The sequence below is a fragment of the Acinonyx jubatus genome, chromosome C1 (assembly GCF_027475565.1).
Source record: "Acinonyx jubatus isolate Ajub_Pintada_27869175 chromosome C1, VMU_Ajub_asm_v1.0, whole genome shotgun sequence".
Taxonomy (NCBI): domain Eukaryota; kingdom Metazoa; phylum Chordata; class Mammalia; order Carnivora; family Felidae; genus Acinonyx; species Acinonyx jubatus.
The window spans coordinates 143,472,836-143,544,924 of record NC_069381.1 but is presented as its reverse complement, the minus strand read 5'-3'; the positions used below and the strand labels follow the sequence as shown (position 1 = coordinate 143,544,924).

Genomic DNA, 72,089 nt, shown 5'->3' with positions numbered 1-72,089 from the left:
AGTGCATATGAAACAACTGGTATAATGATTGTCATAAGTGGGTTCTCAACACTTATTACTCCACAGTTGCTCCTGTTATTTTGGGGGAGAATAATGACCTTTAAAAGGTAGGGAAACAAATGGAGTAAAATGAACTAGAATGAGTGGTGGTGCAGGTTGCCCTCAGGTTAGCATCAGTGCCCTCAGTACCTCAGAGCTACTGTGACTTGGGCTTTGATATAAGGGGTACAGAACGATTTAGGAAAAGCAGCACTGGATTAGAAGCCAAAAGACATATTATAGCCCCAGTTCTTTTACTTACTAGCAATTTGACCTTGGGTGACTTAATTTATTTAAGCCCCTGTTTCCTCATCTGAAAAATGAAGACTGATGATATCTGCCATAACTCCGTTTTGTGAAGATTCAATGAAATAATGTACTATAGAAATGTGAGGTGTTACTTTTTATTAAAGGGATGCAGTGAATTTACATTTTACAAAGTCAGATGTGCCATATCTATGTCTTAAATCCCTCACAACCCCAAACCATGAAGGTGTCCTATTTTCATGGGGAATCCCATCTGGTGTATATAGCCTATGAAAAAATAGACATGAAATAGTGAGACAGTAAAACAGAGTGGATATCACCAGAGAAAGTTGCTTGGGAGTATTATATTAGAACTCTCACAGCATATGAACTTTATATGGGTGAGAATATTTCAGAAGTTAGATTTCATGTAGAAGACGCTCTCTTCCACTAAATTATAACCCTTTCACCAGGGAAGCCTCTGGGGCTCAGAGCAAGAAGGAAAGATAGCCACTTAGTGTGAATAGAGAGATGCCATTCTTGTGACCATGAATGCAGTGGTAGATATTCTTCAGGATATTCGAAAGTGTTAAGGACTTCAAATATATATTCGTCAGGCTTACTTTTTGGTGGACGGGAAAAACACAGTAAACGGAATAAGTAAATTGTATGGCATGTTAGAAAGCTGTGAGAGGTCTACATAAAAAAATAGCAACAACAGCACAACAGTCAACCCTAGAGCAAGTTAGGGGGGACTGGCAGGACAGCAGTTAAGGGTGCAAAAGAGCAATTTAAAACATGGTCAGAGAAGTTCTTGTTGGCAAGTTGAACACTGAACAAAATTTGAAGAAGGTACAGGATTAAACCGCATCTATACGATGAAAGAACATTCCGGGGACAGAGAACATCCAAATCAAGTGGCTTAAGGCAAGAGCATACCTGATGTTAAGAGACAGTATGGCAGTCAGAGGAGAGGAAACTGGGCAGGGAACACGGATGCTTACTCTTCTGTCTGCACGTTTGTGATTTTTTTTTTTAACTGTCACCATCGTGTTCAAATCTTAGCTTGAATTTGTCTAAGCCATCCCATTACATATCAATGTATATACTTATATTCTACGTATAAAAGTATATTATTTTACAACATAATATTTAGGTATATATTATATATGTGTATATAATTTATAAATACATGTGCAAACACACACACATATTATATATGTGTATATAATTTATAAATACATGTGTATGTATATAATGTTTGACTGTACTATATATATATAGCCCTTTTTCCATACTTTGGAATTAATCTTTTCCAATTAACAATGTTTTTTAAAAATCATAAATATGAAAAAAAAATCATAAATATGTTGTTGAAGACATCCCCTTATATGTATTGTTTCCTGACCTGGATAGTTTCCAGATAATAGTTTGAGTCACACATGCTATCCACATATATCAACAAGACTATTCTCCTTACATATTTTTGTCTTAAGGTTTATATTTGGGGATTATAGCATATAATATAATGAAGCATTTTGAAACAAGTATAAAATATTAACTGATCATTACACTTGTATAAGTAGCATTTGTTTCTTGTTATCCAAGAGGAATATCCTATGTTAACTTCAACTAGAAATTAGACTTTAGCTCCTAGAAAAATGTATACACAGATTTGTGGATATAGTTAGATATTCATAGATGTCTATCAATCTACTTACATATATTTCCAGCTATATAATTTTGTATGAAGACACACACATGGGTTTGTAAATTAAGTAAACAAATGTTAAGTTTCTTTATCCATATCCATATTCTTATTCTATGTTCAGCTTATCCTTTCTGATATATTCCTATAATTATGACCCTAATGCAACTTTATTTCTTTTATTTTTTATTTTTTTGGAGTGGGGAGGGGCAGAGAGAGAGAGAGAGAGAGAGAGAGGGAGAGAGAGAGAATCTTAAGCAGGCTCCATGCTCTGCGAGGAGCCCCAACTGGGGCTCAATCCCACAACCTGAGCAGAAATCAAGAGACAGGAGCTTACTGACTGAGCCACCCAGGCACCCCCAACTCTAATGTAATTTTAATTTCTTGATTTTTATGTACACATGACTTCTGACAGAGTGTCTTTAGGATTTCCAAAATTTGGGACCATTTTTCTATCAAGGCACTGAATGTTAGAATGAGAAAATCCTTTCTGAACAAATTTTCAAAAAACTTATCTACTTTTTTTATTACTGTGAAAATGATGCCCAGCCAACTGCCAGTGTTAAGGGTATTATTCCCTCCCTCTTTATCAAATGGTAAACGTATGGTACATAGATTTCAGCTACAGTCATGTTGTGAGTTCTTAATAGCCCATACTCGACTAGTTCATTCCGCAATGGAAAAGACCGTAAAAATTTCAAGCCTCTCCTAAATTTTATTCCCATGAAAACACCTTCTTCATCTGAATGTAAAGGAAAAAAAAATTCTTAAAGCTAAGGTAGAAAAAGTATCCTGGCCTGATAGCTTAAGAGAACAATATTTTCCTTCACTGATGTTTACATCTAAACTTATATCTATTAGAAAGCTTTAAATGCTTAGTCACTTTTTTATATGTATTTGAAATATCATTGAAAAGGTAAAAAGGAACTCTGAACCTTAAATGTTTATGCCTAATCATGGAATGACATTTCTAAAAAAAAAAAAAAGTTTTATATATTTGTTTCATATTGCCTAAAGCGTTTAGTCAGTGAGTTATGAGTTGGCACAGAGGAAGAAAAATCTGATATCTGAATGCCTACTCGTCCTGCAGAATCAAACTAAAGTTTTCAATTATCCTATTTTATATGGATTAGTTATGTTAATTTTAGGCTTAGATTTTTTGAGTACTGTTTCTAATCTCTAATCTGAGATTGGGAAAGATTTTTCCAATTAATCTCTGTCTAGAAGAAATATGCTCAGTCACATGAGCATAGTCTCTGAATTCCTATGTGTTACAGTGGAAATGTACAGAAGGAATTTTTTATTCCTTCCATCGTATCATCAAAATTCCTAAATCCACCCTGAGAACATGGATGTTAAAGTTGCTTGGTTTTCCTGGAATCCCGACACCCAAAGCAAGTGGTATAGAAGGTCCTCTCAGCTTCCACCCATGTTGATGTGAAAACAAATAATATCAACCTACTATAATACATTCTGTACAGAGAGAAAAATATGCCTCCATGATAGAATCTTCAAAAGGCAAGCTGCTCATTTTCACAATTCTTGCCGTGAATTCAACGGTGCCTTAACGCAGTGGGCAGAGTTAGGACACAGGTGCATTTTTTTGACAAGATGTTCTCTAGGGAATTTAACTTTATTTCTGACACAAGTACTGAATGGTAAAAGGGCCAGTGTCTTCGCCTCTTCCAAATGTGGTGCAATTTTTGTAACTGTACTACCTCATCTTGGGTTGAATGCTAAGATTTTGTACTATGCAATCTGACAGCTGGTTATAGAAAGGAAAATGTTGTTGCTTTAAGTCAAATTTGTTGAGAGCAGTAATGTGAAATTTGCATGATCCATCTTTCAAGTTATAATACAATACCGTATTTGGCAATATATATACACATATATAAATACATATAAATACATATATACACATATACATACATGTATACATATATACACATATATATGTATACATATATATAAATGCATATATACACATATACATACATGCATACATGTATACACATATACATATATATGTATATATATATACATATACATATACATATATATACATATACATATACATACACATATATATATACACATATATAAATACATATAAATACATATATACACATATACATACATGTATACACATATACACATATATATGTATACATATATATAAATACATATATACACATATACATACATACATGTATACATATATATACATATATATGTATATATATATGTATATATATACATATACATGTATATATACATATATATATACATATATATACACATATATAAATACATATAAATACATATATATGTGTATATATATATAAAATGAAAGAAATATATATATGTGTATATATATAAAATTAAAGAAATATATATATATATATATATCTTTTTTCTTTTTCTGTTTTCCTGTTATGCGATGTCACCTGTAGGCATCTGTTTGATAGAATTCTTAAACTATTTATTATTCTGGTTTCCAGCTCTGTACAGATGTTTAGCTACAGGGCAGTGTTACTGCCCAGATTAGTACAGCTGGTTAGAAGACACTGTGCTAAATATGTAGAGCATCTGCGGTTTGTCTTGGGAGGTTGAATTTCAATTAATTAAATGTGCAGCTAACTTACAAAGATCTTGCCTCTCAGTTCAACTGACTGTGGAGCAGAACTAATTTTAAAAGCCCAGAATAAGTAGTATAACAGAAAACTTTGAAAAAGACAAATATCTCAGACTACACAAATAGAATGAAAATAAGTATTTAAATTAAAGAATAAAAACCACTGTCATCCTATCTTGGAAAGCAAGAATCTATTTTCAATATTGCTAGAAGAAAATGGTAAGATTACTTAAAAACTAAATTCTTTGATTTCATTAAGAATGTAGTTTAAGAGAACACCGTTTCTTCATGTGTCCTCTCCACTTCACATTTATATAAGAGAAAAAAACGGACTCAAAGGTAATCATTCCAACATGATACTGAGCTGAAATTAATCAGATAGCAACTACAGCATATACCACTTATGATTACAGTTGTGATGTTTGGATGAATTTCCTGGCTTAATATTCTGGTAGGAGGTCTTTTGTCATTATTTAGACATTTGGAAAATGGATTTCACGAAAAAACATTCTAACAGTGAATGCTTACAAAACCTTCCCCTGAACATCTGCAACAAATTAAATAAGCTTGTAAATATAATAAATAAGCTAACTTGAAAAGTACTAGGGAATAAACAAACTTGATTCCGTTTTCTTTGGCTAGCTACAAATAATTTTATTTGTAATGGTTTTTGCAATCTCTGTGGTATACATGTCAGATACCTGCCTGATACAAGGGACCACCAGACTGATTAGTTAAAAGAAAAAAGAAAGAAGGAAAGGATAAAAGGCAGACTGGAAGTCTAAGCCCAGATTCCACATGTAAGGCAAGTTTCAAATTATGCAATTTTTGACCATCTAAAATGTGTGGAATTTCACTGAATCTTTATTTGAATTTGGGGTTATGCTAGGGGACGAATGTGTGCCCCCGAGTTTATATGTTAAAATCCCAACCCCCCGTGTGTCCATATTGGAGATAGATACTTTAAGGAGGTGATTTAGGCTACCTAAGAACAGAAGGGTGGAGCCTTGATCTGAAAGATCTAGTGTTCTTAAAAAAAAAAAAAAAAAAGGAAGAGATATCAGATCTTTCTCTCTCTGTCTACACACGTGATGGCACAGTAAGACAGACATATGAAAGCCAGTAGGACGGTTTTCACAAGACCATGCTGACACCCTGATCTCAGACTTCCAACCTTCACACTGTGAGAGAATAAATTTCTGTTTAAGCCTCCATTAATTAATATGGCCTTTTGTTACGGCAACCCCAGGTAGACTAGGGTATGCTACTTCATCCAATGATGACACCGTTTTAAAAGAAGTAATTTTTCCTTATTGAACCAGCTTATCAAGTGTCTTCATAGCTCAAATATTGCTAAAGGATTTGCATAGTTGATTTCAGCTTGCTATGAAGTTATCAGCACAGATATCTAGAAATTGTAATTTACAGAGGAGTCAAGTCATTGTCTTAAGCCTTATCGCTCAAGAAAGTGATCGCTACCTTGGTTATTGCAAAGCCACCCTGTGGAATAACATATCCCCTGAAGACAGAAACAACCCCTCAGGGAATTTGAAAGATCCTCACCTGCTTAACAGACCCCATAGGACCTTTGGAGTTTCTCTGAAATTGGTAACAATATCTGGCTTTTAAAAACAGGAGAAATTAAACTTTGCAGCATTTTGCTATTTGAATGACCTAGTCTGTGGAATTACGGCAGCAAACTAATCCTTTAGGAGCGATGCCTCTATCAATCTTTGGATTTTTCTAATGTAGAAGCTACTCAATTGAATCTCAGAAATCAGGGAGGTAATTACTCATGCAGACAGCACAAAATGAAAGAAAAAAATGCAAGTTCTGCTGAGTATCCCTTTTAGAACAAGCCGCGGAACAAGGAAAACAGCCTCTATAATCAGTCAAATTCTTCCACTAATTTTTCAGGTGTTGAAGGCTGTAGTAAGAAGACATGCTATGAAAGTTAACAAAGCAATGTGGCTTTAAGAGTGGGTTTTATGGGAGAGAGAAAAAGAGGGAGAAGCATGGTTCATTTTTAAGCAAGAATTCTGCCCTGAGTGAAGTTCCTATTCTTCCAACTTTAATTGCTTTAAGTGTATGTTCTAGGACACATCTTATGTGTCATTCACCAAAAGTCTCACTACCCTATAAATATTATACAAACATATTAGTCAGTGAGGTAAATTAAAAATTCAAATTTTGGGGGTGCCCGGGTGGCTCAGTTGGCTAAGCATCCGACTCTCAGCTTCCGCACAGGTCATGATCTCGTGGCTTGGGGAAATGAGACCCACGTCAGGCTCTGAGCTGACAACACAGAGCCTGCTTAAAATTCTCTGTGTCCGTCTCTCTCTCTCTGCCCATCCCCCACTGTCTCTCTATCTCTCTCTCTCCCTCAAAAATACATCAACATTGACACAGGCTGGTTGGGATTTTCCAAAATCTGGGGAGATCTTATTAGGAAAATTAATAAACTGTAGGAAAGAATTTGAGAGATTCGGCACTGGTACTGCATTGGAATTCTGGATTGCTTCAGATTTTTCTGTATTCCAAAAACCTAAAGAATTTATACTTCTAGGTGAAATGCCCATTTTGTCATCAAATATTTGCCTCTAAGCATTAAGTAACTAAGGAGCCTTCGGTTTCTTTCCAAAAAGTGAGGGAAGATAGCATTGTTATTATGGGGCTTATAGACTTGGGATTTGGCATTGCTTGATGTTTTGTTTTCGATACGGGGCACACAAAGATTTGGTTATAAGTACTCTCTCCCTTCTATTCAACTTTCCCTATCCCCCCCCCCCCCCAAGACCTACCTATTTCTTACTTAAGGTATTTAATTTGAATATTTAATTGAAATCAGAATGCTTTTTTTTCTTCTGAGGGAAAACAAAGGAGTGGGGGAGAAGGTGAAGCCAGCTGTTCATTATTGTGACCCTGGTCACACGGACTCCAAATGTGCTAACTTCTAGTTGAAGCTCTTTTTATAGACAGCCCATTTTCTAGATTGCCAGCCCTGGGAGAGTAATTTGGTACCATAAAAATGCTAAAAAAGTGGTATAATTTTCTTGGGCTGCTAGCTTTTTGGCGATGCTATATCTATAGGGATGAGAAATAGCTTTAAGGCATATTGATATTTCTAATCTGTATAAATGAGCTAGCTATACCCTTCATTTTAGCAGTACATTTTTTTTCCCCTGGGGGTTGGGCAATTGTGGCTTTGCAACTATTTAAACAGCTACCAGTGAAAGCAGGCCAGGAGATAGAAGGAGTGGAGGTTAGTGTTGTAATTAGAGCTGGGCTTTTGCGTGTCCTCTAGGAATCATGGGCTACGGGGGTTTGATTCTGGACAAGTTCCAGATAATGCGAAAGTGGGCTGCTTTTCTTCAGAAATTCAATTCAAAGTTCACAAAACTGCAATAAGACATACAGACTGAGTTCCGTGTCTTCTCTTACTCTTTCTGCTTACAGAAATCACCGTTTTCTAGAATGCTGAAAACCTTACTAGATGACATAGGTTTTGATTAATTAAGGGAGTTCAGTCTGGATATCTAACATTCAAAAGAGTAAATCAGATTTCAAAGAAGGTTGAAAACAGGCGTCAAATTAATGCTCTTATTGAAAGCTTATGTAAACCAAGAATGCAACTATCACCACATGATTCATTTGTCATATTGGTTTTTAGAAAAGTTTTGAGTTTCTTGTTTTCTACATGCTTTTCCACAAAAAATAGCCGTATGGGTAAGACTACTGACATAAAAAGACATGTATACAAAATGTTATGGGGTATAAAAGGAGGGAGATATGACAAACAGTGTGTATATCAGAAAAAAATGCCATAGAGGAAATATCATTTCAAATGGGACCTTAAAAGAAAGATTAGGATTTCTGCTGGCAGAGAGGATCTCAGTAGTGCTTTGGGTGGACTAGTCTGACCACAGTGTGTAGAATGGATAAGCATGAGTTGGGGAAAGATAAGATGTGAGTGGTGGTTATAGCAGTCAAGGTAGGGAATATAAGAGGTGTGAACCAGCGCAGTGTCTATAAGACTGGGAAGGAGGTAGGGTAGTGTAGAAGTCATTGAGACATGGGAGCTAGGTATAAAATTGAGGGTAGAAAAGGAGAAAAATGTGAATCTAACTTTTTGAGTTAAGAAACTGAGAACATGGTTGAGACATAAAAAATAAATGTAGAAATGTTCAGTTTGTTATTGCAACCACAGAACGAAGATAAGGAACTAAAAGTTATATCTGAGAGTCATTTCCATAAAATGTGATAACTGAGGCATTGGAAATGATTATGTTTCCTGAATAGAACAGAAAAGAGAATTTCAGGAAATGAGTCATTTCCAAGATGGCAGGATGAAAAGAAGTCCTTCCAAGCTAACCTTACTCACATCAGAGAATCTGAAAGAGGAATTTTTATGGAAGCTTAGTTAAAAGTCCAAGATTAAGAGACAACAAAAAGGATGAGAAGTGAGGAAGATAACTAATTAAGGTGAAATTTTCTTTTCTATTCCATTTATTCATATAGAAGTCAAAATTCTTTGTGATAGTCTGTATCTGAATAGAACAAACTCCTTGAATACAAAGCTTATTCACATCTGGGTGCCTGGCTGGCTCAGTTGGTTAAGCATCTGACTCTTGGTTTCTGCTCAGGTCGTGATCTCACAGTTGGTGAGATCGAGCCCCGTGTCCAGCTCTGCACTCACAGTGCAGACCCTTCTCTCTCTCTCCCCTCTCCCTGCCCATCCTCCACTTGTGTGTGTGCTTTCCCTCTCTCAGAAATAAATAAACATTAAAAAAAGGAAAACAGAGCTTATTCACATTTTTTGTAATTTACATATTTCCCTTATGATTCTATGGGGTAGAGAAAAAATGGCTATCAAGAACTAATGACCTAAGACATTTTTCTTGTTATCACTCATTTCCCCTTAGGCAGGTTTTCTGTCTTCTCCCTTAACCAACCTCTCTCTCTCTCTCTCTCTCTCTCTCTCTCTCTCTCTCTTTCTCTCTCTCTCTCTGAAATTTAGTCTATAAGTTGAGTGTTGCCTCAGCACCAAATAAATCCATTTTCACTTAGAAGATAAGCAACCTGGTAAGCAGTAGAATGCTCTGAGGCCATGTCTGCCTCCACTCAGAGAGCATTCACTTCTTGTTTATTCAGAAATAAAATGGCATTCTTGGAAGGAAGAAAAACATGTGTGCCCTCAAGAGTGAACTCTCTGTCTAGCAGAAGAAAACAGCAAAAGCTGGTTCTATCATTTTATATTTTTGCTTTAGAGAACACAAATGCCTTTGATGTCACAATAAAAAGGCTGAAATTTGAATATAATACATTTCTTCAGCCTGGAAATGTTCGGTCATACAAGGACACCCAAATGAAGAAGTCTTATTTTATGTGTTTTTAAACATTGTTTTGCATGTTCTCAACCCTTTTTGTTAAGAAATGAGAAGCGGGGGACAGAAAGAATCTCTTAGGGAAGGAAGTAGATAGAAAAATTGTCTTGGGTGCTCTGTTACAAGCCTCATCTCCTGTTTTCCTTTATTGTTGTCTTAAAATAAACAAGCAGCAATTCTGTAACAATGCACTTCTGGGCTCCCTTGTGAACAAGGGATGGTGACACTGTTATCTATAAGTATTGTCATTTCCTAGTACGAGTCGCAGAAAAACTAGTAACTTCCTAATGATTAGTAAATTGTTCTCAATAGGGAAACAATATTGTTAAGCATTTTTAGAGATACTGGCCTGTTGATTCTTCTGGATGAAATTCAGAATAATTTTCTGAAGTGAAAAAAGAAAAAAAGAAAACTATTGATTTCTTAACAGGACTACGTTAAAAATCTGGATGATTCATCATCCAGTCAATGCTTGTCTTCTTACTGAGAAATATGCCAGGTTACTGAGAACTTCCTTCATTAACACTTCACTCTGTTTGCTGGAATTAACCCTCAATGTTTTTGTTGCTATTGTGAGTGAGGTTATTTCATGCCTTTGTTTGCAACTGGCTTTTGATATTGTAGGAGAAAAAGTAGCAACTTCAAAAGGCACTCAATGTACTTGTCACTCTTCAGCATTATAATTATTATAAAAACAACGTTTCCATTAAGTAAAACGTAAGCTCAAGCAGCAAACTATAAAAATATTAACTTGGGGCTTACTAAGGGCGCTACAGTAAATGTTTTTTTATAATTACCTTTTTTGGTCTGAAGTTAGTCCTTCTATGGCCTTTCTTGTATGAGGAGATTGAAGCTTAAACGGACTGCTTTGCTCCCTGGGGTCGCACTGCTGGTAAGGGGTGGGTGATTCTGGATTCCAGCCAAAGCAGTTTGACATATTTTTAACCTCTGTGCAAAATTGTCTCTCAAGCTGTTAGTGTTGATAATATGCATATGGAATCAGATATTGCAATGAAGTAAACTGACATAGCAAAAGAGCAGAATTCACCTCAGCAAAAGGATTTTGCTTATTTGTTTAGAGAAACAGGGGAGTTAAACTTTTTGGTTGTAGAAAGTTCAAGGAGGAAAGAAAGAGACTATAGGAGAGCTTCTAAATCCTCCAACATCAGAAATGAACAGACACTTGGGGGTGGAGAAAGCCAAGTATGCTTTTGCAAGGTAGTGATAAGAAAGAAGAGAGAACAGGAAACTGAGGCAGAAGGGACCCGGAAAATTACCTGGGCATCTGCAGATGTCTTTGGGAGAGCACTGGACTTCTCCCGGAAGTTAAGGAGTTTGGCCAATTCTGTATCATTTAAGAAGACAGGGTAACATTTGGGTTAGAGTAGTATAATACCTACAGTTCCTGAATAATCGAGTATACATCGGTGTTTGTCACTCTATTAGTAACTTGAGGGACACATTTGCACTAAATGTAAATACTATGCAAGATAAAGTTCTATTTTGATATGAGTATAGTAGATGGGAGTAGACTTCAAACTGATAAAAAGCATGGTGGGAATATTTGACTTGACTTTGTACAAGTAACATGTTTGGCTTGAGCAATGAAACTGAACATTAAATCCACAGCTTGTATAACTAACAACTTTTAAACAGAAACACAGGGAGAGACTGCAATCTTGGTGTAACTGCTACCTCCCTGCATCTGCTATTGAGGCAGATGAAACTTATTATTGTGAAACTTACCTTGCATATGCCTGAAGACAATCATACTATATGCAAATAATGTTATCTCCTCTTTACCAGTAAACTTCTTAAGATATTAAGTGATTTATCATATAGGTGAAGACTATCTTATTTTCATAGGTGAGGAAGATTTTATTTATATTTGTAATCAGGAATCAATATTATATTTTACTGACATTCATTGAAACAATCATGTTTCTTTTTGAAAATGTATATAATTTGTTGATTTATTTCTTAATATTGAATGATAATTGTACATAAGTACTATTTGGCTGTGGTGAATTCTGGCGTCGTATGGATTTAGTTGCTCTTATTCTGTTTAGCACAACTTATCTCTGTTTATAAGTAAAAACAGCTTAGTTTTCCTGTTTTGAGAAAATTTTAATGCTGTGGAGTGGAAGATCTCCTAATGCGATAAAAGTAAGCTCATCTTATACATGGGAGAGCGATGGAAAGATCTATTTCAGAAAAACTTGAATGGCCCACTAGTAAAATAAGGTTATTCTGGTGAAAATGAAAACATAAAGTGAAAAAGTAAAACAAACAAAAAATACCCTCATGATTCTCTATAATCATGTTTTTATATTTTATATTTTAATAAATTTTAAAACTAAAATGGTTTACAATTTTATTTATTTATTTACTTAGTTAGTTAGTTAGAGAGAGAGAGAGAGAGAGAGAGAGATGAGAAAGACCATAAGCAGAGAGCAAGGGATGAGCAGAGCAAGAAGAAGAGAGAATCTCAAGAAGGCTCTCCGTGGTCAGCTTGGAGTCCAACAGGGGCTAGACCAGGACCCTGAGATCATGACCTGAGTCGACATCAAGAGTCAGAAACTTACCTGACTGAGCCACATAGGTACCCAAGTTTTACAATTTTAAATTTGGTATTGGTGAATTTTGAACAGCACAATTAATTTATTTTTTGCTAATTCACTGATTTTATCTTTAATTTGTGTTTTTCTTTACATCCCTTGGGTTAATGTTGCCTTTATATCTACCTTCTACCTTCTATTATATGTGTCTATATAATATATGTATGTAATTTTTTATTTTTTATAAATTTTTTGTTTTTATTTTTGTAAATAAAACCATTATAGAGCTGTATAAATATATACTTGTATATATATCACACACACACATATATATAATTTTTTATTTTTATAAGTAAATACATTATAGCCATGAGTTTACCACTGAGCATCATTTTGACTGAATTCCATGGAACTGGTTGTGTGGGTTTTCATTTTTTTAATTTTCCAGATCAGTGTGTTAACTGCAATTTTAATTTCTTCTTTGACTCTATAATTATATTATTTTGGAGAATTGTAATTTGATAATAACTTTTGGAGACTATGATTGTTATTATTTTAAGTTTTAAGATTCATCTCTAGCTTATGGCACTATGGGTAAGAAAATGCATTCAGGTAGTTCATAATCGGTGGGTCAAAGATTAAGCATGAATATGGTAAGTACTTCTTTAATTTTGTCCCTGGCCATTCCTATTCTTATTTCTATGGTTTCAGTTTTATGTATTTTGATAGTAGTATAACCATATAATTTGATGTTCAATTAGGACATTCTTGAGAGCTAAAGGAGGTACTATTAACTGAGATGAAATAACAGGCTTCTACTGGAACCATCCTATGAAAATTTGTACTTGTGGTTACCCTCACCGGTTTCCATGTTTGCTTTTTGAGAGAGGTTGCCATCCTTGAGAGTTATTATCATCACTAGTTTTCTTGTTGCATTTTTGGAAAGAGAAAAAAATGTATTGCTCTCCTTTAGCCCAGGTGTTCTAATGCTTGCTGTGCTTTCTGATAAAGGCCTAGAATGAATAAAAAGCCTGAGTTATGCACATGGCCATGTCCCTTTCCTTCACTGAGCTGCATCCTCTTGGTTTGCCCCTACAGACCCATTGTACACTCTTTTCACCACCTTCTGTGTCTGAGGAAATTAACCTGGGCTATACAACCTCTTGCTCTTTGGCTTCCAACAGGATTCGACCAATGAAAGTCCCGCGGGAGACTGGAGGCTAGAGTGATGATGGTAGGCTTAAAGTTGACTAGTGTTGTAACCCTTCATTGAGGTTGGCCCACACCCACCCATACCTTGACAAAGATCCCTTTAGTGAATATTTTTTATGGATGTACTATCTGTTTCCTGCCTGCTCCATAACTAATACACTCTCTGTGAGTGTATGACTGTGTGCTTTTTTATATAAAAATATCTGTTTTACAAATAATTAACATTTACATCTAAAGCTTCTAAGTATCTCTAGAGAGAACAAAAGAAGCTTGCTTTTTTTTTTAAAGATAAAATCAAAATATTTACCTTGGCTTTCTGTAATTTTTAAAGTTGTGTTTAAACAAAACAAAACAAAACATCTGGAAACTGGAAACAAATGTCTCTGGTCCATTTTTTGACCTTATTCGATTATTTCTTCATTAAATACTGAGTTCTCGCCATTTGCTCTGAGGACAGGTTATGGCCCCTGCTCTTTGTGTTTGAGCAAAGATCCTGATCACAGATAACAAGAGGGCCTAATTTAGGGGTATGCATGTGTGGGTGGGGGGCAGTGTTAAGGGAATGATGTTAACATTTAAGTTGGAATCTGAAGAATGGATTAAGTAAATAAAGGATGAGAATGTGAAGTTGGATGAGTTGGGTGGGCATGTCTTATGAAGCTTCTGAAGGAATTGGTCTTCACTGTGAACATTTACCTTATGGAAAGCTACTAAAATGTGGTAACTAGAAAGGTAACAGGAGATATTCTTTTTTTTTTTTTTTTTTTTTTTTAAGATCCTGCTGATCAGTTGGTGAAATCTGGAGAGAAGGCAATTCAGATTAGAGACTACTGCAATAGTCTGAGTGTTGAATGAAGACAGTGAGAAAGGAAAGGGGTGGAGTTTTCAGGTACAGTAAGGAAAGTAATTACCTTTCAGGACATAATTATACAAATTAAACCTTGTAATTGATCAGATGAGTATAAGAGTATGATGAATAGGAAAACATAGTTAGGTATAAGTCTTCAGTATATGTGCAGAAAGTGGACACCTGTCAAGGAGAAATTACTTTGGTTTTAGCTCCATTAAAATCACCTGCATATGTTTTTAAAATTATAGTTTTATCTCATTCATGTCCTGGATTCTGAGTAAGTAGGTGCTTGGGAGGGGCTTGGACATTTGTATGAAAGCACAATGAAGCAAAACAAACAAATAACAGCAACAAAAATCTTTTGGTGATTCTAGTGAGAATCTGTAAATCAGGTTCATTAGTGAGGGAAAACGTTCTAGGTAGAGAAAGTAGAGAAGCATGAATGAAGACAGGAAAAAAATCACTATTTTGTGCTTAGGTAAGGCTGGTGCACATGTAAAGACAACATGGGATGAATCAGGAAAAGAAGCAGGAGATGAGGCTGAAACTTTTAGTTTTTTTTTTTTTCTGTACCTACATAAATACACATATTTTTACCCAAAGTGGGAACTATTGTGCAGATTTTGTTGTTTAAATTTACCACTATATCATAAACATACTCCCATGTCAAGTCTTACTGAGATAGCTCTATCTCTATTGACCGTATCCTATTTTATAATAATGCTGTACCAGAATTTATATAATCTTTTTCTCATTATTATACACTTGAGTTGCCTTTTTCGGTTTCAAATCATGCTACAGTAAAAATCTTTGTACTAGTAACCTTGAGCAGATGTTTGAGAATCCTTTCAGAAGTAGAATTATTGGGTCAAAGGACACACTCACTTTAAATGTCATTGGATGTTAACAATTTGCTCTTCTAAAATATTTGGACAAACTTATAAACACACCAAGATTTCTTCAGTCTCTCAATACCATGGTGTGTTTCAATCCCTTGGCAATATGAAAGGGGCAGACTGGTGTTTGATTTTTGTTTAATTTGTATTTCTTTGACTAATAATAAAGTTGGTAGGACTTTTCCATACATACTGGCTTGTTTCCTTGCAGTCTTGCTTTTGAAAAGTGCATGTTTTTATCATTAATCTTATTTCTACTGGATGGTGGTCTATTTACCATTGCTGTATCCTAAAATATAGCCCTTAAAATAATCATTTTATTGTGTTATTGCATTCTGTGTGTCAACAATTTTGAAAGGCATCTCAGGATGTCTTTGTTCCATGTCTGGGACCTCCGCTGTGGGGACTAAAAGGAGAGTGTAGGGATGCCCGTGGGCGGTTTCCAGGACCAGTTTCATAGGTGAATGTGCAATGTGTGCAGTGCTCTGCACTTAGAAAGGCCCCACGTTTGGTTTAATGCTTTGCTGTGGCCCTCTCGAAAGTCTGAATATTTTTAAATGTGGGGTCCTGTATTTCATTTCACAATGGGCTCTGCAAATTATGAAGCTGGCCCTGGCTGTATCACCTTGTGGTAATGCCTTGTGGTAGGCAGAATAATGGGTTCAAAACTTGCTAGCTTTTCAATCCCCAGAACCTGTGAATGTGTTACCTTATATGCAAAGGGGATTTTGCAGATGTGATTATGTTAAGGAGTTTGAGGTAGGGAGATTATCCTGGATTAGCCTTCTGGGCCAGAAGTAATCACCAGGGTTTTTGTAAGTGAAAAGGGGGAATAGGAGAATGAATGACAGAGTAATGAAAGAAAAACTCCATTAGCCATTGTTGACTTTGAAAATGGAGGAAGAAGTTAGAAGCCAAGGAATGCAGGCAGACTCCAGAAATTGGAAAAGATAAAGGAACAGATTCTACTCATAGCCTCCCGAAGCAGCACCATCCTGCTGACACTCACTTTGTACAGTGAAACTCATTTTGGAGTTCTGACCGTTCACAAACTCATTTCACTCATATTTCTGGCACCTGGGACAGGATGACTCAAAGATAAGCACTGCTGACCAGAACATTTGCCTATTGTTTCTCCAAGCATTAAGGCTTCCGAATAGCAGAGGGTCCTCAGAAGAGGTGGGCAGTTACTAAGCTCCAAGAGTAAGTGTTCTGGTAAAGCTGTATTGTCCTTTATGATGTAGCCTTAGAAGTTATGCAGCATTACCCTGTCATATTCTGTGGGTTGAAACAGTCAAGAGGCTACCCAGACTTAAGGGGAAGGTAAGTAAACCTGCTCTCTCACTGGGAGGAGTGTTGAAGACTCTCAAACAAAGAATTTGAACCCAGTATTTAAAAAAAAATAATGTTTATTCATTTTTGAGAGACAGAGAGAGAAGAGTGCAAGTAGGGGTGGAGCAGAGAGAGAGGGAGACACAGAATACAAAGCAGGCTCCAGGCTCCGAGCTGTCAATACAGAGCCCATTGCGGGGTTTGAACCCACACAATGTGAAATCATGACCTGAGCCAAAGCCAGATGCTTAACTGACTGAGCCACCCAGGGCTCCTAAACCCAGCGTTTTAAAACTGGGTTTTAAAATACCACAGATGGTTTGTCTTTTTCCTATTGATTTTTACTCTTTGCTTATTATGGCTATGAACCATTTGTGCTTTATGATTATTTCAAATTGTTTTGATCAGACTGTCATCTACATATCCTATTTTTCATATTAAAAATATCACATTTAAAGAAAATTGAGTAAACATTAACTAAATAACTGGATTTTCAGAGATTGTCTAAGACTAGATTTAATTCACTCATGGATGGCAACTTAATTTGAAGGTTAAACAGGCAAAATATTATATAGTAAGATCAAGGTAAGAGATATTAAAAAGTTGAGGGAAGAAAGAGGTAAATACTGTTTTTTATATAATCGCATTTACATTGACTTCATCATTTTATTCTGTCTCTGCTAAATCCTGTTTTCAAATTAAAGTTTTGGAGAATTTCTTGGTAGTGGAAACTACACTTTTGATAGCATCAGACTATCACAATTAATCTACATCTTTTCTCTTTTTTTTTCTTGTTTCAATAGACTATATTTTATTTAATTTCAGGTAATTTAGTTTTATTAGCTGTCACAGCAAGACTTTATTTTAAAGTGCTTATTTGAAGAGGATATGTTTTGAATATCCTAAAATATGGATTGAATTATAAATCTGTCTATATTCATGCTTGCATCTTCAAGGGTTATAATTTCACATATACTTTCTGAATAAATCTATATGTTAATAGGTATACTGTTTTATATAATGAAGTATAAACAATTTTTAATCATCGTGCAGGAAAGTTTTGAAAGAGACATTAATTAATAAATATGGATCAATGTTTAAAACCTAATGTTCTTTTAAGAAAGATCACCTATTTAGCACTCGTGTATTTAACACATATATGCTTCAATATATTTGATTGGGACATTAATAAAACCTTATTGCTTATATTAGCATCCACTTGTATAAAACAATTAACGGGCAAGAAGAACCAGGCACAATACATTAATCACTGATACAAAAGCAGAACAATTTAAAGAATTTGTTAAAGATAATCGCTTTTGATAAAAATAGGAAAATTCAAATGTAATATTATTCTCTTAATTAGTCTATATACATAAAAGTGTAGGGGAATTATGTTCAAAGACCTTAAAAAAATGAGAGGGGGAAGGGCTCTGTCACAGCCAAATTCATAAGGCAAACGATTATGCTTTGCATGTTAGTAAAAAACTCGGGTCTTCATTATAATGATCGATAGTGTGTTTAAGCAACTGGTCATGTCTGAAAAGTGTTTGTTTAGTTTCAAAGAATGCATATATTTACCATTTTAGACTTCTTTCTAGATTGCTCACAGATAATTGTGGATCACACAAAGGAAAGATAAACAGTACTGTTACTCTGAAGAAATCTCAGATAACAGAAAATTTAAATTTGGCCTAACAATTATTCATGCAACCTTTTGCTTTCTAAACGGGCATTTTAGATACGACTCATTCCAGTTGGGCTTTGATCAAGCTATCAAGGGTCTATTAATACAATTCCCAGAAACTGCAAGTACAGTGAGTGATACATTTTCATAAAACTTTCTCTCAGTTAATTGTGGACTTCTGGTAGCAGGGCAACCCCTATGGGAAAATCGCATCAGAAAGAGCAAATCCCCACTAACCTAACTTACAGCCTGAGTGATTCCCTCTGTTGTGTGTCTCTTAGGCTTGGGCATTGCAACCAAAAAGAAACCACTGAGGATGCCCTCATAATGGCTTAACAGTTTAGTTGATGTCACTTTGGAAAATTTAAAGGACACGGGGAAAAGGGAAGTAAAATTCTGACAGTAGTGAAAGTGTATAAAATATTGTGGCTCATAAGATATTATTAAAGAGAGGTCTTAGGTCAGGCCTTAAGTGAGAGAGTCCCAGGAGGCCAAAGGATGCGAGTATTCAATCAATTTGCATTGAGTTACTGAATCAGAAATAAATGTGAGAGTGTAATGGAAAGTGTTCAAAGAAGAGTGAGGTTTTTCATTGAGCACCTACTATCTTAAAGCCTTGGTGTTAGATGCTGGAGGCATACACTCATTTCTACCAGATTACATTGGCTAAACTTGTGATAAGGTCACCCCTGACTGTTAAGTGGATTAGGAGATGACATCAAAATGTGACCAGGAGAAAAATGAGAATTATTTGTGGGCATGTGGGATACTCCTGCCAGAGTTTACTTTTTTATGATATCTATCAAACTCTTCCTTTTAAACATAGACTTCATGCCCCCTCCTCAAGAGACACAATCTCAAATCCAGATGGGATCTCTGGGTAATGCACAGTTCTTTTCATCAAGTCTGGATGAGATTCTTCATGGTCCAATGGCCTACGAACTAGAAAGACAAATTATCTACCCTCTCCCTCCCCTATCAAACCAACGTACAATTGTAGAGCAGAAATAAAATAACCGTCGTTAATTGCTCTCATTGGAAAGGAGAAATACACGAGACACAGTATTTTCACAGCAATTATGAAATCCCTCCGGCAGTTATTATGAAGTCCTCTCCCTGAGGATATAGGAAATTCCTTGATTAAATCCTAATTTTGCTTTCTGGGGGGAATATATATATACATTGTGTGTGTGTGTGTGTGTGTGTGTGTGTGTGTGTGTGTGTAGTATATGTGTATGTATAATTCTTAAATGAGAATTCATTTTGTACCAAGTGTCATGGTCATGATAAACTTCCTTTTCATCTCTCTCTTCTAGGAAATATTTTATTATTTTATTTTATTTTTCTAATTTTATTACTTTATTTTATTTTATTTTATATTATGACTTTTTTTTTCTAAGTAGGTTTCACACCCATCATGGAGCCCAATGCTGGGCAGAGCCCAACGTGGGGCTTGAACTCACGACCCTGAGATCATAACCTGAGCCAAGATCAGGAGTGGAGGCTCAATGGAATGAGCCACCCAAACGCCCCTATTTTTATTTTATTTTAGAGGGAGAGTGAAAGATGGAGAGAGGGTTTGGGGGAGAGAGGGAGAAAATCTCAAGCAGGCTCCATGCTCAACGTGAAGCCCCACATGGCGTTTGATCCCAAAACCCTGCAATCATGACCTGAGCCAAAATCATGAGTCAGATACTCAACCAACTGAGCCACCCAGGTGCCCCAGGAAGTACTTATTTTAAAGTCTACTCTTTCATTGAGGATATATCCTTCTGAAGATCTTGGCTTTCTGCAAGTGTCTCCCATGCCAACTTTTCAGCCCACATAGATCCAGGTTTTTCTATTTTGTCACTTAATGTCTATTAAATCCCAAGTTCTCGGTCACTAAGGTGAGCAATAACCACAGATTGCCTCTCTGTCCATACTGACAACCAGGATAGCTAAGCCCTGTGTTCACTTCCATTTCTTATTTTCAATTTTCCTCCAATTTCTACCCCTGGAGATAATTCTCACTGTCCCTTGAGCTCAGTTATGCACATAGAAGCCTTTATGTTGTATTTTATCCATTTTAATAAGATTTTCATAGCAGGGGAGTTTTCATACTAACCAACCAGTTGTATTGTTTGTAATGCAAGCCCTGGAACTGAATTTTGAAGTTGGACTATCCCAGATATTTCAAGTGCATACACCCTGAAGTATAAACGAAAGAATGGAGGCTCCAATGTAATGGAGGAATTACATTTTTTAAAGTTTCAGTCTGCAATGTAAGTACAGTTGACCTTGGAACAACACAGGTTTCAACCGCACAGGTCTACCTATGCATGGATTTACTTTGATAAATACCATATAATACTATAAATATATTATTTTCCTTATGATTTTCTTTTTTTAAGTTTATTTGTTTGAGAGTAAGAGGGAGAGAGAGTGCACATGCAAGGGGGGAAGGGCAGAGAGATTGGAAGAGAGAGAATCCCAAGCAGGCTTTGCACTAACAACAGCCCCAATGCAGGACTTGATCTCATGAACCTGTGGGATTACGACCTGAGCCGAAAACATGAGTCAATTACTTAACCAACTGAGCCACCGAGGCACCCCCTTATGATTTTCTTAACATTTTTCTCTAGATTACTTTATTGTAAGAATTACAGTATATAACCCATATAACACATAAAATATGTGTGTTAGTCAATTTTTATGTTATCACTAAGACTTCTAGTCACAGAATGTTATTACTAAAGTTTTGGGGGAGTCAAAAGTTATATGTAGGCTTTTGGCTGCACGGAGGGGTCACTGACCCAACTCCCACATTGCTCAAGTGTCGAATACATTACATTTCTCATTTTTAAAAATTTTAAAGTTTTAAGACTTTAAAAAAACACTTTTTGTATAAGCGACTTATTTATTTCAACATTCTTTTTTTTTTTTCATATGTGAGTAATCTGAAGCCAAAAGAGGTCATACACCCATCTAAAGACACAGTGCTACCTAGCAGGAGATACAGAGACTAAATTTCATGCCTCTCTTGACAAGATCCTGTGGCTTTTTAAAAATTATTCTTATTACTTTGCACTGATAGAAGTTTCAAAGAACTTGATGTAGGTTCAATTGACTAAAATTGCCTTGATATATTAAAGTAATATAAAATAATATTTTTTTCAATTAAAAGAAAACAAAACACAAAAATGCCTTCAAAACTAAAGGGTGTATTAGCTAGCTGCAGCAAATGCTACTTAATACAAACGATCTTATTCATAATGAAGAGGGCAGGAGAAGGAACAGGAAGTACAATTCTTTAAAGAAAATAAAACTCAAAGGACATTCACAAAAAATCTAATTTAATAATGGTAACGTTTCTGTTTGATTCCACTTTCACTACAGGCAAGGCTTTCTTTCTAAACAGTGTGTCCGAGTATCCCATTCTTTCCCTAGAGGACTTCCGAAAAGCCCAGAACTGTTGGTTGGCAGTTCGTCTCAGGGTTGGGGTTGTAAGCTTTAGAAAACAGCAATAATAAAACAATGCAGGGTATCCACTCAAGGTTGAATTCCAGATAAACAATAAATAAATTTTAGTATAACTATATACCATAAATATTGCATGGGGCATACCTATACTATTTATTATTTGTTTATCTGAAATTCAAAATTAACTGAGACTCCTGCATTTTATCTGATAATCAAAATGCGGTTGATGTGTCAGAGGGGAAAGGGGCCCACAAGCAATGACAGCTCAGTGCTGAGTCCGTAATTTCCTGGTTGTCTTGAAAAAGGATCCTTCTTTTCATTTCTATTTCATGGACTCCTCACTTTGTACTTTTCCTTCTCTTTCAGTTTGCCTACTGGCCCCTCTTTATAATAATAGGGAGGTAGAATATACAAAAGACATAGGTTGTTATTTCAGCTGAAGCCCTATTAATTTGTATCAATTTATAAAATATACATTATAAAGCACAAATTTAGTGTCGTTTTCTCCTCCAAGAAATAGAATTTCAATGTTATTCTCCATTTTTCCAATATAATGATGTTTAGAGAACCAGTTATTTTCCTTTCAATTTGATTGCCAAATTCACCTTAATGGTTACTAAATAAGTGGAATCCTCACACTGATACAATAATCTCTCTCCAGTTACCTTTTGCCACCATGAAAAGTTTTTATTTATGACCATACCCTCATCTGCCCTTTAGCCAACATTCAATCCATTTTATGTACATTCATGTCCATTCTGTTTTCCTCCTTTAGTAGACCTCAATCTTTCTACCAAGACCTTGATCTCTGATGTGGAACTTCGTCAAATGCTGTCTGAAAATGTAAGAGCACACTCTTCCCTGCATGGAGACAAAGCCAGAATCTTCCTTGAAAGGCAGGAGGGTGCTGAATGAATAAACATTGGCATTTTGTGGTGGGGTTCTCTGTCAGACCCAAGCAGCTCCAGATATAAAGTTTTGATTAGAAATTTCAAGAGGTGTTGTATGGAAGGGCATTATCGGTCTGTTGTCATGACTTCACAGATTACAATTATACTTTTTCAAACCATTTGTCAACGACTGAGGAAGAAGACAGGGCTGTCAGGCACTTTTGGCTAAGCACTGCCCAAGAGTGGACAATGGGAATGAAGAAATGTTTTTCTTCCTTTTTGTTCAGGAAAAAACAGTTGTGGTAAAGGTCTTAGGAATAGATCAATTTGACTTCTTCAACTTCTTTATCCTGACAGAGGCTTGGTGAACTGTAAATGAATGTTCAGTATTTTTAGAGAAACACTGAGGACTTTTAACGGCAACTTTAAGTTTAATGAGCAAACACACGCTTTGTATTCCAGTTTGCTGTGGGATGAGTGCAACTTTTTAGAACCAAGTATAGATAAATATGCACTTTTTATATATCTAAAACAGGACCAGTTCTCTTTAAAGAGCCAAATAAAACTGGAAACACACAGAATATCAAGATTTTTATCCAGTGAAGTTTACAGTTACAAACTTCTTTAAACTCCATTAAAATAGGATTTCATTGTTCCCTAGCCTCCATTTTAGTGATAGAGTGGACAAATATGACCCTGCTTTAGCTGATAAAGGAAACAGGAAGCTGTGATGTAATCACCATCTCTTCTTTCCCTTCTCCACTGAGTCAGATTGAAATTTGGGAGAATATTTGAAATTAGTTTCTTGCATATTCAAAAAACCAAAACATTCAACATTCTTGCAAAAATTTGTGCATTTTATACGCATTTGCTGACGTCAATGTTTTTTAAACTTGCATACTGAAGTCCTTACTGTGGTCCATGGGGCCCATGTGGTCTGGCCCTAGTCCGTCTCCTCTGTGTCAGGTCTCACTTGTCTGTCTGTACCGATCATGGTCACAAGCCATTCGTGGTTATTTGTCTTCCTTAGTCTAGCATTCTAAACTGTCTTCCGCTTCAGGGCCTTTGCATTCCCTGGGCTTGAAAGTCCCTTTTCCCTTCTCTGGTTTGCTTCTTCTCCTTCTTCAGGTATTCTCTCAAATGGGTCTTCCTTGATGTGGCCATCACTGACCATGGAATCCGTGATTTGCCACAGCTTGTCTGTTTTCTTTTATTTACAACCCTTCTTTAAAAAAAATTTTTTTATTCCAGTATAGTTAACAGACAGTGTCATATCAGTTTCAGGTGTACAATATAGTGATTCAACACTCCTATACATTACTCAGTGCTCATCAGGGTAAGTGCTCTCTTTGTCCCTTTTATCTATGTCACCGCTCCCACCCCATCCCCCCAGCAACTACCAATCTGTTCTCTGTATTTAAGTCTGGGTTTGTTTGTTTGTTTGTTTGTCTCCTTTCCTCTTTATTTGTTCATTTGTTTTGTTTCTTAAATTCCACGTATGAGTGCGATCACATGGTATTTGTCTTTGTCTTCACATACTTCTTCATGAGTGAATAATTACTATCTGAATAACTTCTTTGTACAGTTATTTATCTGTTCACACACTTGTTTCTATTTCCTTGTCAGCTTCTGGAAAAAGACTGCTTAGAGAGCAAGGACCCTGTCTGTCTTTATCATGGAACAAAGAGTGCTATACACAGTACATGCTCAATATTTCTTATATAAATGCATTTCATCCTCTCCTTTTCTCTCTCCTTTTCCACTTTCTTTTTTTCCTTCCTTCCTTCCTTCCTTCCTTCCTTCTCTTCTCTCTGCCTCCCTTTCTCTCTCTCTCTGTTGTGTACTTTCTTCTACACAAAATGAATATAAATATATAATATGCAATACTTTATATATATGCAAATTGCTTGGTGCTATTAATATGCTTTAGAAATATTTACAGATCAGTTTATTTAGTTCTGACTTATATTTCAAAAATAGCTTTAAGGTATTGTATTGTATGAATGAATCATAATTTATTTAATCATTCTATAGTGAAGAACATTGAGATGGCTTAACAATTTTTTTAAATAAACAATCAATACTATCATAAATATCATTATATAGTCTTCTTTACTTATACATGCTTGTGTTTCTCTAAAGTAGAATCCTAGAAGTAGAAAAAATATTTTAAATTCTCTCCTGAAAGGTTTTACTAAGGATATAGGAACTTGCACATTTTTCTCATCTGTACCAAAGCTGGATATTTATAGCTTATAAAATATCTTTATCGGTTTTTGATGAAACATAAAATCTCATTTTTAAGTTGTCTTAGCCTGATTCTTAGTGAGGTTGAAATATGTCCATGTATTTATCGACTAATTATATTTCTTCCCTGAGTTGCTTTTTTTATTCTTTTCTCATTTTTCTATTGCACTGTTTTAGTTTTTTATTTTTTATATATTCCGATTATAAATATTTTGACTCTTGTATGTGTTGAAATTTTTTTCTAGTTTGTGACTTGTTTTTCATCTTTGGCAATAAGGTCCTTTAAAATACAAAAATGTACAAATTGGCCAAATACGTTAAATATTTCCTTCATGGATTTTGGCGTTTGTAATTGATTAGGAAAGCAATTTCCATTTTGAGACTATTAAAATATTCTCAATTTTTTTTCATATGTGTCATATTTAAAAATTTAAGCATTTGTCTTTCTACCTATCTGAAATATGCCTTCTGGTATGTTGTATGTGCATATGGAACTTAACTTTATATTTTCCAGATGGGTAGCCAATTTTGTGGTCATTTATGAAATAATTCATTTTCCTTAAATGATTAAAATTCTTAAAGCTCACATAGGCATTTACCTCTTTCTGAACTCTCTCTTCTCTTCCATTGATCTCTGCAAATATTTCTGCCACAAATGTACATTAAGTGTTGCTATAGCTTTATTTTATGTTATGATAATAAAATGCTGATAGTATGGAGGAGGCCTATATTTGATTATAAATTCTATCTCATGAAGACTTAAAGTACAAATGTACAAAAAGTACTAAATGCTCTATCCAAGTAAAGTTCAAAGATGACAAAAGTCAAAAGAATTGGGTCTGAAATTAAAAAAAAAAAATCTTATCCTTGTGAGTCCAAACATATGAGAGCTGGGGAGAGGGAATATGTAAAAGCATGATTATTTATTTATTTATATTTATCTCATTGAAGAGAACAATATGATACGGATTAACTCTTGGAAATCATTTTTTAAAGTTTAAATACACTGTTTAAAAATTTAACAGGAGAATAGAAATGGATATATAACTTCCAGAACCTTAGATAAATAAAAGAAAAATGGAGAAAAAAGCTTGAACAATCCAACCAATGGCAGGAATGGGCAGGAATTATAAGAATAAGAAAGGAGGCTAAGTAAAACATCTAAAAAAATACTGCAGGAATAATCCCAGACAGATCTGTACCTCATGATAAATATTAATGGAGTAGGCAACAGTTACACATAGGGACCCTTGATACATCTGAAATATATATAAAAATATATTTATACATAAATATATATATATACACACACACATATATATACATACATATATACATATATAGATATACACACATATACATATATACATACATATACATATAAATATGTGTCTGTGCGTGTGTGTGTATATATATATATATATACATATATATATATATATATATATATACATATATATACACTCTATGCTATAAGAGTCCCACATTAAACAAAATTACAGGGAAAATGAAAATAAAAATGTTAAAAATATTTATAGACCATTACTTATACAGTATAATTTCTGGTGAAAAAGTCTAACCAAAAAGCATTAAATGAGACAGAGGTATATTAGCACCCCATACCAAGAATATGTATGGTTACATGTCTTTATTCACCTAATAATATAACAGATTCAAAATATAAAGCAAAATGTGCTGCAAAAAAAAAAAAAAAAGAAGAAGAAATGGACAACCTACAATGAGTAAATTGTATCTTTTTCAGAAATAGACAAAATGAGTCAACAATATAAAGTAAATAACAATGAAGTGGATTTAAATAATGTTGTTTTCTAGAGCTATATCTATCTATCATCTATCTTATCTTTCATCTATCTGTTTGCACAAATAAACAGTGAAGTATATTACATTCAAATTTCAAAGGACCTTTCACAAATATTGCTGAATAAAAACAATGGGCAATTTGCAAGAAGATCTCTAAAAAATTCTAATACTCAAAAATAAGACAAGCTGTATATTTGATCATTAGATCGTAAATTTAGAAATAAACCACAAAAAAAAATGCCCCATGTCACCAATAATCTAAGGGAACATATTAAAACAACATGCTACATAGCTCTTGTATATAAAGATGAAAACACTATTGAGTAGGCAATTTTGAAATGAATGACAAAAAGAGTACTTGTGTATATCAACACCTGGGAGTTAAAGTGGAAGAAAAACCCAGAAAATACAACTTATCACCATAAATTATTTATTAGAAAACAAGAAGAGTGGAAAATATTTAATGTGTTCTGTGTAAGAAAAGAGAAAAAATAATGATCATAAACATAATTTTTCTTGAGGGCTTACTACATGCCAGCCACCCTCGCAAACCATTTATGAATAAATTTGAGACTTCAAAACAACTCTTTGAGGTAGGCAATTATTGCTATTTTGTACACAAGAAGTTGAACCACAAGAAGCTTAAGTGAGTTGCCTGAGGTCAAGCTGGGGAATATCAAGTTGGAAAAGTTGCACCGATTCTAACCCAGGACCTGATAAGAGGGAAACTCAACTGGGCTGCATATCATCCAATCCTAAAAAAGACCATCCAAACACACAGCAACTCACACAGCAAGCCGATGAAGTAGAAAAATAAGGACTATGAGAAAGTCAGCGTGAGGGATAAAAAATGGGTAAGATTACAGATATGTGCTAGAGTTTAATTTTTTTATGAGAATACTATACCCAACTTTACAGCAATATATTTTATGATAAAATAGATGGCATAAAATATGAACAGACGGGAAAATAAAATAAAAAATGTACTCAAAAAAGATTTTTCAAATTTCTACATAGGCTAATATTTACAGGAGAAATTGAAAGAGTATCTTTGAAAATGGGTGGCCCAGAGTTTGGAGTGAGCATATTCATTTATTCAACAAATGTTGATTGATCCCTGTACAGAGTAGAGCTGTCTCTGCAGAATGCTGTGCCTCTATCAGCAAAGGTCAAGCAGGAGAGTCTTCTTGTCCTCCAACTGACCCTGGCTTTTACTTTTATGGCTACTCCTTTGAGTACAAAGATTCTTACCTTATTTTGTGGCATGTGCTGCTTTGTCAGTCCGGTGAATTCTTTGTACCCTTTCTCAGGGAAAAAAAAAAAAAAAAGTTAAATGCATCCCATCACTTACACAAAAACATAAGACCATAACACACAGGATTACAAAGAAAACCAATTATACTTCAGTATTTTCCAGTTATTGGGTCCTTGGGGATGGATTTCAAGTTAAGAATCTCATCAAAGTCACATCATCACCCTATTTTCATTTTAATTTTATGACCCTTAAGTTCCAGTTGACCTTTAGAGCTGTCCAAGCATCCTACATTTCCATAATCTACTTACTCGCCTATCCTTCTAGGTGACTGTTACCGATTCTCTACTCACCAAAAATCTCCCACGCCTGCTTCTAATGTTCACTCTCTGCTGTGGAAAATCCCCACTTTTTCTGTTTTTGTTTTGTTTTTGATTTTGTTTTTGAGAAAAATGAAGACATTTGAAGAGAATATTCTAAAGATTTTACTACTGCATCTTGTTGCTTACATACTTCCGTGTCACAAACCTTAACTGTGCTTCTCTTATTGGAGATGAATTGTCCATGCTCCTAGCCTAAGCTATAGCTTCCAATTGTGTGTCACACACTTTTCCTCTTTCCTGCTCAAGGACATTTCCCTTGCGATTCTCCCTCCTCTCTTTTTCTACCACATCAGCAATTTCTCCCTTTCTTTTGGTAAATTCAAGTCAACAGAAAGCAAAACAAAGAAAAACAAAATTCTACTATCTTAAAAATTAATTCCCTTGCCCTCATTTCCCCTTCCAGTATCATCCAATTTTTGCTCTCATTTACGCCAAAATTCCTTGGAAGACTTGTACTTTCTCTCTCCCATCTAGCATCTCTTGTTTTCTGTTGAACATGTTTCAATAGAGATTTTATCTCCAACTACAGTGAAGCTGAGTCTATCAGGGTCACCAGTGACTTCCATATTGCTAAATCCAATTGTGAATTCTCAGCCCTCATTCTGATAGCACCCAGTAAAATGCCAGCAGCTACTATTGGCTGTTCAGGTGACACCAAGATTTCAAGTGTATGTGAATGGTGCCTCTAGGGTTGTAGATCATAATAGCACATTCTTGGGCTTAATAGCAGTATTGCACACTTTTGATCCCTCTTCTCTCCTTGAAATGCATTTGTTTATTTGGACTTCATTACATAATCACCTCTGTGGTTTTCTCTTCCTTCTGAGACAACTCCACATCTGTCTTCTTTGCTTGTTCTGTCTCCTCTCCTTGACTTTAATTGCTCACTGTACCTGTATGGAAACATGCAATGAAAATGACAAGTGTTTAGGAGGGAAGAAGAAGCAGAATTTAAAACACATTTTGAAGAGAATTCAATCGAACTTTATTACCAGCAAAGTGAAGAAAAAGTCAGTTTCCAACCCTGTTGCCTGGGTAGATTTTAATGTTAATTGTCGTGGACTGAATGTAGGTGTCTCCCCCAAAATTCATATGTTGAAGCCCCAACCCCCAGTATGACTATGTTTGAAAATAGGGACTTGTGGAGGTAAGTAAGATTAAATGAGACTTAAAAGATTGAATAAGAGACAAGAGATTCAACAAGAGAGATTGTTCTCTCTCTCCTTTTGTCTATGTCACGTGACGACACAGTGAGGAGGTGGCCATCTTAGCAAACCACTAAGAGAGTTCTCATCAGAAACCAAACAGGTCAGAACCTTGAACTAGGACCTCTAGCCTCCGGAATTGTTAAAAAATGGATTTCTTTATTTCAGCCATGTAGTCTGTGATATTTTATCATGACAGTCCAAGCTAATGAAAACATAATCATACAAGGTACAGAAAATTGAATGGGGAGAGGAGGAGTGCAGACAGTTTTAAGAAGCAAAATAATGGGGGTGCCTGGGTGGCTCATTCAGTAAAGCGTCTGACTTTGGCTCAGGTCATGATCTCACAGTTTGTGAATTTGAGCCTTGCATTGGGTTCTGTGTTGACAGCTCGGAGCCTGGAGTCTGCTTCAGATTCTGTGTCTCCTTCCCTCTGTCCCTCCCATGCTCATGCTCTGTCTCTCTCTGTCTCTCAATAATAAATAAAACATTAAAAAAGTTTTTTAAAAAAAACTGAAAAAAAAGAAGCAAAATAATAAACTGCAAAATACTACTTTCCCCCTTGGACCAGCTCTGTTGCCTGAAATTTCTCAATATGTTTGATGATTATTTTGTTCAAGACTTCTGTTTTTTTAATGTTATCTAAAAGGTGAAACAGAGTAAAAATCCATCATTGTTCTTTCACCTTTTATGTGGAATGAACTTCTCAGATGAACTGTGGTTGAATGGAACTGACAAGAGTTGATGGCAGAATGGGTCAGGAAGGTTAGTGATGGCATACAGCTAATGCCTAACACCACCTATAGGACAATGACAGGGTCACTCACAGAGTTTGAGGATACTTTGTAAATCAGGAAGCCCTCATTTGACTGAGGAGAAAGCTAAAGTCCACAGTTGCAAAGAGATTTGTCCATGAATCCACATCGAGTAAAATGGATGCCACTTTACTCAGATATCTTCACACATAAACCTTTCCACTAGAAGTCCTCAACATTTTTTATTGAAACTACTGACTTCCAAGCCCTACTTAAATGAATATCTGTGAAGGTACATTTTTGCAAAGTATTAAAATATTGGCTAGATTTTTCTGGTACTTTGTTTTTTTTTTTTTAATTGAGAATTCGTTTTTTAAGAAGAGTTTAAGGTTCACAGCAAAATTTGAGGGCATGCACATGATTTCCTATGTAGCATAGTCTCCCCCATTAACAAAAGCCCCACTAGAGGGATACGTTATTACAACTGGGGAACCTACATTGACACATCATAATATCATAATCTCCCCTCATCCCTAGTCTGCCTTCAGGTCCACTCTTGTTGGATATTCTATGGGTTTGGTTAAATATATAATGACATGTATCTATAATTACAGTATCAGAGCATATTTACTGCCCTAAGAATCCTCTATACTCTACTTATTCATCACTTTCTCTATCCATCTTCCTCTGAACCCCTAGAAACTTCTAATCCTTTTACTGTCTCCATAGTTTTGCCCTTACCAGAATGTCATATAGTTGACATCATACAGTATGTAGCCTTTTCAGATTGATTTATATCACTTAGTAACCTTTGCATTTAAGGTTCCTCCATGTCTTTCCATGGCTTGGTAGCTCATTTCTTTTTAGTGCTAAATAATATATCATTGTCTGGATGTGCCACAGTTTATTGATCCAGTCACATACTAAAGGACATCTTGGTTGCTTCTAATTATTTGCAATTATGAATAAAGTTGCTTTAAACATTTGTGTGCAGGTTTTTTCAACAATGTAAAATTTCAGCTCCTTTAGGTAAACACCAAGGAGTGTGATTGCTGAATCATATGGTAAAAATACATTTAGTTTTGTAAGAAACTACCATTTACCAAATGGTCTTCCAAAGTAGCCGTACCATTTTTCATTCCCATCAGCAATAAATGCAAGTTTCTCTTGCTCCACATGCTTGCCGACATTTTGGTATCAGTGTTTTGCATTTTAGCCATTCTAATAGGTCTTTAGTGGTGTCTTATTGTCATTATAATTTGCAGTTCCTTAATAACTTATGATGGAGAACATCTTTTCATATGCTTATTTATCATTTGTATACCTTCTTTGGTGAGGTATCTGTCCAGGTCTTCATTCCAATTTTAAAATCAAGTTGTCTCTTTTCTTATTGTTGAGTATTAAGAAGTCTTTGTATATTTTGATAACAGTCATTTATCAATATGTCTTTTGCAAATATAATCTCTCAGTCTGTGGCTTGTCTTCTCATTTTCTTGACATTCTCTTTTACAGAGCATGAGTTTTTAATTTTAATGAAGTCCAGATTATCAATTATTTCTTTCATGAATCACGCCTTTGGGGTTGTATCTAAAAAGTCATTGACATACCCAAGGTCATAGGTTTTCTGCTATGTTATCTTCTGAGAGTTTTATAGTTATGTGTTTTACATTTAGGTCTGTGATCCATTTTGAGTTACTATTTGTAAAGGGTATACCTCTGTGTCTAGATTCATTTTTTTAATGTATTCATTTTTAATTCATTGTAATTTATTTATTCTAAAAGAGAGAGAAAGAGAGAGCATGTATGAATGCAGGGGAGGGGCAGAAAGAGGGAGCGAGAGAATCCCAAGTAGGCTCTGTGCTGACAGGGCAGATCTCACAGTTTGTGAAACGCAATATTTCATTTTTTGGGAGGTACTAATATAAAGGGTGTAGTGTTTTTAATTTTAAATTCCATGTGTTCATTGCTGGTATATAGGTAAGTGGTTGTCTTTTGTGTACTAACCTTGTATTCTGCAAGCTTACTATGATCACTTATTAGTTCCGGGAGTGTTTTTGTCTTTCAAATTTTTTCCATAGTTGATCATGTCATCTGTGAATTAAGTTGGTTTATTTTTCCCCTCAAACTGCATACATTTTCTTGTCTTGTCTTATTTCATTATGTAGAATGTCTAGTATCATGTGAGAAAGGATATCCTTGCCTTTGACCTGATTTTACTGGGAAACCTTTGAGCTTATCACCATTAAGTATCATTAAGTATCATTAGCTGCAGGATTTTTGTAAAGGGAGAAGTATTCTATATTCTGATAATAGGACTTAATCTGTTAGTCTGTGCTTCTGGACTGTGAACTTCACAAGTGTTTCTCAGTTGTTTCTTTAGGCAGAAGAAAACAGCTCGAGTGGGCTGGAATTGGGTATTTCTCTTTCTTAGGTCAGTTAGGTTTTGATTAAACCCCAGCAGGTTAGGTTCTGGGTAACTAGTTTCCCCTAAGGGCCGACCTCGTTAGGAACAGAGTGGCTGGTGTATTTCACACTGGTTCCTTTTCTCTCCCTGTGCTGAAGCAGGAGAGCATTTTTCTTTGAGATTTGGTGTGGGATCCTGGTCAAACGTCTGGTGGTAAATCTTACAGTACTGTGGTGTCTTTCTTGTGACTGGGTCCCGCCTGGAGCTTTTAATTCCCTTACTCGTCCATATTGAGCCTCCGGCAATTCATTAATCACAATTCAGTCTTTCCTGGCTGGCACTGGTTGCCTCCACAGTTAGCAGAGTCCTTGTCTTTACCTGTCTGTCCCTCCAACCTTGGGGGACAAGAGTTTACCCTATATCTTCTTCTCTTTTACAGCTTTTTACTTGTTAGGAGGAAGTGGCAACTTCCAAGTTCTTGATGTGTGGACCAGAAACTGATCTTCCTTGACTAATATCTTTAAAGCCTTTTTAATTTTTATTTGACATATTTATTGGTCTGATCCATGCATACAAACAACGAAACAAAACAGAACAAAAAGCAATATGCATAATCCCCACTCAACGTCTTTTGAATTTCACACTTTGACAGCAGAGGCTTGTATTTAAACCCTGCCCCCGACATTTTACCTCCACGGATGAATACTATCAATACCTATCGAACGTAATAAGAATTGCTTTGAATTAAAACAACATCTATTTCACCACATTTGGTAGTCTTCTCTTGCTCTTGAATTTTTATTTCTTCAAGTTAATATGTAAAACACACATCCCTAGGGAGGTATAGTACAAGAATGTTACTCCTTTGACTTGGGACGTCTTATTGATTCCTTCATTTTCTTCACTGTTGGGCCTGTGCCTGCCAATACAGCCCCCTGTAGAGAGATTTTTAAAAATTCCCAAATGTTTTGAAGAATGCTTTAGAATGTAACTTCTGCCAGAATCTAATTAGACAGGAAACCTGGATTTGGGGAGATATTCTTTGTAACTAGCTTTTTTTTTTCTTTACCCCTATTCTCAAAAGGAATCTTAAAAATATTGTCTTCATAATTACTCCTTCTCCTTATTTTTGGCCTTTTCTGTAATGGCTTAACAATTCTTCTAAACAATAAGAACAAATGTTATAAACAAACTCTTTCACAGGCGTTTTCTTCCTCACATCCTCCTTCTCTTCCTACACTCTGAATAAAACAAAGACCGAACTTCACAAAGCAGGTTTTCATGGAATAAACGCAGAAATCAGAAAGCTAACAAAAATAAGCCAGGGTCAATTTCTCACAGCTTATCAATACATTTAGTTTTTCAAAGTGTCTCTTCTATCAGCTCTATGGGAAGCCCATCCCATTAGCAACAAGCTGGCCTGGTGGTGGAAGGCTGCTGACCATCCTGGCATTGATTCTGCCCACAAAAATATGCAGCAAGTCCAAATGGAATGTACCCTTTGGCCTTTAGCCTCCCCCTCTTCTCAAACCAAGAAGTATTGTTTGCACTGTGAGACCAGCTTTTCCACCAGCTAGAATTGTTTGCAGCTTATTACTAAATGATCTTAGCACAGTTCCAGAAAATATGGAATTTCTTCTCTCATGAGCACAGAAAAAAAAAAAAGCCTGAAATTGCTAGTCTTCAAAAAAAAAATTAAAACTCCTAATATTCGCCTAGATTGTTTTCCTGACATTTTGTTTGATTTCAGAAGCGTATTAGAATTTATGATCTGAATTACACGCATCTGAGAAGACACAGTGATTCTTAACCTACAGATTCTCGTGTGTTCATCATCTTCCGAAAGTGCACTTATTATCACTTTTAAAGTAAAGAAATGAATGAAAGTCGTTTGGAAATACTTGTAGAGTTTCCAACAACAGCATTGGTATGCACAAATAAAGGATGTCCAGCAGTCAGAAGAGAGAGGTTTGTCTTCTGTAAAAATAGAGAACATAGATTGGTCTGTTACAAAAAAATACGTCTAAGAAAATAAACTCAGAGCGTACGTAAAAACTTCCTGACTTTTCCTTTATGTATACACATCTAGATGATTGTTGGATAAGTGTGATTATCATGTTTAAAAGAACTGTCATCTTTACCCTGTGAATATTAGCTGACATAGCTACTTTATCCTTTTATAGCCAAGAAAACTAAATGATAAAATAGACAATTGTTGAAGTTAATGCCTAAAGTTGGAAGAGAATCAAAATAAACCTTTGTGTCTCTCTCAAACTTGTCTGTTGCTGCTGAACACTTAGCTTCCCATGATGGTAGTAATTTCAGAGTGCATGAGAGCACTGGGTGTTGCATGTAAGTGATGAATCATTGAATTCTACCCTTGAAACCAATACTGCACTGTATGTTAACTGACTAGGATGTAAATAAAAATTTGAAAAGAAAAAAAATAGAAATAAAAAGTGCATAAAAATAAAATTTCATTAAAAATGGCTAAAATACACAATGGAAGTGGGAAAAGAAGTAAAGCTAGAAAGTGTTAAAATGCCAAATGTGGTTTTCTTGGCTTAATCATCTCAGATTTCAGATCAAGAACTGAGATTTATTTAAGTCTCTTTTGTTGAGGCATAAGGATGCAGTACTTGTCAGAAAATTGTTCACTTTTCTTGGCTGTAGTAACATTATAAATGCCGTACCAATACTGTGTTTCATCATAGTCTGCCAAAAAAAGTGGCAATAAAGAGTTAACTAAATATATCCACATCTCAAAAGCATTTTAATTTGAATTTTAGAATAAGATTGTAGTTAATTCACTTTTAAATGCTGCAAACTTTCTTAATTATAAGAAGTAAAAATGGAATTTATATATGAAAAACTGTATGGTTTGCTAGAGAAAGAGAGAGACAGAGACAGATAGAAAGCACAGACTGAAAAATGACTGGTAATCTCTTTCAAATTTATTCAGAGACTGAGGGTGATGTCAAGGGTGAGGACCAGTGCTGGTCCATTTTTATGCACTATAGTTTACATGAGCATGGGGCGTCAGGAGAAAAGAGACTGACCATTCAGTGTTGTCTCTTCTTTAATTCTTTAGTCTGAATTCTAGTGACATCTTATATGTTGTAACAAGAAACCAAATGCTCCTTGCTTTAATCCAGTGCTTTGTTCCCAAGGGAATGTAATACCTGGAACAGATACTATTATTCAGAGAGTAAGAATTAGTAAACAAATATTTAAAACAGTCTTCAAAGTGTTTCCATTCTCCAAAATGGTTAGAGTTTCAAAGGATCAAAAATTAAGTCTTCTTTTACTGGTTGGAGGTGACGGAAGAAGGTGAAAAGGAGTATAGGAACAAGCCAAATGCAAATACTTTTAAAAATCAGCTTTATTGATGTATAATTTACATAAAATAAAATTCACAAATTCAATTGTGCAATCCAATGAATTTTGAAATGTGTATGGTTGTATAATCCCCACCACAGTCACGATACCAAATATTTCCTTCACTCTGATAAATCCCCTGGTGTTTCTTTGTCACCAACCCACTAACAACCTCTGGCAGGAACTAGTCTGTCTTCTATCTTTGCCCTGTTTGCATTTTGTATCAGTAAAATCATAAAGCATGAAATCTTTTTTTCTTTTCTTTTTTTTACTTAACATAATGTTTTGAAATTCATCCATATTGTTTTGCGTATCAGTAGACTTTTTTCTTTTCATGGTTGACTTGTATTCTATTATATGGACACTCAAGAAATTATTTATTCACCATTTGATAGACACTTGAGTTTTTGTCTATTATTAAGAAAACCTTTTGGAATATTTGTTTTCATGCCTCCGTGGGAACATATATTTTTATTTCTCTTGGGGAAATATCTAGAAGTGGGATGGATCATACAGTAAAAGAATATTTAATTTCAGAAGAAATTGACAAGTTAGTTTTTAAGATGGCTGTTACCATTTTGAATTCCCACAAACAATGTCTTAGAGTTCCAGTTGTTCTACATTTTCAACAATACTCGGTATGGTCAGTGTCTTTAATTTTAACCATTCAGGTGGGTGTATAGGAGTATCTTGTTCAGAGTACAATGTACATTTTTCTAACAAATAATTATGTTGACTTTTATGTGCGTATTTGCAACTCATTGGGATAGCATCTATTTAAATCATTTGCTCATTTTTGACTTTTTTTTCATTTTGTTTGATTATGTTTTTAAATGTTTATGTATTTATTTTGAGAGAAAGAGAGATGAGCACCAGCAGGGGAGGGGTAGAGGGAGAGGAAGAGAGAGAATCCTAAGCAGGATCCATGCTGAGTGCAGAGCCCTATACGGGGCTTGATCTTACCACTGTATGATCACGACCTGAGCTGAAATTAAGAGTCAGGTACTTGGCTGACTGAGCTACCTAGGTGCCCCAAATTTTTGTTCATTTTAAAAATGAAGTTGTTTGCCTTCCTAATACAGAATTTTAAGAAGGCTTCACATATTCTGGATTGAAGTCTCTCTCTCTCTCTCTTTTTTAAGAGAGTAAGTTTATTTATTTTTTAAAAAATGTTGGTTCAAGTCCAGTGTATCAATTTTGTTTTTTCTTGTATGGATTCAGCTTTTGGAATAATGTCTAGGAAACCATAGTTGCCCTGAGGTTATGAAGATTTTCTCCTCTCTTCCCTTCTGTTTGTTTTATAGATTCAGCTTTACATTTAGATCCGTGATCCACTTCAGGTTAGTTTTTGCAAGTGGTGTATGGAAAGGTAAAGTTTTATTTATTTTATATATAAATATCCAATCATTCCAGAACTATTTTTTAGAAGGCTACTTTTGTCCCTTGAGTTACCTTGGCACAGTTGATTCCATTGACTTATCTGTCTATTCTTTTATCAGTGCCACATTGATTACTATAGCTTAATTGTAGGTCTTGATATAGGATAGAGTAAGTCCTCCAACTTTGTCCTTTTTCAAAATTATTTTGGTTATCTTAAGTCTTTTCATTTCCAAGAAATTTTAGAATCAGCTTGTAATTTCCACCAAAAGCCCTGCTTGGATTTTGATTGAGACTGCATTGAAATCTATAAATCAATTTGTTTAGATTTTCTTTCTTTCCTTTCAGCAAAATCTTGTAGTTTTCAGTGCATAAGTATTATACATATCTAGTTAAATTTATCCCCAAATATTTAATCTAATGACATTTACCAAATCCAATTGTGTGTTTTTAATATATAGGAATAACATTAATTTTTTATATTGGCCTTGTTTGTATCTTATGACCTTGCTAATCTCATTTTTTACTGAACAAGGAATGTAGAAGAGGGATTTCAAGATTGGTTAATTCAGTATTATGTTATATGATTAAGGATCTGGATATTTTTCATAGCTGAGCTCTGCCGTCCTCATTATGTTAGCTTTTGACTTCAGATTTATGTTGTCATAGCCATAAAATGACCGTGAAACCTCTAATTCTCACCCCAAAACACACAAAATCAAAGCCTACAGGAGAAAATCTTCTTCTGGTGTCTCTTTATAAAAGATTTACCAAATATTTTCTTCTCCTAAGGCTTTTCCACCAGAATTCCATTGCAAGCCCATTCTTGAACAACCGTGGTCAAGGAGACCAGATTCACCATGACTGGCTCTCAATTTGAATCAAGATTCATCCATGGATCTAGTAAAATGCCCAGCCTCCTTTAAGGGGACTGCCCTCCTTTAAGGGCATGTGACTGCCCCATACCCAACAAAATGAAGGGTTTTGTTTGTTTGTTTGTTTGTTTTCACAAAGAATGGAAGTGAATGGCTAATGGGCAATCAGAAAGAAAGTTTTTCAGGTCTCTCATAACTTTAAGAATGATTTTATGTTACTTGGCAACAAAATGATAAAAAATAGTTATTTTGAACTTGACTTACATACATCAGTGTTTTGAGACAGACATATGGGATATTATCCATATTCAGTCATGATAGTTCTATATTAGATCTTAATAGACAAGTCAATGAAACAGCAAGTCAAGTGCAGGCCTATGGCAACTACACACAGAAGGTAGAAAAAGCCTTTACTCCTCTGTGATAAGCTATTCTATTTAAGATTTTTCTCATTTATAAACCTAAGTTTAGTCTTATTTGAGTGAAACAATAGCAAAGGAAAAGCCGTGATTCATGTTATTTTTGGGTATTATAAATAATGGCAAAAATGACTGAGAGTATATCTACAATCTTAAAAAAAAAAAAAGAAAAAAAAAAGATTAAGGTAACCAAAAAGAAACTGGCCAAATAACACCCATGAAAAGAATGTAGAATAACAAAGCATTGGAAAATTGTTCATTGATCTCTTAAAATAGATATATGTGAAAGTGCTGAGTCTCCAAAGGGCCTACTTAATTAAACATAAATTCAAAATAAGCACTGAAGTGAGAATTCAGACAGTTTTTTCAGTTTTCTTACTACAAAGCACCGTCTTTTTGTGTATGCGATTCTATTCATTGAACCCCCTCCTTCCTAAAAATATCTTATGTACAAAAACCTTTAGTATAACATTCCAGATTTAAATGTTAAACTTTAAATTTGAAAGTTAAGATTCTAACAGCATTATTAACAAATTCAACCATTTTGTGTCAACTGGGAAATCCTTACATTTCTGCATGATAGTAACTTTAGAAAATTTTATTTTCTGATATCATATATGTAAGACATTTTAGTACACACAGGTACACAGTGTGTGTGTGTGTGTGTGTGTGTGTGTGTGTGTGTGTGTTTATTGTATTGTAACCTCAGTGAGCACCCTGCAGAGTATAAATTCTGGCACACACACAAAATCTGAATATTAAAACATTTTAGCTTCTTAGGATTTGGGATGAGTCTTTGGAAGCAGTCTTTGGAAGCATTCACCCACAGGTGGCTGGGGCAAAGCCATGGATGGCAGTCTCACCAGCTCTGCCGCCCAGTGTCTCCCAAGGGCCAGGGCTGAAGGAGCATGGGGACAACGTCACTACTTTGGAACGTGTATGTTGATAGACTCTTGATCTACCCAAGTCTTTTAACCCAGTAAACACTACACATATACTATCCTGGAGTGAACAAAGGCAGGGGGGTGAGGCCAGGGTATCTGGGTCCAAATGGCATCAGAGTGTTCCAGGACACTTGGGGGGGGAGGCAGAGGGAGAGCTTTAGGACTGAGTAGAAATTCTGGAAGCTATAAACTCTGTTCCCAAAAAAAGGGAGGTGAGGGTTGAAGTTATTAACCAGAACATGAGAAGTTCGTATCTTTCTAATCCTTTCTCAGATTATCACCCATTACATAGCTTTTCAATTTTCAGAGTAAAATATATACTCCATTAAATGAAAATTCTAGAGGGTGAAATTCTGTTTCTAAGAACAACTTGTGCATTTATTATTCTTCACATCAGAGAGTTTGGGAGCACATAGTCAGCACAAGATGCTGTGGAAGATAATGGGGATAAAATGATGAGTGGGACAGATTTTATTCTCTCCACTCTCCCTACCTACCCTGACTCTTTCCCTGCAGCTTGTAAATATGCACAATTTCCTCCTCCTTAAAATGAAAAACCTCTCAAAACAATAGAAATGAAACTACATTGACTCCGCAATGCCCTTGGGCTACGGATCTCTGTCCCAATTAGCTGTAAGAAAGCGCCTCTACCTTCACCATCCCAATTTATTTACCTCTCCACTAACTGTTCTTGCAAAAATGTGGAGTCATTTTCCAATCGCTACATCTAATGTTGTCTTTTTAGTTTTCCTTTAATTTGCTTATTTGAAGTGATAGGCATGTCTGACTACTCTTTGTGCAACTCTTGACCTCCTTGGTTTCTGTGACTCCATTTTTCTTTTTAGGTCATAGATTTCTGTGTACTCTTTTTCTAGTTTTTGTTCTTTGAAACTTTATGGCTTCATCAAGTGATCTGATGTCTGTCTTTCACACAGGGCTACAAGCATCATCTGTATGCTAATGTCCTTGTTTCTATGTATCTACCCAGATACCTTTCGTTTCTGCATGATAGTAACCCAATGTGCTGGACATTGACAGCTGGGAATCTTAGTAACAACTGAAGCCCAAATGTCTTTTAGAATGTAACTAAATTCACCCAAATGAACTCACTGTATTACTCTTACTCCAAAACTCCTCTTTTTGTTTGTGACCAATATATCTGTTAATGACAGGACTCACTTGCCCAAAAGTTGGGAATCAACTTTAACTTTTACCTCATCCCATTAACTTTTTCAATCACCAAATCTAACAGAAACAGCCTTTTAACATAATGGTTTCCTGTTGATGTTGAATGTAGACTGCTTTTGTTGAAATCTTGGTTGTATTATCTCTATCTTTTGCAAGTTACTTAACCTCTCTGTGCTGATCTCCTCTTTAATATATGGATGATAACATGTGGAGAAACCATGTAAAGACAGATACCGATCTGATAATATAAATTAGCCGAGGGGGTGGAAATGAAGGGACGGTGATGGAGAGGACTATTAGCTTTTTCTTGATGTAGATATTTTTTCAATACTCGAAAAGAGTATGTTTATTTTGTAATTTAAGCAATTAATGAAGAAAAATTGAAAACAAAATTATTTAACTGGAAGGCCCTAAATCCAACAATCATCGTTTAAATCTCCAAAACCATTATTCTGAATGACGATGATCAGAGTATCACACTCTCCTAATCTCCTGATTACTGATAACCGTTGTCAATGGTAAGAGCTTCCTAAATCTCTCATTGGTACATATTGGTCATGTGTCCTTTACCTTAGTTTTCCTGAAGTCAGGAACAGTTTAGCAGTGTTAAGCAATATTTGAGATCTGCCTGAAGCATATTGAGTGCTAAATATAGTGAGGATTAAAATTCCTCTATTAATTTCCGCTTCAGAGAAGTCTCTGAAATAACATGTTTTGCAGAAATCCTAAGAAAAGGGTATTTCTTAAAGTTTTAATCATTTAGGATTCTGTCTTTAAACATATGTATTTGCGAATTCGCACAGCAAATGTATTATAACTCTGGATATTAGCAAATGAGAAGATAGCAAGGCATAAGGAAAGAGCCGCACAGATATTAATGACAATTATAACAGCTCAACTGAATACATTAAGTAATATAATGCCCTATAGTGAATGTTTCTCTGCCAATAATGTTTATCATATTCAAATGGAACTTTCTTCTGCTTTGACCCTTTTTATAGCTTTATTACACAAAGTGTTAGCCTATATTAACCACTTACTAGATAAATATAGGAAAACTGCCTGTCACTTATCGGTTTATCCATTGTCATCTCAAATAGGGCTGAGTGGTCTGATTTCAAAGTGACAGCTGGTGGTGTCTCTTCCTGATACATGCTAATCCAGTTTTTATTATGGAAAAACTGCCTGTGCTTTCAGACAGCGAAAGGGAGTTACTAAATGTAATCACTAAGGAGGAACCTTGGGATCGCAAACATAAAAGACTAAAATGAACAGTTTTCTCATTACAGAATGGTTTCCTGATTAAATACAGATTAAGGGCAGGGAGAAATCATTTAGAGACCTAAATAGCATTCTCCGTTGTGTATATACACACAGAAGCACAGATACACACATCTTTAAATGGATACGGGTATAGAAGTGATGCACATAAAAATAGGTATAAGCATCAGCATAGCGTCGTATATAGTGCTTTATGCCGTCACAGACTTTACTCTCCTTAATAAACTCATGAAATAATTTAAGAGTGTGTGGATCAATACCCATTCTTCAGGCTTGCTTTTTTTGAGTGGGGGCGTAAAAGACGCTATGGCCATTGGAACAAAGTGTGACTTTTACAAAGACCACTGCTATGATTTTATTGTATCACTGTAGTGTAGACTGACTTTATTCCAGGGGAATGGAAGACCTCCATGACTGTTCCCTACAGAGGAAACGAAACGCTAGGAGAAAGCTATCACGAAAGACTTGGTGGCTAGTGCATCATAGCTGCATGATTGAGCGGACAGAAATGAGAATATTTAGTGCATATCCAGGCAGGCCTACCTTCCTCATACTCTACTTTGGGATCTTGATGCCATTTGTACTCTATAATAAACAGCTCTTTTGAATTTTAACTCCTAGCTGTCAATTGAAAAGGCCACCTAGCTATTTCATTATGCCCTAATTAATAATACACTTCAATAAAAATAATATCTTTACTCCATAATTTATCAGTGTGCTGAATATCTTGCCCAGTACTTATTGCCGGAATAAAACGAGCATCCTATTTGTGAGAGGACAGAGAAGCTGCTTAATTGACAGAAGAGAGTGAAATCTAGAAGCAATGAGCTCCTTTCTTCAATCTCTATAGCTGTGGCCTTAATTATTTTGGACCTCAAATTGCAAATACAAACAACTGTGCTGGAGTTAGGTAGTTATGCCAACGGATGACCAGTTGCCAGCGCAATTAGCCATCTGACCTCATTTTGAAAATATAAGTGCTCACAGTTTCTATATCCTTGGTGCAGTTTGTGCCCACACATAATTCTGGGTGCAGAAATTGGCACAAAGGGCACAAGTCAAAGGTCTAGTGGGAAACTCTTTCAAAATCCAGCTGTCAGTGTCAACACACTCTTTTTTAGCCAGTCTGTAAATTCGGAAAGCACAAATAATCATGGCCAGAAACAAAGATTCATTCGAGAAGGCAAAACTCCTCCTGCCTGAAAGGGGGTGTCTTAGTCTGTTTGGGCTACTGAAAGAAAATACCAGAGACTGAGTAACTTGTAAACAGCAGGTGCTTCCTTCTTACAGTGCTGAAGGCCGGGAAGTCTGAGATCAAGGCACCGGCAGATTTTGTGCCTAGTGAGGACCCACTTCCTTGGTCATAGATACCACTTTCTTGCTCTGTCCTGGCTTGGTGGAAAGGACTACCTAGCTCACTGGAATCTATTTTATGAGGCCACAAGTTCCAATCCTTTATTACCTAATCACTTCTCAAAAACCTCATGTCCCAATTCCATTACCTGAGGGTCAGAATTTAAACCTGAATTTGAGAAAGTGGGGCACAAACATTCAGACCATAGAAGAATAAAGGTGGTTATAATTCTAAGTTCAAAGAAATATTAGTTGGGGTGCTTGGCTGTCTCATTTGGCAGAGCATGTGACTCAACCCCAGGGTCCTGAGTTCAAGCCTCCCATTGGGCATAGAGCTCATTAAAAAAAAAAAAAAGAAAAAGTATTAGTCAAACGGTAGACAATGGATTCTCTAAATGGTCATTTCTTCTGTATATTTGATAACTTTTCATCAATCATAACTAAGGAGAGCAAGACTTCAGAGACCCCTGTATCAATGCTCTATGATCAAAACCATTAGATGCTTTTCAAATATTGCCACTTTAACTGATCTATTAATAAAAGGAGGACTGGCAATAAAACTCCCTGTCCATTAACAATGATGAGAGGCTATGTTGTTGTTGTAAAAATTAGCTTTTTAATCTTTAATAGAAATAATGATGTTTGGCACCCATTTTATGTTTGTATTCTGCAGGGATCAAAAGTAATACTAATGCCAGAAATAGAGAAAAAAGGAAACATAACATGCATAAAATTATATACCTACTGCCCCACATTGATTCAGTTATGCTGTTGTAAAAGACTCAAGTGAGAGTTAATGATTCTATTTTGAGAATGTTGATACTATGTTCATGACAATAATGTATGAGATAATAAAACAAAATAATGAGGTTTCCCTTCCAAATGCCCCATATTTTTGTTCTAACATTTGTAGACTATTGTCAGAATAATGAAACTAGTTAACACAGTGGAAAATATGTCAAAATTAAATTCATATGTAGAAACAGGGAAGAAAGAAACCAAGGATAGAATTGTAGAAATAGAAAATTAGTTTAAAGGATAAAAATAATGCTTTACAGAGTTTCTGATTTAAAATATCCTTGTATCTATCGATCATTTAAGAAGTATCTTATTTTGTTTGGATAGATTGGCCTGACCTTGTATGGACATCATCTACAATTCTGGACAAAGAATTGGAAGAACTAAATTCTAGTCCCTAGAGCAAAGTTCTTTATTATTATTATTTTTTTAATTTTTTATTCATTTACTTTTTAATTTACATCCAAGTTAGTTAGCATATAGTGCAATAATGATTTCAGGAGTAGAATCCAGTGGTTCATCCCCTGCATATACCCAGTGCTCATCCCAACAAATGTCTTACTTAATGCCCCCTGCCCATTTAGCCAATCCCCCCCACCCATGACCTCTCCAGTAAACTTCAGTTTGTTCTCTATATTTAAGAGTCTCTTATGTTTTGTCCCCCTCCCTGTTTTCATATTGGTTTTCTTCCCTTCCCTTATGATCATCTGTTTTATATCCTAAATTCCACATGTGAGTGGTCATATGGTATTTGCCTTTCTTTAACTGACTGACTTCGCTTTGCATAATACCCTCTAGTTCCATCCATGTTGTTGCAAATGGCAAGATTTCATTCTTTTTGATTGCTAAGTAATACTCCATTGTGTATGTGTGTGTGTGTGTGTGTGTGTGTGTGTGTGTGTGTTACATCTTCTTTATCCATTCATCCATCGATGACATTTGGGTTCTTTCCATACTTTGGCTACTGTCGATAATTCTGCTATAAACATTGGAGTGCATGTGCCCCTTTGAAACAGCACACTTGTATCTTTTGCATAAATTTCTAGTAGTGCTATTGCTGGGTCATAGGGTAGTTCTACTTTTAATTTTTTGAGGAACCTCCATACTGTTTTCAGAATGGTTGCACAAGTTTGCATTCCCACCAGCAGTGCAAAAGGGTTCCTCTTTTTCCGCATCCTCACCAACATCTGTCATTGCCTGTGTGTTCATTTTATGCCATTCTGACAGGTGTGAGGTGGTATCTCATTGTGGTTTTAATTTGTATTTCCCCCATGATGAGTGATATTGGGCATTTTTCATGTGTCTGTTAGCCGTCTGGATGTCTTCTTTGGAAAAGTGTCTATTTATGTCCTTTGCCCATTTCTTCACTGTATTATTTGTTTTCTGGGTGTTGCATTTGATCAGTTCTTTATAGATTTTGGATACTATAACCCTTTATCTTATATATCATTTGCAAATATCTTCTCCCATTCTGTCAGTTGCCTTTTAGTTTTTGCTGATTGTTTCCTTTGATTTGCAGAAGTTTTTATCTTGATGAGGTCCCAACAGGTCATTTTTGCTTTTGTTTCCCTTGCCTCTGGAGACATATTAAATAAGAAGTTGCTTCGGCTGAGGTCGAAGAGGTTTTGCCTGCTTTCTCCTCTAGGATTTTGATGGCTTCTTGTCTTATGTTTAGGTCTTTCATCCATTTTGAGTTTATTTTTGTGTATGGTGTAAGAAAGTTGTCCAGGTTCATTCTTCTGCATGTCTGTCCAGTTTTCCCAGCACCATTTAAGACACTGTCTTTATTCCATTGGATATTCTTTCCTGCTTTGTCAAAGATTAGTCAGCCATACATTTGTGGGTCAATTTCTGGGTTCTCTATTCTGTTCTGTTGATCTGTGTGTCTGATTTTTGTGCCAGTACCACACTTGATGATGATTACAGCTTTGTAAGAAGTCTGGAATTGTGATGCCTCCAGCTTTGGTTTCTTTTTCAGGATTGCTTTGGCTATTTTGGGTCTTTTTATACACCAACAATGAAGCAGCAGAAAGAGAAATCAAGGAATCGCTCCCATTTACAATTGCACCAAAAACCATAAAATACCTAGGCATAAACCTAACTAAAGAGGTGAAAAATCTACACACTGAAAGCCACAAAAAGCTCATGAAAGAAACTGAAGAAGATATACACACGCATACAAAAAAGAAAAATATTAGATGCTCATGGATTAGAAGTACAAATATTGTTAAAATCTTGATATTACCCAAAGCAATCTATATATTCAATGCAATTCCTGTCAAAAGGACACCAGCATTTTTCACAGAGCTAGAACAAGCAATCCTAAAATTTTATGGAACCAGAAAAGACCTAGAGCAAAATTCTCAATGACCATGAACCTCAGTTACCTCAGTGGTAAAATAGATCTTACAACGATCATTTTTTTTCTTCTTCATAGCATGAATGAGATAACATTTTATAGATTAGTTTGTAATTTGCCAGTCATTTATTTTTGTATTTTTGCTAGTGATTTGTTATTGTTGTCTTTGACTTAAGCCTGCAGAAGTAGGAAAGTGCTGGTTAATAAAAGGCCTTGAAATCTAAACAACTCATTAACCCTCTTGGAGGTTCTATTTAAAAATGTATTCATAAAACTTAAAAAAAAAAACAATTGCTGGGGGCACCTGGGTGGCTCAGTCTTTAAGCATCCATGTCTTGATTTCAGCGTAGTAAGTCATGATCTTAAGGTTCCAGGAATTGAGCCCTGCAGTCAGGTTCTATTCTGATAGCACGGATCCATCTTGGGATTCTTTCTTTCCCTCTCTCTCTGCCTCTCCCCAGAACTCTCTCTCTCTCTCTGTCTCCCAAAATAAACATTTAAAAAAATTGCTGCACATTTCTGCTTTGTGTCTTGTCATCATTCTAAACTCAAATGTCTTCTTTTCCTTTTATCTTCCCTGTCCCCGTTAATGAGTAGTATCTGGTCAGACTAAACTGAAGAATCCTCTAACCCTCTGTTTTCTTATCTGCCAATATCTAATCAGTTAAAAAGTCCAATTCTGGTTTATTTCAAAACCTCTTTCTTACGTGTTTTTTTCCTTCTCCAATTTTACTATTAATACTCAAGCTCAGGATTAGAATAGAATAGAGAGAGAAAGATATATGATTTCACTCATATGTGGAATTTGAGAAGCTCAACAGATAAACATAGGGGAGGGAAGGTAAAATAAGATAACACAGAGGGAGGCAAAACAAAAGAGACTTAAATACAGAGAATAAACTGAAGGTTTCTGGAGGGGAGGTGGGTGGGAGATGGGTTAAATGGGAGATGGGTATTAAGAAGGGCACTTTTGGGGATGAGCATTAGGTGTCATATGTAAGAGATGAATCCCCGGGATTCTACTCCTGAAGCCATGACAACACTGTATGTTAACTAACCTGAATTTAAACAAACAAACAAACAAACAAACAAAGAATAGATCAGTATTCTAAAAGGTTTTTTTTATCCTTGATTTTTAATAAAGTACATAATCAATGTGAAACACTTAAACATTCAGAAGAAATAAACAAGTTACAAAATCCCAATGTTTTATCACCCAGAGTACACTGTTAGTATATTTGCACGAATAGCACTATTATATCTCCCTGATGAATTATCACATTGATTATAATTGGATGACCTTTCCCCAGCCCCCCAAATTGCTTTTGTCTTAAAGCCCAATTTGTCTCATACGAATATGTCATCCCAGCAGCTTTGGGTTAGTATTTCCTGGTTTTAGGTGTATCTTCTATAAAGAACATGGGGGGCAGATTTTAAAAATCAAACCTTAGAAATTTTGTCTTCAAAGGAAAGTTTTATCTTTTTACATGTATTGGGATAACTCATATATATAAATTATGGTTCTATGAGTTTTACTGATAATATTCTGTCTTTACTTATTTCTCTGCTAAATGCCTTATTGCATAATAGATTTTTTTTTTTTTTTGCCTCCTCCCCACCCCACAAAGCCTTGTCCCTCCACTCTTTTGAAAGTTACTCTTTCGAAAGTTATTCTTTCACTCTTACGGCCTTGGAGAGGTTACTAGTATTGTGTTTCAGCAGATACACCTTACCTTCTATGTCCCAAGGGCAAGTCTGTCCTCTTCAGACCAAATAATAATCAGCATATTTTAACTAAAACCTCTTCCTTACATTTGCATTTCCATGATACAATTGTCTTGTATTTCAGTTTCATCCTATCTTTTATACCACAAATGTAAGTTATTATCATTATAATTGTTTTATTTTACATTATAAATGTTTGTTGAATGAATAAATGCAGTAGAATTTTGACTCCACAGTCACGTTGAATATAAGTTTGCTTTTAATTTCTTCTCATGGATGACTTTTTATTTTTCTGCGTAAATGTTTTGGGTATAAATAATGCCCGAATCTTCCTTGACCTGTTAGGTTTATTTTTTATTTTTAATTATTTTTAATTTTTTAAGTATATTTATTTATTTGGAGAGAGAGAGAGAGAGTAGGGGAAGGGCAGAGAGAAAGCAAGAGATAGAGAGAATTCCAAGCAGGCTCTGCAGTGCAGAGCCTGACGTGAGGCCCAAACTCATGAACCACGAGATCATGACCTGAGCTGAAATCAAGAGTAGGACACTCAACCCACTGAGCCACCCAGGCGCCCCATGTGCTATTTTTAGAATCATACAAAAAAATATCATGCTGAACCTAATTATTTTAGACTTTCTTTTTTTTAATTTAATAATGCTCAGATTCAACTATATTGTTTCATGCCAATGTAGTTAAGTCATTTTAACAACTATATAATATTCTAATAAATTTATATGTCTATCCTTCTCTGATGAACATTTCTGATGACTTCTAAGTTTTTGCTATTGTGAACAATGCTTCTATGAACATCCTTATACCTGTCTTGTCTTCCTTTGTTTATATTATTTTTGAATTTAATTTTAAAATTTTACCTTATGGCTCAAGTATTTATCATTGTATCATTTTTGTAATTTTTATTTTTACAATTAAATTCTTACCCAATAGTCTGTCATATATTTCACTTGATAATGCCAGCTGTTATAATTTGTGGATAGTCTAAATTTTCTTCGCTATTAAGTGATTCTGTAGTGAACATCTTTGTACTTAGAATTTTTCCTCTGTGGGAGGATTCTGTTATGATGCATATGAATTACTGGCATCGAGATGGAGATTACAAATAATACACATATGCTAAGATTATATTCTAAGAGTATATGATATAAATGGTACGGTCTCCACTGTACTATTAGAATGTCCCTTTGTCAGCTGTTATGACAATGGTGACACTACGGTATTGAAACCATAATGACATCTAATACAATGCAGTTGTAATATTTTGCTTTGAATCAACTCTGGATGAATTCAGTTTGGAGGCAGTAAGTACTATTGATCCAACAAATGCTGAATGGAATTCAATTTGAAACACTAAGCTTCCCTAAATAAAAGTATATAGCTTGTGAGTTGGAAATGGCTCAAAGTTCTTTAGAGCACACCTAATTTAAGTGCTTATTTGACTTAAGATCTGTGCATGCATGCTGTAAAAGGGATGTATAATTAACTTGATTTAGAATCACATATACTAGGATAGATAGGGCCATGAACAACGATTTTTTGCTAACTTTAAAAGCCCTGACTTTTCATTTCATCTCATTGACTCACTTTCCTCTCGGCAACACCTTGTCACTATTTCAAAGCATATCAGAGAGAACTACCAACGTATTCTACTTATTTAACACCTTCATTCCTAACCTTCATTCTTAACTAAGTCACAAATTGACAGAACTGCTCCATCTGTCTTAGATATTTGTAATGGCATCATGCTTACTATAAAATTACAGCTTCCCTTACAGATAATTAGTTAGTTTATTCTATCCAATTGCCACTATTCAGAACTGGAGGGATGTTATTTCCTAAACTTTACTAGAGACTGTATAGACACAATAACAAAAGAGAGGAAAATGAAGATGGTCAGAGCAACAATGTAGATTTCCTTTCCAAAGTCTTCCTTGGGAAAAGTTTGTATTAGTTCTGGATCACTCCGTGCCCATGCTGGTCAAAGGCCATATGGTGGTTAAAAACCTTAGATACCTTTTATAGATATCTTACTTCTGGAGTTAGCCACGTTCCTAGTTAAAGAATTAAACTCTCCTATATCTGGAAACTATTTCTTAAAAAAACTATCAATTTTATATTGTGGAAACTATCACAATTTTATATTGTGGAAACTATCAACTATCAATTTTATATTGTGTAAAAAATTTAGGGGTATACTACAAAGATATAATAAAACTAGCATAGATCATATTCAAACCACTTTATATCAAAATTCTTATAAATCGGAAATTGTCTACTAAGAGAGGCAAACTGTTTAAAATCTGTCACCATGTAATAAAATACATAACTGCATACGGATAAAAAGCATAGAGCACTGTAGTGATGTGTACCTTGCAACCATTTTTCTTCTATTAAAATGGCAAATGTAAAATTTTCGTGTTAAAGAGAAATTTCAAATTTTTAGGAATAATTTTATAAATCACATATTTTAATCATTTACAATGTGGAAAAAATTAGGTAGGTTGAAAATAAAAATTTCACAATAATGACATTCAATACTACATGTAAAATACTTGAATAAAATAGTTATTAGCATTATTCCAAATACTATATTTTGTTCTCAGCACAACACATATCTTTGCATAATTATAATTCTGCTGAGAAGCAGGAACCAAGTTGCACAACCTCAGTTTACGGAAATACAGCAAGAAAATTATTAACATAAATAAAGCTGTCAGTAATGTGTCATGCAGTTAGAGAGATGAAAGCTAAGGTTAAGAAATTTCTTAGTGTCTGAAGCATTTTTTTAAAATGAGAATTATTATTAAAGTTGTGAGCAGTTTTATACAACCTGAGCACAATCTGAGACTCAAGATTAATTGAAAAGTTATGTACCTTATAGCATTGTTTTCAACGTAAAAATATTCTCAGTATGGTGAAATGAAACGGCGAATTTTTAAATGGGTTAAATATGAAATAGTAGAAAGTGAAAAATTGAGACAGGGAACCCCTTCATTGTTCATACGACTCCAAATCTGCACACATGTTCTTATCATTGTGGTGGGCAATTATGCCATTTCAACAATTCCCGATAATATTCTCATTTGGTGGATTTAAGTCAACACCTTAATATTATTTGAGCATAATTTTGATGGTATCATACAAAATGATTTTAGGTTAGATTTGGGTAGAAAATAGCCAGGGCCCATTTGGCTGCTACTTCTCTTGGAAGAGAAAAAAAATAAAAGCTTTATCTTAATTAAAGTTTAATTAAGGATCACGTTTGGCAGTACTTTTCACACCGATCTACACCAGCAGATTTTCTAGGGCTTAACTTTATCGTGCAGAAAATCCTCTTTTATTACTCCCAACCTGTTGTAAAAGCTGTTGGCACAGAGCGGTGGTTGCTTCATTCAGACGCCTTGTTTGCCACTGGAAATATCCCAAGTCTCTAGAGATAGCACCACAGTGGTTCAATTTAATATCTGTCCTATCACTACAAGACTCCAGCTCATTATTAATGATACTATTCATTAATTTCTTGTTGGGCTGATGTTGTTATTTATTAAAATATTAAAGAATGCCCCTGGGATACATGCATAATGAGGGACACCTCAGTTTCATGAGCGGCACCAGCTGAAGGAATGAATGAACACACCACAGATTTACCCACCCTGTGCCACACTATTCCTCCCTCATTAGTCCTGCTACATCTCTGAGTGACACTGTAAATTCATTTTGTGCTCTGTCCAATCAGAGCTTAATACAAATGCAAGGCCCTTTTTTTAATGAGCCATTCCTATGCAAAATGAATTGACTAGTGTCTAACTCATCTAATCTGCCTGTATTTTGGGGAAGAACTAAATTGCCTGTATTTATATAGGAGATAAATAAAAGTTGACAGATTTTTTTCCTTTTCAGTCCTGCATTTGGAAAATTTCAACATAATAAATTCTCCATCTTAAGAACCTGCCACCTTAGTTAACTAAATCCCAGCATGACATTTAAACATGTGATCGTCGTATTTAAAAAAGCCTAAACAAGCAGTTTGTACACGGCAGTGGTCATTTGATGTGTGTTTGCACATGCATTCAGGTGCAGCCTACAGAAATTCTAAGGATGCTTGATGTATTTGCTCACCCTTTTAATACATGGGTATTTCAAGACATCCTTTGAGTGTGCGCAAATGTGTACGGTAATAGAAAAGAGGAAATACGTGAAATGTTATAACCATTTTCAATGATTTGGGGAATAAATAATATTAAAATATTTTGATTAGAGAAGAAAAATCTTATTATTTGATTCTCTTGCTGGTCACTGAATGCACAGAGTGAAATCTGCATAACAATTGAGGTAGCATCTGAAGGTAAAGTTTTAATTTGTTCTATAGGGTTGTTATTTTCTCTCCTGTGCAAATAATTACTCTGGTGAAGAAATACCACACTGTTTTGAAGGGATTAACTGGGCATAATTGCAGCCTGTTTTGATCCCTCTTTTAATAATGGATTCTTTCAATCTATATCTAGTACAGCAGCTTTGTAGGGATAGTTTAAAAGCTTTTATAGATGCCTATGCAATCTATATAACGTAAGTTTATACCTGTTTGTTTCTGACTAAAATAAAGGCATTACACTTGGATAGTCGCATCAGAGGTGCATATTGCAAATCTTAACCCATCTTTGCCTAAAACAGTGAATTGTGGCAGTTTTAATCCCATCCCATAGTTTATATTTCAATATGCATACTTTCTAGATCATATTCTGTTCAAAGTAGAGTTAATTGTCTGTTTTATTTGGAAATATTAAGTCGTTTCAGGAAATAATTTTCCCTGGCCAATGTTTAGGTGTTCAAAAATCATTTGCAAAAATAAAGTATGATGAATCAGCTGCAAAATATTGCATTTGTCTAAATTTGTGAATCTTGAACTGTTAGTGACATGTGTTCAGTATTGAAGTACATTTGCTTCACAACAGTGGCTTAGAAGTTACTGATTTTTGGCCATATTTTTTTTTCCAAATCCTGATCAAGATATGTTTTAATTTATTGGTATTGGTCATGTTCACGAAGAGCGCAGAGTTTATTTTCTTCAAAGCAAAATAAATCATAATGACCAAATGTGTTTGGTTCTCATAACCACAAATCAAAAATGATTTGAGGACACCTCAGTCCTGAAAAAAGAGAAATAAGAGATGCATCGTATTAAATAAAAATAGAGGTTGGGAAGATGGAGATTGAGAGAGGCAATGATCAGATTTAACAAAACCATGAGAATGCAAGGAGGAAATGCTGCTTTATTGTTATTATTTTACATGATTTCTGATAAATGAAACTGAGGTGATTTTGGAAGGATGTTTTACATCAAAGCAAATGATAATAAAATAGAAAACAATGTTTATTACCGTAATTCCTCTTAGGAAGTCAGCTGCATTCTTTTTGGAGGCAAATGCTTCCATAAACACCTTTGGGGTGGCAGATAAAACAAAGAGGGCCTCAGGTGAGGGAAGAAACCTTCCCTAGAGAGATCTAAGTTGGAAGATAGTAGTAGGGAGGGGGGAAATGTGTTTGTTTCTTTGAGGAGAGAGCTGGCGAGCAAACGTGATAGAAAGGCTGGCTGCCAGGTGGCTATGCTTTGCGCCTGTCCTCCCAAGCTTGGTAGAGCCCACTAAAATCAATAATCATGCTTGGTGGCCGGGGATTTTAGAGTAGACTCAGTGAAAAGCTCTTCAGACAATGGCGTCATAGTTAGGCAGATGTGGAAATGCTGAGGTCGAGAGGAAATGTGGCACCCTGGGTTGGACCAAAAGTAACAAATTGGTTTTGGGATGGGAGGCTCTCAGCCAACAGCAGGACAACACACACATTTCTATGACTCAGTCCCATAGATATTTTTCAGCCCAACAAGACCTCTTATTTACAGATAATGAAAAACACACTAGGAAGTCCAATGGCACACCTAGTTACACGCTAATTAGTATAGTTAGTGTAACTTCCACCCTACTATGTTTGCCTAGGATGGTTTCACGCTTGTAATGGTAAGAAATAGTATAGGATGAAACGATACAGTGTAGAAGATCTGGGGTAAGATTATGCATAAACATATATATATATATATATATATATATATATATATATATATATAGTAGGCAACACAGTTTGGGACAACGCGATTCCAGGATTTACTTAAACGGGTGAGATTCACATAATAGGAAGTCCTTAGACATTATGACAAAAATTGCTTTGAATCATTGTCAGAGAAAAATACTTTGTATGTATCGAGCAGTGGTACGATAATCTTTGATTCTTATGCCTCTTTGATTACTTTATGCAGGAAAACACTCATTTACTGCACCACATATTTAAATTTTTGAAAGATTAAATGGTAAAGGCAAGGTTCTTCATGAGTTACAAGGCAAAGAAACATAACTTCTTCCTGAGATTACCTTTAAAATACAAAGTTAAGTGTCTACTTAGTGCCATATTATTATCATTAAGTGACTATAGTTAGATTTTGACAGTCATGTCTTAGAATTCACAAAGTGAAATATCTTGATGTTTCTTTTTCAGTGTGATCTTAGTTTTTAGATTAAGGAGCAGGAGTGAAACGTACTGATTGTTTAAGTTAACTAGTCAAAATTTTTCTTAACTTTCAGAGAGCCAATTTAATGTAAATATATAAATAAATATAAACAGAAAATATAAAAATAAAATGTAAAAAGAGAATATTCCACATGCCATTATTTAATGTCATTTTATATAGTCAAAAGAGACTACATTGACAACCAATATAGTCACATCAAATTGTGACCTTATTTGTGACAAAATGAGCTTATTTGACAGATCAAACTGTGAATTGTCTCTTCATCTCATGTTATTATATCATTTTTGGCAACCAGTCATTATTATTTTATTTCTTTCATTTACTAAGTTAGCATTTATATTCTCTAAAATGATTCATGGTACATAATAAAAACTGAAACCAAAGTATATTTTAGAACAATTTCTTTTCTAAATTCATGTTTTGCCTCATATGTTTGATTTTTCAACTGCCAGGTTGTTAAACTTAATAAAAGAATATCTTGAAGTTCTAGAGTTGTTTGCTTTTAAAAATTTTTAAAGAGATTATATACATGTATATGTAAAAATGCTGCCCCTAAGCTGAGCCATGCTTTTTGCAAGCATCAACTTGTAGTGGATATGACCACTTCCATTTCCCAGAAAATAACCAAAAGACATAAAAATAATATTTGTGCCATAGCATTACAGAAGAGTATTGCCTTGCCAAGATCTGACTCCAAAGCTGGGGTCTGGTACCAAGAGTTCTGTCTCTGACCATTGCACCAAGCTGCTGGGTGTGGGAGGGTATGGTAGTCCATGATCACAACTTTGAACCTTAGGGATACAACTTAAACTCCATCAGCTCAGTCACTTCCTATAACCCATGAAGAGGTTGTTACTTTTTAATTATTTTTTCTTTATTACTTATGGGCATTCAAAGGGCATCAGTAATGAGCTTCTGAAACAATGTAAAGAAATGCTTTCTTTACTTAAACCTATGAATTTTAAGAATTTTTCTGGGGCGCCTGGGTGGCGCAGTCAGTTAAGCGTCCGACTTCAGCCAGGTCATGATCTCGCGGTCCGTGAGTTCGAGCCCTGCATCAGGCTCTGGGCTGATGGCTCGGAGCCTGGAGCCTGTTTCCGATTCTGTGTCTCCCTCTCTCTCTGCCCTTCCCCCATTCATGCTCTGTCTCTCTCTGTCCCAAAAATAAATAAATGTTGAAAAAAAAATTAACAAAACACCATGGGAAAATTTTAGAAAAAAAAAAAAAAGAATTTTTCTATGACTTGGTGAACTAGTTTGTATTCACAATAGCCAGCCAATTTATTGCTTATTCTTTGTCATAGATCTTAATTAAGGAACATTAATCTCTTAGGAGTCTGTGAGATGGATGGGTAGATTAGAGGGGAAATACAAACAGACACACACACATATAAATATAAACAAGATTTTATACATATATGTGTGTATACACACACACACACACACTCACTCTTCAAATAGGCTTACCCATCTCATTTTGAATCTTTACAATTATTTTTTGATTACAAGTAAGTTAGGTCCATTTCCGGTTAGGCTGTAGAAAGTTACAGCAAACTTACAATTCACCAACTAGAGAAAACCAGATAAACTACAATGCCATATATGTGGAAGGGCAGGGGAAAGCTGTGGCTATAAGAAAACTAAAGGGACAACTTCCACAGAGGAATGAGTTTTCCTGGATAAATGGATATTTGGGGCTGTTATTTTTATTGGTTGCATTTGTCATATTGGGCACAAGTGAAATAATTGGGAAGAAGGTGGGTATCCCTTAGCTGAGAAGAAAGAAGAAACTGGTGATATTTTTATGAGCATGCAGGCCAGTGTGACCTACAGGAATCTCAGGAATCCTAAACTCCCTTATGGTGCCCCCAAGTGCCCCCTCCGCCCCCCCCCCTCCCCCTGCCATGATCAGTTTTCCTTTAAGGATGTTGCTGGGGTAAGGGCCAGAGAGGCTGGGCTGGAAAGGCAGAGGTAAAACTTTTCCACAGAGTATGATACTTAGGAGACAGTCATTCTGGCAAAAATGACTAGCAATAAACACAAGAACGTTCTTGTCCATTTTAACATGAAGTAAAATGATACTAAATAAAGCTGCAAACCAGTCTCAATACAGGAACACAATTCAGTTCTTGATTATATTAAAGCAATCAGCCTCACCCTACTTGCCTAATGAGGAGAGCATATTTTTGGAGAGGGGGGTATATGTATACGTGTGTGTGTGTGTGTGTGTGTGTGTGTGTGTGTATATATATAATTATCTAACATTTTTAAAATACAGAATTTGTGGCACAAACTTAAATTATGAGTTAGGGGAAGCTGCAGAAAAAATTGACTCATAATGGAGAAAAAAATATTCAATGGAAGCAAGGACACGGGATGGAAATGTTACAATAAGCAGACAAGTATTTTGAAATAGCTGTCATAAGTACATTATAGAAAATCTTTTAAAAAAGATGGAAAAATGAAGGAATGATGGAAAAATTCAAGAGTTTTAAAAGTAAAATAAAAGAACTTTCTGATATTCTAGGAGTGAAAGATACAACATTTGAAATGGCTTACAATAGCTGAATGCAGCAGACAAAATGCTCAAGAAATTAAAAAAGAAATTCAATCTGAAGCACAGAGAGAAAACAAAGAACTTAAAAATGGAGCAGAATGTGAGAGACACGTGGAACACTGTCAAATCATCTAACATATGTGAAATTAGAAACCCAAAAAAAGGAGGAAATAAAGAAGAGATCAGGAGCAATTTTGATGAGATAGTTACCAAGAATTTCTTTGAAACTAACATTAAAATTCAACGTACATATTTAAGAAGTTTAGCAAACCCTAAGTAAGATAAACACAAAGAAAGCCACACTTAGGCACATTGTAGTCAAATTTCTGAAAATCAAAGATAAACAGAACATCTTAAAAGCAGCCAGAGAAAAAAGATACAATATGCTCAGGGAGCAACCATAAGATTGAAGGCTGATTTCTAAATACAAACTATAGAAGCCAAAATTACAATGAAATAGCAGCTTTAAAGTTCTGGGGCAAATAATTGACAACTTTGAAACCACTCCAGATATTAATGGTCCATTGAAAACATCACTGAAAAATAAAACCAAATAAAGATATTTTAAGAAAATTTAAAAATGAGAGAATTCTTTGCTAAAAAGTCCACAGTATAAGAAAGAGTAAAGCACAATTTTCAGATTGAAAAGGAATACTTTAGGTAAAAGCATGGGCCTACAGGAAGAAATAGAGGAATATTTGGTTAAACATAAGAGAGCTTAAAAAATTGAAGAAATTATGTAAAACAACAAAATAATGATGTACTGTGGGGTGATAACGTATACAGATGTAAAATATAATAACCAACAGCACAAAATGCAAGAGGAGAGAACAAATAGAAATACGCTATTGCCAGATTCTTACATTATTCATGAAGTGATAAAATACTAATTTGATGTAGATTCTAATTAGTTAAAGATGCATATTGTAATCTCTAGAGTGGCTAATTAAAAATGCAAAAAGTTGTAACCAAAAGCCAGTAGAAGATTTAAAATGGAATTCCAAAAAATTATTGGTTAGCCCAAAAGAAAGCAACAAACGGAGAAAAAAACAGCCAAGAATGAATGGGCAAATACAAGACAAATAGCAGAATAAATTAAAATTCACCTATACAAGTAATAACATCAAGTCTTGAAGAAAAAAAAAAAGCCTCATAGAAAGACTTTGTCAGGCAGTGTAAAATAAGTCCTAAATGCGAGTGTATATAATACATATATTAAGGCAAAAAAGATGGAAAGACCTATATTTCACTATATTTATAATGGATAAAGTAGATTTATGAAAGAGAATTTTCAGAGACGGCACAGGACATTGCAAAGTGGCCATGGAAAGCCTAATGAAACTAAACGCATACGCAACTCATCGCTTAATTACAGAATATAGAAAAGCAGAAGTGGATAAGTAAACAAACAAACAAAAGAGAAATAGACAAATCCACAATCACAGTTGAAGATTCAGAATCTCTTTCAGTAATTTTGAGAACAAACATAAACCTGACCAGTTAGAGAAGTTATGGAAAATGTGAACAATGTTAACTGCATTGAGCTGATTAACATTTGCAGAACTCTATACCCAGCCAGTGCAGAATACACAAACAGAGCATTTTCATTAAAATTGAACTACAATGCAAGTGTCAGACAATTTGTTGAATAGTGTCTACAGAGAATGACCCCAAAGTGCTCCTACATGCCGGGAGCAAAGGGCAGTGGGAAGAGGACAGTGATTGGCCAGCCTATCCCATCATCTGCGGGTATTCCTCATATTTCAGATAAAACTAGGCTGTTTCAGGTAGTTTCACCACTGTAGTCTCTTTGTGCCTGTCTTTAGGCAGAAATACTTGCAGCCTCAAGGGGTGCCTGGGTGGCTCTGTCGGTTGAGCCTCCGACTTCAGCTCAGGTCATGATCTCATGGTCCATGAGTTCAAGCCCCACGTCAGGTTCTGTGCTGACAGCTCAGAGCCTGGAGCCTGTTTCAGACTCTGTGTCTCCCTCTCTCTCTGCCCTGTCCTACGACTGCTCTGTCTCTTTCTCTCAAAAATAAATAAACGTTAAAAAAAAAAAAAAAGAAATACTTGCAGATTCCAAAGGAGTCACACCCCATTTTACTTACTTCTGGACGTTTTTAATCTACACAACCTCGTCCTTACTCTCAATTTTTGCCTGAAAAATGTGAGAACACAGCTTGTATTTTCCCTTCATTAGGAAGATTCCCTTGTCACTCAATGTTATGATGCTCTGCTGTGTGTTTTCAAAATAACTTGAGAATGGATAAAAAAACAAGACCCATCTATTTGCTGTCTACAAGAGACTCATTTTAGACCTGAGGACACCTTTAGATTGAGAGTGAGGGGATGGAGAACTATTTATCATGCTACTGGAAGCCAAAAGAAAGCTGGAGTAGCCATACTTATATCAGACAAACTAGACTTTAAATTAAAGGCTGTAACAAGAGATGAAGAAGGGCATTATATAATAATTACAGGGTCTATCCATCAGGAAGAGCTAACAATTATAAATGTCTATGCGCCGAATATGGGAGCCCCCAAATATATAAAACAATTACTCATAAACATAAGCAACCTTATTGATAAGAATGTAGTAATTGCAGGGGACTTTAACACTCCACTTACAGAAATGGATAGATCATCTAGACACACGGTCAATAAAGAAACAAGAGCCCTGAAGGATACATTGGATCAGATGGACTTGACAGATATATTTAGAACTCTGCATCCCAAAGCAACAGAATATACTTTCTTCTCAAGTGCACATGGAACATTCTCCAAGATAGATCATACACTGGGTCACAAAATAACCTGAGCTTATGCCTAACATAGTTTTTATTACATTATGTTTCATTATTACCTTTCTGACACCCAGTTTAAACAAACTTACAGATTTTGTCTTGTCTTGAGGACAGGAATGTCTTGAGAACAGGAACTACATTCTTAACATTGTATTTACAATGCCCGATACAATAAATAATTTTTGAAAAATGAAATAATTAAGAATAAATAAAAGTATTTCTGAGTATCAATACACACACAGCAACAGTGTTATCGGAAATAATAGTTTCTTTGTCTTACCTTTTTAGTCTTTCCTTGTTCTCTTGAGCAGCAATATTTTTTTTTATTTATTTATTTAAAAAAAATTTTTTTTCAACGTTTTTATTTATTTTTGGGACAGAGAGAGACAGAGCATGAACGGGGGAGGGGCAGAAAGAGAGGGAGACACAGAATCGGAAACAGGCTCCAGGCTCTGAGCCATCAGCCCAGAGCCTGACGCGGGGCTCGAACTCACGGACCGCAAGATGGTGACCTGGCTGAAGTCGGACGCTTAACCGATTGCGCCACCCAGGCGCCCCGCAATATTTTTTTTTAAATGGTAAAGATAGACATTTTTACAAAAATGACTCTGCAGAATATACACCTCAACCGTTTTTTATGATTTCTATTTGAACTAGTAATGTGCTGAGAAACATTATCCCTCCTCCTCCATCTGGTCAAATATTGATTGAGAGTTGGATATGTGCTACACATTGGCATGGCTGGGTGAGGGGATTAGAAATAAATCAGAAAAATTTGTGATCCCTTATGATATTATAATCAATAATCGATATAACACATGTATATCAATAACCTTCTTATAATGTAAATAATTAAATGTCATTAGGTATAAAGAAGTGCTATGGGAGTGCCGATAAAGGAGGGATCTAATTAATTACTTGGGTGTTGTGTGGTCAAGGAAAGCTTCGTGTAGAGATGTACATTTGACATGCCCCTTGCAGAATGAGTTGGATGTGGGCACCGTGAGATAAGGAGGAAGGACATTCACGGTGGAAGAACTGTTTGAACAAAAGCACAGAGATGGCAAAGCAAAATGTGGGAAAGGGAAGATTTTCAATTGCTTGGATTACAGGGTGCAGGGAGTTCCTTGAAAGGAAGGTTGGAACATGCAATTGATATTAGCGTTACCAGCCTGGATTTCATTATGCTTGTAGGTGCAGTTACTCTGCAGTTCCTAAAATCAAGTAACTTGTTGCAACCTCTCGCAAGTTAGATAGAGTATCTGTGCAGTCTGATTGTTGCTCCTTCTTAGTTTGTAGCTTCCCGAATAGATTCCCAAAAGTTCAAACTTAAAATTTGAAACATGACCTTCCAATAAAAGCAACTTGAGCAGAACTGGCTTTCAAGAAAAGCTCTAGCCTTTTGGATAGGCATTTCTTCCATTATTTCTGTGAATGCATGGTATTCTAAGAACATTTTCAAAATCACTTTTTTTGTTGTTTTTTTAATCTCAAGTGTACCTTGTAAAACCTATCCTGAGGGTTGCTGTGTACTCCGCAGTGTGAATGAAGTACTAATTTCCTTTTAAGGACTAGGCTGCTGGAAAGTGAATAAATTGTTAATGCTTTTTGACCCATTTGTTTCGCTATGTAAATTCTGGAGGAACTAGTTTTATAAGAAAAAGAAAAAAAATGTGATGATTATAATTGAATATTTTTGAACCACTATTGTTAAGGTCTCAGGGAATCTGTTGTGAGGGTTAATAACTCTTGGAGAGGGGATATTTTTATATCCTCTGCAACCTTCAGGACTGTGAAATGTTTCGAAGGGTAATTCTCTGGAAGTTAAAGTTGGGGTTATTAAGGTTCACTTAGCAGATAAAGTTTGCCACGATTTTCTGGGACTCTATGATAAGATGACAAGATTTTTCATTTATAAAACCAGGACAGAATACTAGAGGGCCATGAACCATGCTCTCCCTAGAGCATTTCCAGAATTTCTCCTTCATGTGGAGGCTGAGAAAAAATATCAGAGTGCTGAAGCTGATAAGTAACCACCTGGTTTATCTTTTTTCTAATTATTTCACAAATAGATTTGATGAAATTCATGAAAACAATAAAAATGTTATTAATTAACTTCAGGCCATAAGTGCAATTTCTATTTATGAAGATTTAGTGTTAATTTATATAGGAATACCTGGAATCAATATATACAATTTTTTGTAAGACTTCTAATGAAGGGGCGCCTGGGTGGCTTAGTTGGCTAAATGTCTGCTCCTCCCCTGCTCATGCTCTCTCTCTCCCTCTCTCTCTCTCTCTCTCCCTCTCTCTGTCTCTCAAAAATAAATAAACATTAAAAAAACTTAAAGGGGTGACTGGGTGGCTCAGTCAGTTAAGCATCCGACTTCAGCTCAGGTCATGATCTCGCGGTTAGTGAGCTCGAGCCCCGCACAGCTCTCTGTGCTGACAGCTCGGAGCCTGGAACCTTCTTCAGATTCTGTATCTCCCCCTCTCTCTGCCCTGCCCCTGCTCGTTGTCTCTCTCTCCCTCAAAATAAATAAACATTAACATTTTTTTAATTAAAAAAAAATAGACTTGCACTGGAGACAGATTTGTTTCTTAATAAACAAAGCTCAACAAGCAAGATTTTTTTTTTAATTAAAAGAAAATTTTCAGTAATGAAAATCACTTATATATGACTAAAATATTCTACATTGTATTTAAATATTAGAGTAAGTTGCATCATGGATTTTTTTAAATTCAAATATAAATAAGAACATTTAGATTGTGGTACACTCTTAAAAAGTGACTTGGGAAACCTGGAAGGCTCAGTCAGTTAAGTGTCTGACTCATGATTTTGGCTCAGGCTGTGATCCCGGGGTCATGGGATTGAGCCCCACGGCAGGATCTGTGCTGAGCCTGGAGCCTGCTTGAGATTTTCTCTCTCCCTCTGCCCCTTTCCCAGCTTGTACTATCTCTCTCTGAAATAATAAATAAACAGCTAAATAAACAAATAAATGGATAGATAAAACTGAACTAAACTTTTACTCATCGGCTAACCAATCCAATGTTGGTTTTAAAGAGTCCCCTTAAGGTGCTGCATTTTCTCATGAATGGAATATAGGGTAGGTAGTGTGTTGTTTCCATTCAAGCTGAAGTATAAAAGTGAGATTAGACACAGTGATACTCTGATAAGAAAAATCACTATTAAAAAGATGCAAATTTTTCTATTTTTTGTTATTGAGGCACAATTTACATATAGTAAGATTTAGCCCTTTTATTGTACTCTTTTGTGAGTTTTCACAAACACATAGAGTTTTACAATCACAAACACGTCTAGATACAGACGAGTTTCATCAACCCGCAAACTTCGCCCGTGCCTCTTTCAGTCAACGCTCCTCCAACCCAGCCTCAGGCACCCATTCATCTGTTTTCTCTCCTTCCAGAATTTTCTACATATAAAATCATACGATATGTATTCTTTTTGCTTCTGGCTCTTTTTACACTTTGCTTCGTGCATTTGAGATTGGCCCAGGTTACCTTGTGTCTCCTCTGCTTTTACCTTTTCGTTGATGAGTCACGTTCCACTGACCCTTTTGCGGTCTCTTGTTCAACTTCTTACTTTTCAGTGATTTTGAAGAAAGCCATCACAAATAGTTACATGCCAGCTTTTTCGTGAACATAAATTTTCCTTATGCGGAATTAATCCTACAAGTGAGAGGTCTGGGCTGTGTGCTAAGTATGTGTTTAACTTGATCAGAAACTAACACTGTTTTCTAAAGGTCCTCTAGTGCTTTGCATTCCCACCAACGATGTCTGAGAGTTCCAGTTGCTCCGCCTACCAGGTCCACACTCTCACCAGTTCTTGGTCTTTTAAATTATTAGTGTTAATAGTATTAAAATGTTACCCATTATAATAGGTATGCAATGGCATTCCACTGTAATTTTAAATGGCATTTTTCTAATGACTAATGATGTTGAGAATCTTTTCGTACGCTTGGTTGCTCTATTCCTTTTTTTGGTGGAGTGTCTGTTAAAATCTTTTCCCCATTTGTCAATTGAGATGTTTATTTTCTTATTATTGAGTTTAAGAGTTCTTTATATATATGCTGAATAATCTATTTTATCAGATATGGGCTATGCAAATATTTTCTCCCAGTTTGTGTCTTATTGTTTTATTATCTTAACATTCTTCTGGAACTGAGAAATGCTTAATTTTTAAGAAGTCCAACTTGTTAGAATTTTTTTTATGAATTGGGAACACACAACTGCTAACTACATATTTTATGAAAGGAAAGTATATTGTAACTATTGTACTTTATTTTGTATACAAAGAAAATAGTATCTTGGTAATGCTAAATTTTGATGTTTGCAAGTAAACTTATTTTGGGTAGTTAGGGTGGAAGAATGTAGTATTTTTTAAAAATGACAAAATTATGTTAATTATACTGAAAGTTATTTTATTATTATTTATACAACTGACTGATTAATAGTATAATTTTGAATTTATTTGAAAATTTACGATCCTCGGATTCAATTAATTATTTCCATCTTCTAGAAATTTTGTGTAATTTAATATTGGTTTTTGAATTCTAGGTATTGTAGATGCAATGAAAACATTGGAATACTATTTTGAATGTTTCAGTTCATAAAGATATTATCTAGTTGGGAGGTAGGTTAAAACTGGAAATATTTCTCTTTGTTTAGAATTTATTTTCCTTTTTTTAAAAAAAATGTTTATTTATTTATTTTGAGAGTGAAAGAGAAAGAGAGGGTGAATTCCAAGCAGGCTCTGTACCACCAGCCCAGAGCCTGATGTGGGGATTGAACTCATGAACTGTGAGATCATGACCTGAGTCGAAATCAAGAGCCAGCCGCTTAACCGACTGAGACACCCAGGCACCCCAAACTGAAAATATTTCTTAATAGATCATAAATTCTCCTTGAGAATGAATTGTTTTGTTTTGTTGCAAACAGCAATTCTCATTACTGATGTATTCAAACTATGAAACATTATGTCTTCGTAAATCTTTTAATCTAAAACCTGTAGTGGAATTTTTGAGATTCCCATAGCCCCTTTCAATTAAAAAATAAAAATTCAATATTGACGATTTTGTTATTACTTGAAAATACGGTTCAGCTCAGTTTCCTGGGTGGATTTGCTGTTAGTAGCCTAGATGTCAAACTTTCTGCTCCGGGTGCTTGTGGTTTTATTCGTTGGGAGACTATTTGATGATAGAGTGTGAGATCTTCCTGCCAGAACGTGAATGGATTTCCCAGAACTTAGCATAACAGAGGGCAAAATAGATGAACTGTGTGATGCATATTCTCCTGAGAGCACTGTTCTTTCCAGTGTATTAATAGAACACTTCTCAGTAGATACTTGTTGAAACCACAATTACCTGGTCAGAGGGTGGCAGCTTTGCCCATATCACCTTCACTGTCAGGTGCAGTCATCTCCCAGCTGCTCACCACTGCCCTTTTTTCCTAGAGAATTATCTCTTATTAAACACTAGCTCTCTGGCCTAGAAGGTAGCATCTCCCCTACCTTGACAACCCAGGTAATGCATAGCCAATCACTGACTAAAAAAGGATGCAAAAAAGCTAGCCACCTGTATAAAGTGGGAACAGATTTTGTGGTACCATTTATGTTCTCCAGGGGACCAGACAGAAGCTATTCTTCAGCTAAAACTGTATTTGGCTCCTGAAAGCACTTTCTCAGTAAATTACTTGTGCTAGAATGTCTGTCTCAAGCTCTTGAGATCTGACTTAAAACAAATACATTTGAGAAAAAACCTGTTCATTACTGCCTACTCTTGGAGAGTCCATGAACTTTGCATATTAAAGACTAATGTTCTATGGTCACAGATACTACTAATTTTGTTCAATGCCTAATTTCCCAAATTTGTTTAATAATGGGATGATTTCTCTCCTCTGTAACATGTTCTATCTCTCAGTTCTAGTGTTTCTCAGAGTATACTTGGGGAAACACTGGCTTAAAATATGTGGGTCTACATCTAGGGCTAAGAGACACAAACTTTGCAATTGAAAAACCATATCTAGGGGCACCTGGGTGGCTCAGTCGGTTAAGCGTCTGACTTTGGTTCAGGTCATGATCTCACGGTTTGTGAGTCCAAGCCCCACGTTAGGCTCTGTGCTGACAGCTCAAAGCCCAGAGCCTGCTTTGGATTCTGTGTCTCCCTCTCTCTCTGCCTCTCCTCCTGTCACACACACACACTCTCTCTCTCTCTCAAAAATAAATACTAAAAAACAAAACCAAACAAAACCATATCTAGCTCTTGCAGGACAGTTCTGCTTTTGGTCCAGGCTCCTTAAGCTCTAGCAGGTACTTCGCTAGTTTGCCTGAAAGGATGATTTACAAAACATTTGAGATTTCAGTCAGGTATCAAAGTATAGCAATATCATTGAGAAAGCACTCTCGGTTGCTGTGACAGCTCTTCTGGAGCACTCTAACTTGGTGAATTGCAATTCTGACTCTTTTATATTATCATTTACCTTTCTTTTCTCTGTTGCCTATTGCTAAGAAGACCATACGTATGGGTTGCCCTGCGCAGTAGAGTCTTGGATTCACGTGTTGTCTGGTGTAATTGGTCTAGCGTTTCTCTCTGCAGAGTGTCCTGGTTTAGATAATAAACTGTACAGTTGACCTACCTATAATCCTAGTGATTTTGCTTGCCAGACCCTGGGATTCTTCCTAGACCTGTTGTCATCTGTTGCTACTGAGTTTGCCACCGGTGATGATATTTTGTTATTGTGGGAATCTGCTCTTCCCCAAGTCTTTAGACGTCTTGATACATTAGACTTCATTATAGAAATAAACTGAGAGGATCATACCAAGGGAGACGTTAATAAACTTATTTAAATGGACGGATTATTAATATGTGAATACATTTTGCCTTCTATCCATCATCTTAACATCTGCTTACCACACCACTGATTCCTCTTTTTTTTTTGTACTTCTTTAAAGAAACAGGAAGTATGTACATCTTTTTCTTTTGTGAAATTCTCGTTCTAAGATAGAATGGTGTGAGAGCATCACTACTTATGCCAACTTGGAGCTTAAATGGTGTGAAAATATCAAAAGTGTTGAATGTAAAACAAACTTCTGGAGAACATATCTACAGTAAAAAAAAGTAAATCACTTATAGCTCAGGACTACAAAGTAGTTAATCAAAATCCAATAATTTGGATGAAGATGACAAATGATAAAGATAGATAGATAGATTGATAGATTTTAAACCTTTTTTCATTCTCATGGAATATAAAATGAATCTGGTTTCTTTTTTTCATGCACGAAAAAATAATTTTACATTATTTTATTCTGAATTTCAAATAGAACTAATTCATATATTTTAAATCTTTACACCGAATTCCATAATATAGTACTTCGAGTACTTTTTAAATGTGATTTTTTAAAGTTGTCAGTGGAGTCCATGTTTTACTGTACAGGAAGTGGGTTAAGGAAGAATAAGAATCAATGCACTTACTCATGCTGAGGGGTGTGGAAATCCTAGATCCCTGTTAGGAAAAACTGAATAGCTTCTTTTGTTATATTTTTCTGCTTTGAAAAATTTCCTCATACAGTGTTATGTTGTTTTATAACATAAAATCCTGCAAAAAAAGTGATGAAACTTTTTCTCAAAATGTTGAGTTCTCCACAGACCTATGCCTCATGGTTTTGGTTCTATAGGTATTAATCTCCATGGAAGCCAGAGGCTGTTGGCTTGCCATTTTTTTAAACTCTGAAGGAACAAAAAAGGCGACCACGATTTCTAAATCCGAAGAAGTTATCCTTCGTAAGTGAAGATGATTGTATTGTTCCAATTATAATAAAATTCTACAACATGCAAACTAATTTATAGTGACAGAAAGCAGAACGATGGATGTCTGATGAACTGTAGTGAACGGAGGGCTAGGCAACAATGGGGCTCTAGGAAATTTTTGCAAGTGATGAAAGTGTTTGCACTGTTGAGTTTGATGATGGCTTCATGGAGATTACACTCAAGCAACTAGAAAAGGAACAACAAACTAAACCAAGAGTAAGCAGAAGGAAGAACATAATAAAGATAATAGCAAAAAATCAGTAAAATAGAAGTGTAAACAGCATCAGAAAAAAAAAAAACAATGAAATGAAAAGGGGCTTTCTGAAAATCATAACATTCATACATACCTCTAGCCAAACTGATACGGTTGTGTTTTGGGGTGGGTGGGGGGGGTTGAGGGTGGGGGGAGGGAGAAGAGGCAACACAAATTACCTAAATCAGCTATGAAAGAAGGGATGCCAGTATAGATCTGCAGAAGTTAACAGAAAAATAAGGAAATATTATGAACAACTTGTTGCCAATAATTAAATAACCGAGAAGGAATGAACACATTCAATACAACAAAATTATATTTCTATATACTAGCAATAAAAACATGAAAAATGAACTTCAAAATATCAAGTTCAGGCAGTTAAGCAGCCAACTCTTGATTTCAGCTCAGGGTCTTGATCTCAGGGGTATGAGTTCAAGCCCCACATTGGGCTCTATACTGGGTGTGAAGCCTACTTAAAAAAAAATCAACTTATAAAAAATAGAAAATACTTAGGGATAAATATCAGAAAATAGTAAACAACTTATACTTTGAAAATACTGAAAGAAGGCTAAAAGTTAAAAAATACTTAAACAAATGGGAAGATATATTCACGGATTAGAAGACTCCATATTTTTAAGATATCAATTCTCTACAAATTAATCTATAGATTCCATGCAATTGGAATTAGAATTATTGTGGGGTTTTTTTAGAACTTGTCCATTCAAAATTTCCAATTTATATGGAAATGCCAGGATTCTAGAATAGGAAAAAGAATTTTGAAAAATAATAAAAAAAAATGGAGAACGTAGACTCCTGATTTCAAGACTTAGCAGGGTAGGATTGGAATAAGAATGACAAAGAGTATGTTTTCAACAAACTATGCAACGATTGGATAAGTATATGTCAAAAAGTGTACAGCTGGTTCTTGAATGATGTGGGAATTAGGGGTGCCAACCCCTGCAAAGTTAAAAATCCACATGTGACTTTTGATCTCCCAAACACTTAACTGCTAGCCTACTGTTGCTGGTAGCCCTATTGATAACATAACGGATTAGCACATATTTTGTAGGTTATATGTATTATATACTGTATTCCTACAATGAAGTAAGCTAGAGAAAAGAAAATGTTATTAAGAAAATCATAAGGAACAGAAAGTAAATTTACAGTACTGAATATATATTTGTTGCAAAAAATTCCCATGTGAGTGGACCCATGCAGTTCAAATTCATATTGTTCAAGGGCTATGATACTCTTATCTTTCATGGCATCCACAGAAATTAATTCAAAATGAATCATAAGTTGCAATGTAATACATAAAACTCCACAAATTCTAAAAGAAAGCATAGAAAAAAATCTTTGTGACATTTGGATTAAGCAAAGATTTATTTAAAAGGACACAGGAGCCATGAATTATGAAGGGAAAAAAAATAAGTAGGAACTTCAAAAGTAAAAACTCCTGTTATTCAAAAGATACTAAGAAAAATGAAAATGTAGGCCACTAAGAAAAAAAAAGTCTCTAAAATATATACCTGATACCAGACTTGTATCTAGAAAATATAAAGAACTTTATAACACATTGATATGATAAGCAACACAATATAAACATGGTCAAAATATGTGAACCCATTCTTTACAAATGATAAAGAAGCCCATGGAAAAGATGCTTGCCATCATCACTCATCAGGGAAAGGCAAATTAAAACCAAAGTGATTACACACTTACAAAAATGGCTGAAACTAAGAGTGACGGTACCAAGTATTGGTGAGGACGTGGAACAAGTGAAACTAGTATGATAGGTCAGAAGAAGGCAAAATAATATAGCACTATGGAAAGTGGGTAGTCACTTATAAGTTAAACATACACTTACCATAGCACCCAGTACTCTCACTCCCTGATACTTATCCAAAGGAACTAAATGTTCTTTACAAAAAGACATGTGTGCAATCGTTCATCACAGTTTATTCAGATGAGCCATGATCTGAAAATGACCCAAATATCTATCAGCTGAAGAATGGGTAAACTAATTGTGGGATCTGTAGACTATAGGATTCTATTCAGCAACAAAACAGAGCTAAATAGACAGTCATACAATGAGTCTCAAAAAGATTGGTAAATAAAAAAGGTAGATACACAAGACTACATGTTGCCTGATTTATTCACATAAAACTGTAGAAGAGAAATATATATAATTACAGTGACAAAATATGAATCCATGGTTAATAGTGACCAGGGATGGGGGAGAGGATTGATTGGAAAAGGCATGAGATAAGTATTTGGGAAGCTGGAAATGCTTTACACTATGACTACTGTGTTGGTTATACAAATTTGTGTCTTTTTCAACACTCATTAAACTGTACTCTTAAAATTACTGAGTCATTGTATGTAAAGCATGCCTCAGTTAAAAAATAAATGCAAAAGGAAAAAATATTAAAAAGAAATTGTATCAGAATACAACGAGATGAGGAGGAGATACCTAAGTGCAAGTAAATATATCGAGTAAAGGGCTGTATGTTGGTGAATGAAAAGACAAAAAAGACCCTGTACAATTTGATATGAGTCCAAAGTTAAGAAACAAAGTTCATGGCCTGGTATTAGAAATGGTGGAAAAAAGTGTTGGAATTGATTATGGAACCTAAGAGGTATTTGTTCTTTGAAAATTCTATAAACTTTTACCATAATATTACCTTTCTGTATAATAAATTTTTTAATATTTAGATAACTGGCAATCTTTTCATTTTATTTATATATTTTTTTGCAAATTTCTATCACTACTCAAATCAATTTTTCAGTTTAAATTTTCCTAGAAAATATAACCTTTTTAATTTACATTTATTTTATTAGTTAATATAAAATTATCTTTTAAGCTTTTGAAAATCTCTGAGTCTGTGATTGTGCTTGTTTCATTCTTAACCTTCATATTTAGTATTCTAAATTTCAAATTCTGTTGTTTGTTTGCTGTCGAAATACCACATTTAGTTTGTTTAAAATACTTTTCCATGTTACTGAGCCATAAAAAAGAATAAAATGTTGCCATTTGTAGCAACATGGATGGACCAAAAGGGTATAAGGCTAAGGGCAGTAGTCAGTCAGAGAAAGACAAACATAATGTGATTTCACTCATATGTAGAATTTAAGAAACAAAGCAAATTAACACACAAAGAAAAGAAAAGAGACAAACCAAAAAAGCAGACTTTTAAATATGAACAAATTGGTGGTTGCCAGAGGGGAGGTGGGTGGGGCATAGGTGAAATCGATGAATGGAATCAAGAGTACCCTTATCGTGATGAGCACTGAGAAATGTATAGAATTGTTGAATTATTCTACTGTACACCTGAAACTATTATAACTCTGTATGTTAATTTTATGTGAAGAAAATAAGCTAACATAATAGAAAATA

General features: G+C 35.2%; 1 long non-coding RNA gene across 1 annotated transcript; it reads left to right on the top strand.

Annotated features, from left to right (window-relative positions):
- The first annotated feature begins 18,574 nt into the window (after nt 1–18,574).
- On the top strand, nt 18,575–23,340 carry LOC128312122 (uncharacterized). Its single transcript, XR_008290993.1, has 3 exons — nt 18,575–18,677; nt 20,683–20,811; nt 22,788–23,340. It is a non-coding gene; the product is annotated as an uncharacterized LOC128312122 (long non-coding RNA).
- The last annotated feature ends 48,749 nt before the right edge of the window (nt 23,341–72,089 follow it).